The sequence below is a fragment of the Amphiura filiformis genome, chromosome 15 (genome assembly GCF_039555335.1).
Source record: "Amphiura filiformis chromosome 15, Afil_fr2py, whole genome shotgun sequence".
Taxonomy (NCBI): domain Eukaryota; kingdom Metazoa; phylum Echinodermata; class Ophiuroidea; order Amphilepidida; family Amphiuridae; genus Amphiura; species Amphiura filiformis.
The window spans coordinates 42,003,522-42,075,610 of NC_092642.1; the positions used below are offsets into that span (position 1 = coordinate 42,003,522).

Genomic DNA, 72,089 nt, shown 5'->3' on the forward strand with positions numbered 1-72,089 from the left:
GGCTAGAAAAAGGAGGGGCCAGGGGGCCAAGAACACAGCCCTGTGGAACACGTGATGCGAACTTTCAATCTGGCAGATCATTTTTAAGATAAGGAACAGGATAGGCCCCAATACACATCCTTGGGCCGTTACACCATGGATTTTGTAGGAAGTAGTGGCCTCCTTTTGTTTGTGACATGGATTTTCTGGATGAATACTTCACAGACTATTCGGTCAACTTGGTTTCATTCAAAAGAAGCAACACTCAGACTCACAGGAGTGTGTCCGGCAAGGCCCGCAGAGCTGGCATAGTATTTGCTCGCGGGCAACTCAACCCAAGCCTCCACATGGTGTCGGATGGATAACGCAAACTTGGGCTCTGGGGAACAGGCTTGGATGCGAGGAAGTCAAGCTAGCGGAGGATCATGCAAAGTTTTTGACCACGCTTTTTAGCCCTTCCTCGGCTGACTCAGCCTGGTGTGGCTCTGAAGAGATACCGTTTGGTTTTTTACCACATCTACAAAGGAACAAATTTGGATTCATCGTACGAGCATATACAGCAGGGACATACAACGAACTAGGCATGAAGAAGATAGAAATAACAAGATACAGTGAAGCAGATAATTACGTGTTGTGACTGAATGAAGATAAACAGGTGCAATTTGACAAAGGAGTGAGTACTGGCGCAAATAACCTCAGTAGTTGAAAGCGCCATACAAATCTACCAAAAAAACTCACAGGAGTGGATAAAGTCTTTACACTAGATAAGTTGGCCAATGGCCATAGCTTACACCACAGACAGCAGGTTGCTGCAGCGGTGCAGCCATTAAAACTGCATGTTGCCCAAAATGCATATCAGTCACAGTACAACAGATGACAGGCCACACAAATTAGCACTTCCATGCCTTCTCATGCCCTTTCCATGCCTGATGCCAGAACTCATTACAGAAATCTTTCTCCATGCTTGAAGCTTCCTCCATGCTGCCATCAACATTTGAAATAACCTTCTAGATGGTGCAGTTGAAAGCTTAGGGGTGTGCAGTGGGGATGATGTACCCGGGGAGGGGGGGGGCACTCCCATATATTGACATACGTCATGTGCCCATGAAAAGACCCTGGTATTTTTGGCAAATCCTACACCTAATGACCCGTTTTTTTAGTAGCCTACACTTAATGACCCCCTTTTTTTGAACAATTATTTCTCAAAATTGAAATTTTTGGTTTTGTCTATTTTGTACTGAAAAAATGGGTAAAAAGCTATTTTTGATCATTAATGATGTGAAATTTTGGGCGCTCACATACAAAATCACCCCATTTTTGACATTGCCAACACTGAATGACCCCCTTTTTTCTGAAAATTTCTACACTAATAGACCCCTAGTTTTGTACCCTGGTGGGCACATGTATGTCACTTTCATATTCGAGAAAATTTCCGCTCCCGTTTACTAACCGCTCCCGACCTCCCGTTTACTCAACTAGTATTTTGCTAAATGAATGTTTTAACACTGTAATATAATTTGTTTTAATTTTGATTTGTTTCACAACAGACACTCTGGAATCACGCCTTAGCACCAATGTGAAGCGCTTGATGGTGTGTAAATACCTCACCATTGCCAGCCTGATAGTCCATCTCATGGGCTGTGCATGGTACTCGCTTGGTTGCCCTGGCAAACATGACAAAATGGACCTGACCTGCCAGCCCGAATCTTGGGCTATGACTTTCAACTTTGGACACGGTAGGCATGACATTAAATTTTGTAACAATTTTAAATTGTGCATTCCATTGTGCATTGTAGTCAATTCATTATGTGTACAATACATCCAAAAGGAAGCACTATTTTATAATATATAATAGCTAGGATTAAATAACAAACTCATCTCAAGTGGAGGTTACTTCAAATTGTCCTCAAGTCACATGGTTTAGGAATGTTCTGTGTATTCAGCATCTTGAAGTATTTGCTATGAATTTTTTGTATGTACATAACAAAATGAGCTACATGCAGACTTGTTGTAGCTGCTTTTGAACCCAACTGATGTACTACAAAATGCTACTTGCCTGGTACCTACCCTTCTGCAGGGCAGGTGGTATTAACGCATAGTGCACCTCCAATACTTGTTATTTTATGTGTGTTTCAATGGGGTATATATATGTCAGAGCTTCTCCTTACATGTTGCAGATATTGAGATTCAGAATGCTACGACTTCTCGATCCTACGTTATCTCCCTCTATTGGGCTGTGACAACTGCCACGTCCGTAGGGTAAGTGATGAGGTTTTGTGCGTTAGACGTTTTAAAAGTACCAGGCCTATCTGGTGAGTGCTAGTATAATTAAGTGGCAAAAGTCTCAAACTTGGTGGTCTGAAATTGGGTCTTTGGAAAGGCATTTCATTTCAAAAATTAAAATATTTCGGGGATCCCAAAACCTAAACAAGGTTTTTGGGCTATTCCAGTTAAATTCCATACACACCCTATAGAAGACATGACCTTATAATCTTCCACACAGGGAGTGTGAATTTCAAATGGGGTTACCTGAATGGGTGACTCAATTTGAAATCTACACTCCCTATGTGGGAGATTAATAAGGTCATAATTCCACCGGGATCATTTTAACTGGAACAGCCCATCACAAAAATCCAAATGATACCGGCCTTACCAAATTTTGTTTCATTCAAGATTTTAAAATATTCATGCAAGATTTATCCTCAAAGTCAAATGACAGAAGCATGCGCCCTCTTTAGTTCTGCAGTTAAGGGCTCAGATAGCGATGTTTTCATGTATTTTTTTGTGGGACCTGAGAGCACAACAGACATATCAAATTGCATTTTGAATATGAGGAATGTCCTCCTGATATCAAAAAATATACTGTGCAAACATTGCTATCTGATTCCTTAAGAAGTCCATTTTTTGACAATTTAGTGATTATAATGGCGCCCTCTTATCACAGGTATGGTGACTTACGACCAGTTACCATGGGGGAGAAGTGGTATTCGATCGTTTCGATGTTGATGGGAATTACTGTCTTCTTTGGGATCATTCTTGGTGGAATGGCGTCCCTATTGACCAACATGGACACTGAAAGAGCACAATACACCCATCGCCTGAATGTGATTAAGAAAAATTGGTAGGTCTAACACTAGTGTTATTTTGTTGGGATTAGTTGGGGTACAAAATGTAAATAATAATGTGAAATGTTGTATTTCTTTTTTTTAAATGCCACTTATGTAATACTTTATTATACTGTACAAATTGTAATATTTTTTTTGACATTTGATGGTATCCCAAACATCTAGCAAAACTTGATAAATAAATTGATTTTAGTCATAATTGAATTGCCAAATAGAAAATCTCAAATTTACCTCTCATTTGGTCCCTTTTTTTTCTTTGACAGCGGAAGGGGAGGCTGCCCCCAGTAATGGGAGCAAGTGTTATCGATTACTACAAGTACCTCTGGTTCCGTAAGAGAGGAGTAACGGATCAAGGCCTGTTGAACAAGCTGCCGATAACATTTCATGCAGAAGTGTCTCACAGTGCCAACCGATTCATCTTGGACAAGGTGAGGAGTTGATTCACATGGTGGAATGAAATACATAAAATGACAAAAAAATTTTATCATAAAATCATTGCTGTAGATTTTAAAATTAGGTGGGGTTGGGGATATAAAGATTATTAAAGAGGGGCCTCATTTTGACCTTGAGGAGAACCAACAATGCAATCATCCCCTAGCGTTTCAAGCCGTGGCGGCGCCAGATTTTTTTTCGGGGGCATTTTGAGTTTTCACTGGGGGGAAGGGGGACGGCAAGAGTTCTGACTGGGGGCATCCCCCCCCCCTGTGGTGCTGCCACTGGTTTCATGGCTCTGTAAACTTTTGTCATTTAAACACAACCATAGATTTCAATGTTTGACCACATTTGATTTTTACTATAATGATCTTTAGACCATAGTTGGCTTTAGAGGATGTTATGTGAAACATAGCAAATTAGCCTATCAAATTGTAATCTGTAATTTGTTTTAAACATTTTCCCAGGCAACCATGTTCAGGGACGTTAACCCTGGAATTCTTAGGATGCTGTCTATGGTGATGAAGCCTGCTTTCTTTCTCCCGGTCAGATCATTATTGATCACAATGACATCACTACCAGCATGTACTACGGCACCGTGGAGAGCTTCAGGTATGTATTTCAAACATTTTGCAAGGCAAATCCCATGAAAAAGTAACACATTACTTAAACTTTCGCTATCTTGTCTGATGGCTTGATCACTTTGCGACATTTCCATGACTTGGTGGAAATGTCCCGGGAAATGTCAACAAGCCGGAAATGCCAACAAGCCGTTTCGTGGGAAAAGCAGTGGACCAAGTCACTTATGATCAGGCCGTCAGACCAGATGGTGAAAGCTTAAAGCTCTTAAGTAGTGAGTTACTTTTTCTTTGGATTTGCCTTGCAAAATGTTTCGGTCCACTTTACTTTCATATTTTTAGCAGCACATCCCCCACCCAAAACCCTCAGAGAAAGAGTTGAAAAGAATGCCTTTGTGATGTGGTATTATAGATACGCTTGCTTATCAGATTCTGGTTTTGACTTGAAGTTGCAATTTAGTTGCATCACACAGTATCTTTTAGGTTGTAAGGTGTTTGTAAATATATGCATTGGGAATATTGTTTTATAGGTTTTGGACCCAAAATATCAGAGGGACACCGTGGACATCTTGAGATCTGGAGAACTCTTCGGAGAGGTAAGCTACCTGCAAATTTGAATATTTAGGATGATAACTGATATAAACGCTCATTGTGCATACAATCAATCAATCGGTCCATGAGTGACCAAATGGTTCCTGGTAAGCCGTATACTTCTATTACAGTATATGCAGTCTACATGTTCTCTTTTTCAGCGCCAACAAACCTTTAAATTTAGCAGATAGGCGAAGTCTGCTTGTTTTCTGTTAACAAGGGGCAGTCTTCAGTGAACGGCTCTTTTCAGAGCCACCAAACCTTTAAATTTAGCAGATAGGTGAGGTCTGCTTGTTTTCTGTTGACAAGGGGCAGTCTTCAGTGAACGGCTCTTTTTCAGAGCCACCAAAACCTTTTATATTAGCAGATAGGCGAGAGCTGCTTGTTCTCTGTTGACAAGGGGCAGTCTTCAGTGAACGGCCCTTTTTCAGAGCCACCAAAACATTTTATACCAAGCGATAGGCAAGATCTGCTTGTTCTCTGTTGACAAGCGGCAGTCTTCAGTGAACGGCTTTTTTCAGAGCCATCAGTAGGCAAGGGGCGGTCTATATGTCTCATTCTTCAGTACTTTGTCCTGAAGAAGTCAGAGCTACACCTGACTAAAGCTTGACAGTTTTAAACTTGTTCGACGGCGAACCCACTAAAACCCCACTAATTGATGAGAAATTACTTTGATTTGCTGATGTTTTAGTGCTGAAATTGCTGATAGCATACAAATTTCTTTAAGAGTGTAATTTTTTTACAGGTTTTGTGCAGATTTGAAAAACTAAAAGTCCTTGAAAACAAAATTCCCATTTCAAGGTTTTGGAAGTCATCAAAGTCCTCAAACATGATGAAAGGCCATTGAAAATCCTTGAAATAATTTTTGAGAAAAAATTGTTACAGAAAATGCTTGAAAGTCATTGATTTGATTTTTATTTGGAAAGGCAGTGTTTAAAAAAAATAGACGCATATCTGGTCCATGGAGGCTAAAGGAGGCATCTATCATTTACTGAAAACACCAAAGATCTAGCATACTTGGTTTTAAAGTTATGAAGTTTTGTGATGCCTATTTAATGTATTTTACTGTTTTTTTATTCCATATTTTTGACTTTATCTCAATTTCAAATTTGCTGCCTTTGGCTTCCGTGGACCAGATTGTGTCACATAATGGACTTTTTCAGGCATATCCCAAGAAGTATTCTTGTTTTATTAATCTTATGCTTGTCTGGTATGAATGTTTTCTGCCCTGTCCTTCAAAATAAAGACAACAAATGGGCAGAAATATATGTGTCTTATGCTTGAATCTTGTCTGCCCAGTCCTTTGAAATAAAGACAATTTAACAAATGGGCAGACATATGTGTCATCACTTGTCTGGTATGACTTATTTTAAATATAAATTTGTAAGATTACCATAAAGTTACTGGATGAAGTAGAGTACACATGACTTGTCGCCCTTCACGAAGGCAGAATCCTGGATTTTCAACATCTGTTATTGGAAAACAGCTACCCTGAATGGCTTGGTCAAGGAAAGGGCAGTTGGCATGCCAAAGTATGCCAAAACTGTATTAACATGTCTGCAATGGGAGAGACACAAGTAACACATGACATCACGGTGCTACAAAGTTGTAACAATGTTGCTACAATGTTAATGTTACATTGTGGTGTTAGCAGGGGAGTGCCTTCTGTTGTTGGTTTATCTTAGAAATCCAACTACATGTGCTTAACTTTGGATAAGATGTGGCCATACAAACCCTGTTATAATATAAAATGAGAATGAACATAAGTTGATGCCCAGAGTTGATGATGACACATACCCTTCTTTTCATTGCAGAATTTGTGCATTTATGTTGTATTCATTATGATGACATTTTTGTTACATGATATTGTCTTTGCCACTTGTTTTCTATTTAATTATGTTTTGCTCCATTTTTGTTTGCTTGTTTTTCTCTGCTAGTTGATATTGCTTTACTCTGCTTTAAGGCCTCATGCATGCCATGTACTGTGCTTTGTATAATGCTGCATAAGTGCTTGTATTGTAATATAATAATAATTATAATGTAGGTCCAACTGGTCAAGACCCTGCCTCGCTTTCATAACGTACGGGCTGCTACTCACTGTGATCTGATGATATTGGATAGGGCTGATCTGAACAGCGTTCTTGTTCACTATCCTGGTGGTGAGTGCATAAATATTCTTTGTATTATAGTTTTATCGGTGATCATTTGTGCACGACAACAGGTGATCTTTCATGTAATTATTTTGTGTAAGCTAATCGTAGTCCTAGCCCTAATTTTGTGTAAAATTACAAGAAGTAATAACCATGACAACCAGTGGCGGCACCAGGGGGTATGGGCAAATGCTCCCAGTTAACTCTTCCCCAGTTTTCCTCCAATAAAACCCAAAATTATGAATATGTCCACTTTTTGCAGTAATTTTGAATTGATTTTGCCCCCTCTCCCCCGAAATCCACTTTGCCCACTGTGCCCCCTGGCGCCGCCCCTGATGATGACATGATATGATTTGTGGGAAGGGTGATTACTTGCACCTCTAATAGGGTAAGCAGTCAAGTTGGCTCAGTGGGGTAAGGCAGTTGACTGAATGCCTTGATGTGAAGCGAAGTCAGTTGAGCCCCTGTGCAGCTGTTATCTTCTCATGGAATAATATTGAGCTAAATCTAATCTAAATCTAAATCTTGGGCAAGTACCTAACTGCGGTTACCCATACAAGAACTCGGGGAGCTGAGTACTGGTTGTGATGGTTTATTGTGTTTTGAATAGGGTGCATGCTTCTAAGCTGCAGTCCCAGATTGTTGCTAATGGACGAAAAAGATAACAGACCGACCGCGTACAAGCAGTCACAAGTCTCAGCATCACTCGATAACGAGGGTCGATTGTTCCATGAAATGCGACAGTCGAAACTGCTACGCACTTACCGCGTATTTTAACGATCTATTATGACATGGCACAATCAGCCCTAATGAATATGCGAGAATTCACAGCATACTATGCACATTGCACAGGCACTTTGACTGTTGATACATGGTCTAGTCTGTGGCTTATATGGTGTGTCTGAAGCTTGTGGGTTTATGCATTGTTTTATCTTTTTTTAGTTTATTTTGCAACAATTTTTAATGAGATTTTTTTCTTCAAATTTTCACATTGAGGAGCCTGCCATTTGCCACTGGAATAATTTGACTATAATAGCTTGGACAATTGAAGCAGATCAGCCGAAATATTAAAAAAGACCTCAAGTCCCAGACTGGGGTCCATGGTCAAATCATACCACTATCCTTAGGAATTTCCTAAAATTTCCCATCTTCTTTTGGGAGCACTGGGAAGTGGGAATTCACAAATTTATTTTCAAACTCGGATTTTCTTTATTGTTATGGTATAAATTGATATGATTTCTTTAAGGGGTGCCATTAATGTATGGAATACCCATTGGGATATACCCCATAGACACATTGTGTGTGTGTGTGTGGGGGTGAGGCCCAAGAGTGGGGGGGGGGGGGTGGGGGGGGGGCAGCAGAGGGAGCTAGCTATACATGTAGTAAAAATTTCACTTGGATGAAAACAACTGCCAACAGCCCACATGTGTCATGAATGCCGCCATGTGTGCGTTAAAGCCATATTATAACATTTTCATACAAAATAGATTAGCATTTCTTTGCCATAAAATGTTAGGTTTTACTGTCAGATATATCCCTTTTATTTTTGAGCCGAACAACTACGGCAAAGCAAAGAAAATTGGAATTTACTACCAACGATATGTCGCCAATACGCACCACTATTTCGGTCATGTTATGGTACAACCCTTTGTTGTGTAGATCACCGTCCCGCACGCCGTAATGCATTACTGTGTGTTATGAACATCGTGTATGCGTTCAACTAATAATTCCATCGTAATAATAAAACGCCGGTTCCATCGTTTTATTCAAAATCTCGGATTTTGACAAAACTACAGCACCTAGAGTCTTGATTTTTGCAGGGTATATTGGTTTAATAAAGTACAATATAAGCATGTAAAAAAATGGATTTTAAAAAATCAGTGAGGGTGTCCTCCTCAGCAAATGTTATAATATGGCTTTAAGCGGAAGTGAATCAAGTCACTTGTGATTGGTCCCGGGGGGGGTACTCATGTTTGGTTTTGGTAGGGACGTGCCGCTGAGAATTTGAAAGTGGACCCATAAATATACCAATTTTTCAAGAAATTTGGACCCATTGATATACCAAAAGTCAAAATTTTTGGCCGAATTTAACCCAAATTGTCAAATTTATTTTCAAACTCGGATTTTCTTTATTGTTATGGTATAAATTGATATGATTTCTTTAAGGGGTGCCATTAATGTATGGAATACCCATTGGGATATACCCCATAGACACATTGTGTGTGTGTGTGTGGGGTGAGGCCCAAGAGTGGGGGGGGGTGGGGGTGGGGGGGGCAGCAGGGAGCTAGCTATACATGTAGTAAAAATTTCACTTGGATGAAAACAACTGCCAACAGCCCACATGTGTCATGAATGCCGCCATGTGTGCGTTAAAGCCATATTATAACATTTTCATACAAAATAGATTAGCATTTCTTTGCCATAAAATGTTAGGTTTTACTGTCAGATATATCCCCTTTTATTTTTGAGCCGAACAACTACGGCAAAGCAAAGAAAATTGTATTGTATTTATCCTATATTTAGCATCAGTGACAACAAAAAATAATTAATCTGACAAAAATGTGAATTTAGGGGGGCTAAACTTGCCAGTTTACAAAACATTACATTTTTTCTTGCATATTTAATGACCCCGTGACACAACGCGCAATTACAGAATTTTTTTTTGTTTTGACAAATTGGGCATGCAGTTAGTGTGTATACAAGGTTTCAGACCTCTCTCTTTTTATAAAGAAGGCACAGACTTTCAAAGATGAAATTTATTTAAAGGGCAACTTTTGAGTCCAAATTTAGACCCCCATACTCCAACTTTAAATGGCTGCCACAGAAAATCCGTAAGAGCTACAGACCTCAAATTTGCAGGTTTTTAATATTTTTACAGGTACAACATATGACTAAAATATAAAGCAAATCTGAGGGGGTCAGGTGGGGGACCTCCTTGATATCATATGGACTGACCCTATTATACTACCTTGTCATATGTCAAATTAAGCCATCTTATAAATAACAATTCCATGTACCATTTCAGCCCATCAGTACCTTACATCAGTTGCTGACGACCGCCTGACACAAGCTGCAGAGCGGGAGGCCCAGGAAAAGGCTGAGACCAAGGAATCTGTGACCATTATCCAAATTGACGACCCTGGTATGTGCAACTGTGGTACCAAAATATCTACAAAGTTTTATTTGACTTGTAAACATTTAGAAAACATTTTGATTTATTACTGATGAATTTAAAGAACTGTTCTAAAAAGGAGAATGGTCTTGACTTTTCTAATAGAATTTGTGTTTCAACAAGATTCAAAGAAATTGATGTGGCAGTTTTGCGGCATAGGCCAAAATATGCATTATGGGTCTAGAAACTGGAATTTTTTTTCTTCTTAAAATGTTGCTTATTATATACCTTTTTCTTGAAATAAAACAAGCGAGGAGTATTTTGTAGTATCAGTTTGTGGATCCATTAAGCATTCACTTTTTTCTTTGAATGTATTTCATTTTAGAAATTGAGATTGATGATTCTGCTCCCCCTGCAACATCCTCTGAGGTAAATATGATATTGATGAAGATGAAGATAATTATGACGATGATGAAGATAATGATGATGCTGATGACAGTGACGATGATGATGACAGTGATGATGATGATGATGATGATGATGACAACAATAATAATACTGATGAAGATGATGATGATGAAGATGGTGATGTTGATGCAGATTTATGATAACAATGATCAGTCAAGATTACAGGAAAATTTTCTGGACACGTGACCAATGTGTATCAATGTGAGTGTAACCTCGAGCCTGATCTCTGACCCCCGGCGGTGACCTCGCTATTCAAGTCTTAGTAATTTTGAATAGTATTTTTTTTTTTTTTTTTGATAGAAATTTGTGCATTGCAAATTTATTAAATATTATGTTATCTTAATTTCTTCACAATATCATCAAAACGCAATTTCAAAAATATCTATCTACGGAAAAAAAATATTTATCTAAGGAAACTCTTACCATAATATTATTAACTTGCGACAAGTAACTTATTTTGCATCAAAGAAGGAATTCTTCCTATTCAAATACATTGGAAGAACACCCGCTGTGCTCGGGGTCACATTCCATAATGCTAATATGTCTGGTCCATGGGTGTCACGTGTCCAGAAAATTTTCCTGTGAAAATGTACCTATTAACTCTGACTGATGATGATTATGACAAAGATGATAATGAGGATGATGATAATGATGAAGATGATGATGGCAGTGATGATGATGATGATAAAGATGGCGATGTTGATGTTGATGCAAAGATGTTTTACTTTATAGTGGACCTCTGTGTGTTGATGCAGACAGTGATGATGAAGATGATGATGTAAAAAGGATAAAATAAGTTACGGAAAAATATTGAGTCACTGGATGAGAATTGAAAGCAGGAGCTGCTTATTTGAAGATGCACTTACTATAATGATACAAATATACCGTAAAATTCCGTCTACAAGCATATATATGCCTCTAAACGAGGTTTTTTTGACACAAGAGACAAGAGGCAGACACTCTCAACAAAAATGTTATTTGGAGTTTGAACAACTATATTACTGACTGTACAAACATGTATATTTGTAAGGCCAATCTATTGCAATGTTTTTGAAAAGGGTATCGGCCTTTCATATCTTTCGTTAAAAAAAACCCTCGTTTAGAGGCATATATGCTTCTAGACGGAATTCTACGGTAGTGTATAAATAAATAGTCAAAATTAGGTTAAAATGTGACTATACCAGTACCACAGGCACAATCAGTACTATCAATTCAAGTATTCAACAGGCCAGCAGGTCATCACCCCGGGGGGATCACTCATATATGAAAGTTGTAAGCATCCGCGTGAAAGAAAACACAGATTTAGGGTGGTTTTGAAAAGCAAAACGAGGATCCGTGTGGATCCGCGATTAGGGTCTCAAAACACTCATTTTACTAAAAGAAGGGGTGTTTTTTTTAAGGATGATCTTCGCTTAGGGTAGGTTTTTAAAATGACCCAATTAACGGACATTAGTGGTGACATAATTTATCAAGTTATTCGGCACAAAAGAGTTGTTTCTGAACAATTTTGCTAACCAGATTTTTAAAAAATCGGAGCGATAGCATCACTGTCACTGAATGGCACTCTACCGACACACGCAATGAATAGGGGGAAAATTTGGAGAGATTTGATCATGTCTCACCTCCTTTTTCAACCAAATCAACGGTGAGGGATCAACATTTAACCACAATTGCCTCAGGCAAAACTCCCTTCCATTTTTATGTAACTCATTGACCCATGTGTGTTATATACTGCCTCTAGCTATAATGACATCCTTGTGATCTGGTCAACCCATTGACAGATACGAACCTCAGGAGGGAATTCAATTTTTGATCAATTCTCTACAGGTAGTGAAACGTAATGAATCTTCTTTTTCAACCCAAAATAGGTGACAGGTGGACGGCTAGCCCGTTTCCGCAAATGGGTTGCAGACTGCATCAAGGACTTGCGACAATTTGACTGGTACTTCTTGTCTAACGGAAAATTTGTGCGATGCTGGGAGTATATGATCCTCCTTGTGACTATGAGCATTAGCATAGCCTATCCATATGCTGCAAGTTTCCTGGGTAAGTTGGTTGTAGCATAGGCCTACAAACCGCAGCAGGCCTAATGGTTGTAGTATTTTGAAGATGACACCATCGCTATGTAACCTGTGACTTCAGGGCCTTTAAACACAAGGTGCCGTTTGCAATAGCAAAAATTTGATCTTCATTTCATTGGTCATTCTTAGGTATAAAACCAAGGGTCCGCTATAGATCAGCATTCGTCGTGTAAAAAAGGGTTGCTATCATTGTTTCAGCAATTAGTAGTTCTCTAAGCCCGTAATGTTTTGCTCTCAGTGGCATAGCTATGGGTTGAGGCGCCCAGGGCTAAGGATAATGTGCCCCCCCCCCCCAATTTTTTAATATGTGCATGAAAATTTGCACAAAATGGGCCTGTCACTAATTAATTTTGGTTATAACGAAGGTGAATATTGGTCTTACATTGATGACTATTCGTGCTGACTTTCATCGCTTGGAGGGGGCACAGAATCGATTCTGAATTGATAATTCAGTGCCCCTTAGATGGTGCCCAGGGCACATGCCCCCTTGAATCCCCATCGCTATGCCACTGTTTGCTCCAAACCCCATATCATACTAGTAGTCGCAGCATGTAATTCAAAATTCGCTAGTGATAATACTGGTATCATTTGCACAATCACTACCAGCGTCCAGTTGTGGCTAGTGACATAATGTCAAAGTCGCCTTTGAGTCAACTGCTTGGGATTTGACACCACAGCATGCTAGCGACGTAACAATCAGATAGTTGGCAATTACTAGAAATTACATCTGTTGGCTCCAGTCTGTCTTATTTGGGTACAAATTAAACCATTGATTCAATGTCAAAAATGATGGTAGTCGCACTATGCAAATTAGATTAGACTTTGTCGCTCTTGAATCACTTCCTCTGTTAAAAGGGCATTTCGTGATCCACAGCATCATCCCCCCACTTTTCTCCAAAAAAGTTGAGATTTTTATATCTTTGGAAACCTCTGGCTACATAAAGATTATGTACAAAAAATTTCTTGCATATTAATTCGTTTAACAAAGATATCGTGAAATTTGAATTTCGTTCTGGTATACCAGAACGAAATTACAACACATTGTCTATGGAACAGTGTAATACACATAATCATGCATAACTTGCAAACGCAAAATCGGAATCAACTGAAATTTTGGGAATAAGCTTTTTTCATGGATATCTACTGACAAATGTCATAAAAAGAGGATGCTAGGATCACGAAATACTCCTTTAAGTGCTTTACCCACGCAAAATGTTACATTCAAGTATAAAGACGCAATATATGCTTTCGCCGTTAAATGTAGAAGGAATACTTTTTTAGTCTACACTCGTTACATCACAAACCAATACTAGTATGGGTGTTTACCATAGCATTATACACAAGGCAATGCTGAGTTGGTTCTTTTTGGATCTGATCTCTATGGTTTTTTTTTTCAATTTTGTAGGTAAAATGCAAAAAGAAACGCCTGAGACCACAAGGAAGATGTACAGCGCTATGATCTGCTGTGATATCCTCATGGTCTTTGATATCTTCTTCCGACTAAGGATTGCTCAAGTTACACCGAATGGTAAGTTCGCTGAAAAATAAGAACTACCGTATTTCCGTGAATATTCACCCCTGGGCCCCCCTCAAATAAACGCCCCTCGCCACTTTTTTCAACCAAGATGTTTAAAAAATGCCGATATTTCCACGCTATCTTGTGTAGTATTTTAACTTACCAAGTTGAACACATGGTCGATAATAGCGTTGATAATCGGCGAAAATCTGTTCGAAACCAGGAAGTGAACAAGAAGTCGGTGTTTCGAGTTCATAGTTTGTCATTTCAGCATGAGTTTTAAGCTTACCTAATGATTTTAACGGGAATTATCGTTCTAAAATGACCTCTAATGAATGCCTCCCGTTTGGAAAATGCAGGGGCGTTTATTTGAGGAAATACGGTACCTACTTGATGTTATGAAAAGACCAATTCTACCATTTTCTTTCATACCACGTCTACCCATTGTCAATTTTATAATGAAGAATACTCTTCATACATCATCGTCTCTTACAAATCTGTATTAGTTGAAACATAAATCAATTGAAAGCTATTGAAAACTTGCTTTGTGAAATTGACCTTTTTGTGTGGTGGTTATGACACTCAGCTTGAGGTTGCTTGAGATCTTGGGTTCAATCCCCAGTGGTGGCAACTTGTTGGGGTATTAGCTCGAAAATAATGAAGCATATGCAAAAAAAAACACCTTTTTTCAGATTTCCAAAATTAGGGTCGGTCGGTTGAGGGCAAGCAAACATCTTTTTTTTTTTGGCCTAATGCATGTGCAGTGATATATAAGACACTCGCCTCTGGTTGCTTGAGGTCATGGCTTAAATTCCCAGTGTTGACAACTTGCTGATATATGTGACCAGCTCCAACAAAACCAGGAACAGTTAGTCGCCAGGCATGTTTTTGAAATACAGGCCTTTAAAGATGACATTCTCATAAAATTGATGCTATGTATATAGTTTTGGTATCAATTTAAAGCTTATTATCCCGTGCTTACATTTTGATTCAAATCATGAAATGTCAAAAATGCGACTTGTTCCTGATTTTGTCAGAACGGGTCACATATGTGGGACAAAATTGAAAAAATGTGGCATTTTTGCCCAAAATAGTAGAATTTTCTGTTATTTTGTATGTCCCTATGCTCTACCTCCTTGGTGTGATATTTTTTGTGTTAAAAGTTTGTAATATTTGTAATTGTTTTTATTCACCAGGCACCTTCAGGGATTTCAAGAGTGTCCGTGCTAATTACATCCAAACATGGGCATTCGTCCTTGACGTATTGGCAGCAATACCGCTTCAGATCTTTGTGTGTGTTATCCTGTTGGCCCAGTGCGCACTAGCTATGTCTACTTGCTGTTACTGAATCGACTCATCAAAGTTTGGCGGGTAAGTTTAATGCAGAGTTTTCTACCCTATCGTTTGAAATAAAGACAACAAAAATGGGCAGAAGAAATGTGTCTTATGCTTGTCTGGTATGAATGTTTATTTTAAATGTGATACATTTTCTTTGTTCACTGCATTGTCTTTTTAAAGACATTTCTTGTTAAAATTAACATTTTTTTTTTTCTTTATGCCGGCATGCAAATATTTGAAAAATATATTATTTATGAACTTGATTTGGAATGTGATTTACTTGATTTCAGCTTAACGACTACTTTACCAAGAAGGAAATGGATCTTGACGTCTCTATCGGTCTCCAGCGTTTTGGGAAATTCATCCTGTACATTATACTGTACACCCATTGGTGTTCATGTGCATGGTACTATGCACTGAATGCCCAGGGGTAAGTAAAAAGAATCCATTTTTTTAGTTGTTTTTGTTTTTAAAAGTAATCATTATCTAATGACCAAGCAGGCTTTTTTTTACAGGTTCACTGAAAGACCCCACCTGTAAGCATCAGTGAACTATCCCTTTTTAATAGGATCTATCACCAAAGGACATTCAAAGTGCCAAAGACATTCATACACTATTTAAATAGTCAATGTAGATCAATCAGTGTTGTGTTTGACTCCGAGCCCCGGCTACAGTCCCTGTTTATTCTTGTGAATTATTGAGCAAACTTGAAATTCCCCTGGACAAAGAACTAAATGCTTGTTGTCTAGGTTACTCATACGAGAATAAGGTCTCAAGAACTAAAGAAAGGTGGTTTATTTATGTGTAGGGTATTCTGTGTAGTCAGAATTAATAGGTAAATTTTCACATGAAAATTTTCTGGACACGTGACACCCATGGGCGCAGACATATTAGCATTATGGAATGTGACCCCGAGCACAGCGGGTGTTCTTCCAATGTATTTGAATAGGAAGAATTCCTCCTTTGATGCAAAATAAGTTACTTGTCGCAAGTTAATAATATTATGGTAAGAGTTTCCGTAGATAAATATTTTTTCCGTAGATAGATATTTTTGAAATTACGTTTTGATGATATTGTGAAGAAATTAAGATAACATAATATTTAATAAATTTGCAATGCACAAATTTCTATCAAAATTGCCGTCAAAAATACTATTCCAATTCAAAATTACTAAGACATGAATAGCGAGGTCACCGCCGGGGGTCAGAGATCAGGCTCGAGGTTACACTCACATTGATACGCATTGGTCACATGTCCAGACAATTTTCCCGTGAAAATTTACCTATTAATGTTGACTGGTATTTACTTCTTACCTTCAGGCCCCTGATTGTTGATTATGGTTGACATGGTGTGTTTTTAGATCTATATCAGTGGTCAGTACATTGGGCTATTCCATTTAAAATCCACACTACCCCTGTGAAAGCTTTTTAGAAATATCTTCCACAGGGGAGTATGTTTTTCAAATGGAATGAACACATTAGCAGCTCCAATTGAAACTCACCCTCCCTCAGTGAGAGATTCAGGTTGAATCTTTCTCAGAGGGTGTATGAAATTCAAATGGAGTTGGCTAATGTGGTCATTCCATTTGAAATTCATACTCCCCTGTGGAAGATATTTCCAAAATCTTCCACAGGGGTAGTGTGGATTTTTAATGGAATAGCCCATTGTCTGTAAAGTGTGCTGTGGCTTGTGGGTTTATGCCCCCCAAAAAAAGAGTACACAACTATTATTTGTAATCCTAAATATTTCTTAATCATACTGTGCAGTGTGCATGCACCTGATAAGTAACATATTTTTTTCCCCTGTTATTCTGTTTAGACGCGGAGGCTTTGTAGAAACGGCACACGATGACCACGAGAGCGAAGAATCCAGCAGCATGGAGTACCTGATTGCGGTGTACTGGACAGTGACGACAATGACGAGCACCGGCTATGGTGATATAACACCTCATTCCATGCCAACCTACAGTGTGACAATCGGTGTGCAGGTTGGAGGTCTGCTTCTCTTTGGTTTTATTTTGTCTGCTGTTGCAGCCATACTGACCAACCTGGATTTATTCAGGTGAGCCTTGTGAACGCTGCGGTTTGATGGGGGCAGTCGTTTTCTATGGAAGGGGGTTCGAGGGTGGGGGTCATGAATATGTCTGATGTCAACAGAGTCAATATGTTTATGTCTCCCTGTCTCTCTCTGTTTTCTCTTTTTTTTCACATTTGAATGTTCTATCTGCTTACTTGACTGAATTTAAATTTTATTATAGGACATTATGTAACACGATCTGGTCCATGGAGGCCAAAGGAGGCATTTTTGACAATAGATTTACTATAATAATTTACTATAAATTGATTTACTATAATCATTACCTTATAAATACGAACATTAGGCTTTCATATACTGAAAAACTCAAAGGTCTAGCATACTTGGTTCTAAAGTTACAAAGTTTTGTGATGTCTATTTTCTTATGTATTTTATTGTTTCTTACTCCATGTTTTTGCCTTTATCTCAATTTTAAATTGCTGCCTTTGGCCTCCATGGACCAGAGTGTGTCACATAATACAGACTTAACAATTTGAGCAATATATGACCAAAACCAATGCGTCCACGGCCATTGCGTACTGCTCATGCAAATTGCACGTAATAACAGTAGTTCAGAGCCTTCCAGAATTCCTTAGCAATAAATCTTTAATTCTCCCATGACAGCCCATGCACATAAAATGTCCTCACTGCATGCATCTAACACACTACATATCTTAAAGTCAGTGCAGCATTTTACCAAGCGTGTGTTACATATGAACTGAAGGGCTCGAGCTGGCTTCACTGCTAAAAACACTGGAGATGTAATGAAAGACAGGAGGGGCAAGAGGGAGGAGGAGAGGTCCTCCCCCACATTTCAGCAAAATGACCCTTTTTTTGTTCTTTTCAGCCATTTTTTTTGAAAATTCAGGCCGACTGCCCCCTACATTTTAAGCCAGATTGGCGCTAATGCACACATCTATACTAAATGGAATTCTCTGTGATTGAATTATTTCCAGGGTTAAATATTAATGGAATTCTCTGTTATTGAATTATTTCTAGGGTTAAATATCTAGAGAAGTTGTCTGCCGTCAAGACGTTCATGAAAGACCACAATTTGAGTGCTGAGATCCAGGCCCGTGTGATAAATGAGAAGAACATCTCCTTCAAAGAGAACGAGTAAGTGGAATACATCATCCATTGGGCTTTTCCATTTAAAATCCACACTACCCCAGTGGAAGATTTTGGAAATATAAATAATGTATAATTGCACGGGCGCGCACTCCGTGTAGTACGCGCAGTGCTTTCGGACGCGTTCGTTTTTCTTGCGGGTGGATGCATTTATGCATTTTCCAACATTTTTAGTGACAATTTTGTTATAATATAAAAATTGCAAAAAGCACAGGATTTTTAGTTGTGTATAATAAATAGCCACATTATGTGCAAACCTTTGTACAGCTTTAGCTTAAAGGAACAATCTGCTTGGATATTTGCTAATAAATATAATATATGTGACCCATCACATCGAAACAGACCACTTCGCGGCTAGCTTCATTAAAAATATAAAGAAAATAAAAAGAATTCTGAGCTTGTTTTGCCTCATAAAACATTTTTACCGTATCTGATTTCAACAAGTAAGGTGGCATTTTCAAGTTAAAAAGCAGCAGTTTATCCTAGTGTTTAAATCTCCATTTTCATTTCTGCCGCAAGGTGGTCTGTTTCGATGTGATGGGTCACATATTCAATTTTGTCCCATGTGTGAGAGTTAAATATGACAGATTAACCATCGTGTTAGCACAGTGCTATTCCAGACTAATTTTTTGATGACAAAATATCAACGGTTTAACTTATTTTTTCAGGGGAGTTCACACCCCTGGAGGACAACGCCTGATGTATGACATGCCTATAGCCTTGCAGGAAGATGTTGCCTACTTTGAGACCAAGGAGTTGTTTCAGAAGGTAATTTTATAAGTTCCACACAAGTCTCTTCCTCACTTTAATTTCATGTTATTTTGAACCACTTTTTGTGACAGTTTCTGAGCCATTTGATTTGAATGCGGAAATTATTATTTGGCCATTTGTTGCGGCAGTTATTTGAAATCACTCAGTGTAATACTTAAATTTCAACCACTCTTCCTATTTTTTTATACCGGAGCATGCCATTGTTAAACAGTGATGAACCCACTCTTTAAAACATTTAAATTCAGTGGTTGAATGAAGAAAGCTGCTAAACATTGCTGGTTGGGAAATTGTACCATTGTTTTTTTGCCGCTTTTAGCACAGATTATTATTAACAGGCCTATAGTAATTTGTTTAACATTATATTTGGTCACGACACAAACGCCATTAATTAGATGATTAACGATTATTTTATTTATTGTTCTTGAAATGGATTCAATCATGTTTCACAGTTCACTACCATTTACTCTCTTACAAAGCATCTGCATGGTTTACTTTGCCTTTGCAATGTAAACTATGCAGACAGCACAGACATGCTGTTAAACGGTAATGAAGAACGGTGAAACATGATTGAATCCTTAAATTATTGAGCTATGTTATTTTGAACCACTCTGTGTGACACTTCATGACTTGTGAGTCATTTTAAAGAGGTGTGACCCTCCCACTTTATCCTATCAAAATAAAGCTGCATTTGGGGCCTAGAACCTTTCAGGGACTTTCCTTTATGCTAAGCAGGGATGTACTTTAACACCCACCCGAACGCCAGTCAGGCATGTAAATTTTCAAAGGTACCGTACCCGTCTGCCTAGAGGGTAAGAAATTTAGGGCGATAAAGTTCATATAAACTGGTAATATCGCAACCCGAGGTGAACCGCCTGAGCTAGCTCTGAGATCTGTCAGAATAAGTCATATTTTTTTTCATATGCTCATTAGGTACCCCTGTTTAAGGACTGTGATGAAGCTTTCCTTCGCCGACTTGCTCTGAAGACCCATGACTACATCTATTCACCTGGAGATAAAATCATCACCCAGGGTGATAAGAGCCGTGAAATGTATCTGATCCAGAAAGGTCGTTGTGAGGTATGTTACTCATGCAACTTAACCCCCTGAGCGCTACCTGACGATCTAACATTTCCTCTGATTGGTCAATTACATAATATCTTCATTTTAATCACCAATCAGAATGGAGCTTTGCAAATAATTCACCGCAATTTTTTTTGTGTGGTAAAATTATTTTAACAATGTTGCTGATTGGTCCGATTGATAATGAAAACTTCTTTTTGACCAATAGAGCTCAATAGGTAGGTAGTTCTCATGGGCTTATGCTTATACATTATATTGATGCTTGCTTTACCAAAAGGTACACCTGTCTTACCAGGTAGTAACTGTTAAAAGGGTGTGACCTAATTGACATCCTCTTTCCTGATTGTTTTTCATCAAAACTTGAGATTTTAGTATAAAAAAACAGCTCATATTTTTCTCATCATTCTCAAATTTAAAGCCAGAGATATGTTTCGTTTAGATAGCGTGAATAAAAATGTGGTGAATTGTGGTAACCACATCCGAAAGTATGTACTATGTCATACACATGTGTGCTTCTCATATCAAAATCGTCGGAGAAATGCAACTCAAAAATTTGGAAACATTGTTTTAATTGTAGGCTTCAATGTAAGGTAGATAACAGGATATGAAAAAAATCGTACCATGCCCCTTTAAATACGTAAACACTCGGGTATAAGCCCACCCCCTAGATGGCAGATTTCACTTCGAAAATGGGGGTGGGCTTATACACCGGGGAAGGGCTAGTGCTTAAATTTAAAAATAAGAACAATCACCCCCATTTGTACATGTATGTATATGCCCAATGTACCAGTAATTTCTATCATCTATGTCAATTTCTTAAAATTATAAGTGTGGAATGTTAATTATCAACTGATATTTTTTAAATATTTGTTCTTAAATATGAGAGCAAAGCATTGACCAAAACTTAGTACTGGGCTTATACCTGAGTGCACCCTTGTTCCCAGAATGTTTTAAAAATCAGGGGATGGGCTTATAGCCGAAGGTGGGCTTATAACCGGGTGGTTACGGTACTTGAAAGTAAAGTAATAACAATGATTTAAAATCTTATATCCATATATTTTTCTGTTAACATCAAAGGTGCTTTCTAAAGATGGGACAAAGACTATAGCAACTATTGGACCTGGCGATTTCATTGGTGAATTGTCCTTCATGTTTGGAGGCGAGCGCAATACTACCGTGCAAGCCGTCTCCCACGTGGATGTTCTGATGCTCCAACATTCCGACTTGGATGAAGTTCTCAAGGATTTCCCTTTGATTAAAAAGTATGTCATAATTAATTACAAAATTAATGATAAAATATCGATCACTATTTTGTTACAATATTACAAGTCAACACTGCATTAACAGAGATGGCATCCAATAACTATGTTCTTATAATCAGTCCTGTATTCACTATTTATAAATAGCTATTTATATATCACCATGGGGTACATGGGCGCAGCCATTACACAACATCGTATCAGCAAAGAGTTCTAGATAAGCATTCACTCCATACAAATGAATAGGAAAACAAGATGTCGGTATTCATGAATTTTCACAAAAATGATATGGGCCAAAAATCTGAAGATTGGGGGATTCTGTAACTTACATATGTTATGAGAAACTGATTTTAGAGAAAATTTACCAAAGCGTTTTAAAATTTACTGAAGCGCCATTCATTTTATAATGGTTTTTATTCCGTAAAACACCCCAAATTTTGAGCGACTAGTTGCTGAAGTCAACCGACTTACCATTGAAAAGTACAGGAAGACCACCTACTGTGCTAGAGGTCAACTCTCCAGACATACTGGCATCCAGCCAAAATGGCAACCTCCATTTCTCTCTATCAAGAATTTATATATTGCTATTTATAAATAGTGAATACAGGACTGATAATATTCAAGATAAGTTTTTATTACACCTCATTTTTATTCATGAGCAACTCATGTCAATTGCAAATGACACAACCTATTTCATTGTGCGATAGTTTTCACTATCTACATGACAACCTCATCCCCATAGTCAAAGTTTGGTGTAATAAAACACTGGATTTGGGCCTATCACCGCACACCCTCCAGGTTCGGGATATAGGCCCATGATAGGCCTGAAGCCAGTACCTCAGGAAAAATCATTTGCCCCTTTTTAATATGAACCAGAAGTTAACATAGATTTAGGATCATATGTTTTTTACCATGCTATTAACAGCTCAGTTGGTAGAGCACCATAGCTCTGTGAACTTATTCCTTCTCTCATTAATTTTAGACTCATCAGCTTAGTGCAATGATATAAATATTTGCATCATGTATGTTATGTTGTATCTTTTCAGTCAAATCAAGGAAATTGAAGAAAATAAGACCTTTCAGAAGGAACTTCAACATGTTGTCAGTGAAGACGAACTGGCTACTGCCGGAGGCAATCCTAAAAGTAAGGACGTTGATGTGTTGACAGTATTATAAATGAAAATTTGGTCATCAAGGCCTGATGAACAGCTCCTATCTCTCTAAGAAGGGGAGTGGCACTGACTCGTAATTTAGCATCCCATAGAAATACACTAAATTTGCAAGGCTTCCACACCATTTTCCACACTACAGGAAAAGTTCACCCCGGATAGCCACACTACATTATCTCTACTACACTATGGACTTCATCATGTTCATTGCCTGAATTGAATTCCTACATGAAATGCAGATTGATTTTACGTCATAAATATGATCTGAATATGAAGCAAATTGTAACCAAAGACAAATTTAAATAATTTGTAAGTTGACTTAGCCGCTCAACTTGTGTTGTGTAGAAGCTTTGCTTGTATATTATAGGGAAGCACGGTGGCCTAATGGTTAGGGCGCGAGCTTCATAATCGAAAGGTTGCGGGTTCGAGCCCCACCACGGCCAGTGTGTTGCGTCCTTGGGCAAGATAGCTTAATTCGTAATTGCTTCACTCCACCCAGGTGTGAAATGGGGAGCTGCTGGGGTAATCACAATCTAAGTCGCTGAGAGTACCTGCGCATCAGTTGCAGACTTGTGGAAGTGGAAATGATTCTGATATATCCTAATGGCAGCGGAATAATTGTTGAAGTGTGCTGGTACTTGGTGTAGCGCACATTAAATCATTTTTTATTTATTTCTTGGCTAGCAACCTGATCATGACAATCTCCTGTGTGAACACCCAGTTTTTGTTCCCAAGAAGCCCAAAATGCAAACGTTTGATTTGATTTTCATCAACAGCCATTGCTGATCTTCCGAATGATGACGGACATGACATGAGCTACCAACCGACCAATGGAAACAAGAAAAGTGCAAAGTTTTTCGACGAACTTGAAGGGTAAGCTCAGATCAAGTTAGGAACGTTTTTTAGATCAAAGGAAATACATTTCTGATTGACAATGCATTGACTAGTACTAAATAGATAGTCCTCTGTAGATCGATACGATATTAATTTAGAATTTGCGACTCGTAAAAAACACCAAAATTCACAAATTTTGGGTAAAATCATTGATTTTAAGTTCGGCCGCGAATTATCCAAAATATCCATTTTTAAAGTATTTATTTCTAAAAAACGTAAGTTTTCACTAAAATTGAAAGAAATCATGGCGATCTGCAATACAATCCATGCAGAAAAATAAACCAATGCAACATGCCGGGGGAAATATTTCCAAGAAAAAAAAGGAGAAGAAATATTTCAAAAATTTAAAACTGCCATTTTGAACTTTTTGGGGAAATGTGCGCATTTTGAGAATAATTATTACGGACAAGTCACGGAAATCGTGAATTTGCCTAATCTGCTGCGCGAAATTTACTCTCAAAATCGCGCATTTTACCGGTGCTTACTCTAATGCTACATTGTTAATAACATTGTTAACTTTTGTATTTTGATAACAAACAGCAAAGAAAAGGAAATCCACGATGTACCATTCGAGCGGTTGGGTTGCTTTTCTCGCTTCATGAGCAAATTTCTCCTAAAGTGAGTAGAACAGCATAACACAGTAGCTAAAGTTTCTGAAGTCTCTTAACTTCAGTCAGAGGTGCATATCCATAACTTAATTTGATGTGAGTCAGTTTGCTGGTTCAGCCTACAGAGAACCACATTTGACAAAAGCCTCAACTAACGACAAATCATATAGTTATCATTTTTTCTTCAAATAACGTACTACGTACTATGCAGGATTGGAAGAATGTATGATGGAACATCACTATATAAATTGTGCTCATCCTTATTCGATGGCGTTTTGCATTATATGAACCACAAATTTAAATGCTATACAAATTTGGAAAAGCAAAAATGTGTGTAACCCCATTTGATGTATCCTGTGCCCAATATATTTGTGTTTTTGCTCCCCATGTGTGACAGGATGACAATTATACCTGAAGGATTCAATGCGCAGTTCTGGGAAGGTTGCCGGGTCATTATTGCTTTGATTTTGGCAATCTCATACCTATTCCAAGCAGCATTCATCCACATGAGTCCTCATCTTTGGGTGATCTGTTATGTTCTGGACTTTGTCTGCCTTGTTGATGTGTAAGTACTTATAATGGGCTATTCCATTTAAAATCCACACTACCCCTGTGGAAGATTTTGGAAATATCTTCCACAGGGGAATATGTATTTCAAATAGAATGAAAACATTAGCAGCTCCATTTGTAACTCACCCTCCCTCAGTGAGAGATTCAGGTTGAATCTTTCTCAGAGGATGTATGAAATTCAAATGGACCTGGCTAATATGGTCATTCCATTTGATATTCATACTCCCCGTGTGGAAGATATTTCAAAAATGGGGTCTGTGGGTGAGAACCGGAACAGAAGTTCTAAATGGCTTCAAATGGCTTTTGTTTTTTCAAAATAAGTAACATAATCAGTGATAAATAATAGTTGTTGCTCAAGTTTGTTTGTTCGTTTGTTTAAATGGTCGCTCCGTGTGGAGTGAATAATAAGGGCCTTTGGGTAACAGATCATTGAATGGAAATTGAAGGGGTCTTTGGGTGACAGAGCTTGTGTTTCAAAAAACAAAATGTGGCCATACACGCATCACCTCCATAGTGGGAGTGCTCCTTGGGGCTTGCCTTCGTGTTATCTTTTCTTGTTCTTAAACTTATGCTGTATTTTACTCTTAGGTACTACCGCTTTCACTGGGCTTACTATGACGACCAAGGCTTGCTGATTACCCATCCTGTGGCAACGGCAAAGCGCTACATGAAGTAAGTGTGCTATTTTAGTATCTTGGACTCGGGTCACATTATATTTGGCATTGATTACAGTTGCATATCAGTAGCATTGTGTTCTCTCAATGTCTTGCACATTGCAATATTGTCTTCATCATGGATGTCCATAGTCTAGTGTGTCACTATTGTTTGACCGCATTTTATCATTGACCATGTTTTTTTAAAACCAAGATGTCGATAATAGCAACTTCGTCACTGCCATGGTGTTTTGCATGCCATGTTCACTCTGTGATTGTTGATGGTGCATTGCTATGTCATACTAACAATTTTATCAGCTAATTTGTCTATTTTGTCACAATATTTATGCATCGCATTCTTTCCATTGATGTCTTCTGCACTTTTGTATGGATTCCTTGGATTTTCAAAGTCCTAATTGTTTTCCTTGTCTTTTGAAATCATCAAAAACAGAAACACCTTCATTGTAGACCTGATTGCCTGCCTGCCGATAGAAATCATCGCGTATGCTGCCATCCAAGCCTGGACTCGTAAGTAAAATCTGTTTAAAGTTTATTTTTAAAAGTTTTTTATAGAACTGCTCCACTAAATGATCTGTGATTAGATCATTTTAACTTATGCTTGTTTCATCATTGCAACTTGTCACTTTTATTTGTACCCTCACGTTAAATGTCAAATGTTTTCTGTACTAAATTGCCTTCATGTTTGTTATTAGCACATTTATGTTTGTTCTAAAAATGCCATAATCTGATGTTTCATTCATTTGAGGGTATTCTGATACAGCTAACTACTAATTGTCTCTTTAATTGTGTGTGATTTTGAATTATATGTATTACATTTTTATTAGAATTAGTATAGTTACATCTCACCTCAACTTACCTCAACTAAGGGACCGTTCACAAACACTTGTTAGGGGGGCCTAATGCAAAAACATTTCATAGCGGAAATTTTTGGGCCCCCCCTTTTACAGACCTCAAAAATTTCAGGGCCCCCCTTTTTGACATGAAAATTATGGGTCAACCCCATAGAAAAGCATATAAACTCAATTTTCCCAGGAAAATTTGTGGTCATTTTTTTCAGGCCCCACCCCCCCCTCAGGCCCCCTTAACAAGTGTTTGTGAACGGTCCCTAAGCATGATTCCTTGCTGACTCATTCATATGCACCTCAACTGAACTCAGCTCATCATGATTCCTTGCTTAGGGAGCGATCGTTATTTATGACAGAGGGGGAATGGGAAAATTTAGGGGAACACAAATTTTTTTGGGTCTTTAGGGGGAACCTGAAATTTTAGTTGAACCAGGAAGGGGATTGTTAAATTTTAAATGGAGAAAATTGGGAAAACAAGGGGAACGCGAAAATTTTGAGCGGACGCGAAGGGAGAACGCGAAAATTGTTTTCGATATTTTTTCCAAAATGCCCATTCCCCCCCTGCCGTAAATAACGATCGGTCCCTTATGCTTACTCATTTGCTTGCTTGTTCTCTAACTCACTTGCTCACTCACGCACTCACTCCCAATCACTCATTCCTATGTTATCACTGTAGCTGAAGCAATTCACATCTATGCCGTTCTGCGTTTCAACCGTCTAATCCAGTTGTATCGTGTGGTAAGTGACAGCAAACCTGAAACCCTTAGCGTCACAGCATGAAATGCATGTATAGGCCTGAAAATGGCTGTGCTACCCTGCAACCGCATCCCATTATCAATCGCCATGGTATTGTCCTGAAAAGATACTGTTTTGAAACTGCCATAGAGAGATACTGAATCAATCGGTCAAAAGTGCAACAATATTGGCTTAGGAAGATTTTCAACATGGGGGACTGAAAATTGCTTAGGAAGATTTTCAACATGGGGGGCTAAAAATTGAAAACATTTTGATGGGCCACCCTAGATGTGCTTAAGGGGGGCGAGTCAGAAAATTGTGCAAAATATAGGTCACAAACACCCATTTTCCCTCTATTTTATCACAATTTTTCAACTTTACCTTGGTTTATTGGGAAGCTGAAAAGGTATTCCAGCCCCTGCACCAAAATTATTGAGGGGGATGAGCCCCCCTGGTTCCTAAGTTTATGATATGAGTCCTTGTCCAATAATGAGTTCAGGAATTATTTTTTCACTTTCCACAGCAATAATCATAACCCACTTAGTTTAACTACTTTGCTATAAATCACTATCTGCATTATTTTTATATTACTTTAATTATTCTAATTATACCCTAAAACTAACCCAATACCATTGTGTCTTCATATTAGTGTTATCGTCATCCTGATAATGATTGCATTTTGTTTAATGAACACATTTACATCATAATTCAGTTGAAGTGTGTGATTTGTTGCCATTGTTAAAAACTTAATTGTTAATATTTTTGTTTTTGTTCCATTAATTTCACTCACATCTTGGTGCAGTTCCCATCACAGTGCTTTGTAGGTCATTAGCACCAGTGATGCCAACGCCACGTCTTAGGCGCACAATTGGGCTACTTGGCGATCACTTGCCGCTACTCAAAAAAGCATGCCGCTACTTGCATAAAAATTGGGCTACTTTTGCCAGTGTCAGGCCGCGGCAGTAATTTGACGTATTCCCTTTCAATTTAGCCGATTTATAAAGGTTTTGAGTCTCTGAAGCTCGAAATTGCAGTTACAATGGGTTTTGTGACCATTGTATTGATCGGTCCTTAACTTCCCATTACGTACCGGAAGTTTTGAAGTCAAGTGCTTTTCCGCCCAATTGTGTGATTTGCGTTCTAAATTCAGGTAAATCTGCCCAAATATCCGTATTGGGCGCTTTTTAGGAAGTTTAAAATTGGGCTCTTGAGACTCATTTACCGCGACTTGGCGAGCTAATGTGCCGCACCTTGGAGCTGAAAAGTTTTGGCAACACTGATTAGCACTGCAGCCCATGGTGAAGAAAAATGTTTTTCATTTGACCAATGAGCTTGATCGTTTATTGTTGCTTTGAATAAAACAATCCTCTCAATTGGTTGGTCCAAAATGAACCACTTGTACATTTTTTTTTTTCAGCCACTGGCATTCAATTATCTGGAGGGAAATCTGCATATCAACACTGGAATGGTGAAGTACGTATAGTATCAATTTCACATCTTACTATAAATAGGGGAATGTTGTATGTATGTATGTGTGCGTGTGGCATATGTAAAAGGCTCCGTCAGTTTCGATCCAAAGGTCGCCAAATTCATACGGGAGATCGAGGAATATACGGGAAATGGACTGGACTTTATTTGGTTGAAATCGGTCACGAATTGGCTGCAAAAACAGTGAAAATATGGGTAAAAACAGGGTTTTTGTTATGAAAAACTGCAGCTGGCAGGCAGCGCCTCAGCGCCGCGTGCTTAATACGCACTACGCCATGCGCGCGTAAACGGCGCAGAGCCATGCGACTTGCGAGCCAGAGACCAGTGGACATGATAATACAGAAAGATGGAAAAATAAATAAAAAATTAAGGACAAAAAGGTACATGGACGGGTCACGGGATTATGATAACGGATGAACACTTCCGCATACACGCTATGAGAGGACGTAATAAATACGGGAAAAAGATGTGTGTTGTATAAACAACATGAAGCGGTACTATGAGTAATAGGCCAACGGGTTAAAGTAACTAAATGAAACGGGAACGAAACAAAGAAGGAAAGAAACTAATCAGGAAATGTAAGGAAAAAAAAAGAAGCTAAAATAATGAGAACAGAATTAAATAAAAAGCAGCAAATAAAAAAAAGAAGGTAAAAGGAAATGTAATAAAGAGACAGATTTATATAAATAAAATATACCTTTCAATGATTCTACCTGTTCAGTATTTCTTCCTGTTATAGTGAAAGCTCACATTTACCGTACTCATCTAGCGGGGACCCGCGCGAAGTGCGGGTATCCCGTTAGTGGTCAATAAAACATGTAAAACATGTCCAAATTTGAGATTTACTATCATGAAAGTCAGAATTGTCTCATTTAAACTTATAGTCAGTTAAGTTTTTAAAGTTTTCATATTCTTTAATGTCTCTATGCTAATTTGCATTTTTGTAGTTGAATTGCTACTTTTTGAAAAGCCTGTTATAATAAGATCACATAATGCTCTGCGTGCTAGCCGTAGGCTTCAACATAAAAAGTTCCAAGTTTTGAGATATTTTCTCAAAATATCAAGAGCTATCTCAAGAACAGCTGAACCAATACTAGGTTTGTTTGTACTCATTTAAGGCATTTTTCATGCCGATTCCCAATATTATCATAAAAATTTACAATTCTGAAATTTTTGAATTTAATTTTTTTTTTTTGAAACTCATCGTCTGCAGTTGACACTCGCTTGACAAGTCAAGTTAGCTCAATCGATAAGGCATTCGACTGTGGTGCGAGAGGTTGCGGGTTCGAACCCTAGCGGTGCCTAGTACGCTCACATGGAAAAATTGAGTTAGCTTGAAATTCCCTGGACAAGGAACTCACTGCTAATTTGTCTCGTTGTAACCCGTACGAAACTCGGGGAGCTGATCCTGGTTGCGATGGATATTTGTGGAATGTATAGGGTGTGCGCTCTTAAAGCAGCAAAGTCCCTGATTTGTTGTTTAATGGTTTGTGGAATGATGTGGGGCCGTAGCGGTCAGCGCATAACCTGTAAAGTGTGCTGAGGCTTGTGGATCAACGTCAGGTGTTGTGCCCAGCGTAGCGCACTATAAATCACTGCGCTTTTTTTTTTTCTTTTTTTTTTTTTTTGGGAGAGCGATAATATAATAAATTTTTGGCCCCCACATATTTATGTTTGATTCTGTTTCCTCCAATCCAGGCAAGTCAAGTTTTTCTTCTACTTGATTCTGTTCTTCCATACCCTGGCATGTATGTGGTTTATGCAAGCATGTCCACCAGTAGGTTTCAACGGAGTCGACGAGGCAACCCTAGAGCGGGAAGGACTTATCCCTCTTGGTGTGCACTATTGTGCCAACGACACCTGGATCATGACAATTGACAACTTTGGTATGTACTTCCTTTGCACCTATATAGTTGCCTCCAGGGGGGGGATCAAGTTTGGTTTTGGTAGAGGTGTACTGCTGAGAATTTGAAAGTGGACCCATCAATATACCATTTCTTCAAGACATTTGCCCATCGATTTACCAAAAGTCAAAATATTTGTCCAAATTTAACCCAAATTGTCTGTTTTTACAAATTTTCCCAAACATTTTGGCTAGATTGAAGCAAAATTGGGATATTTTCCAACAAAATTGAGAACATTTTGAAAAAAGAACCCATCCATACCAAAATTGGCTTAGAAAAAGGGGTCATTGATATACCAAAATGCCGAAAAAATGCTATCCATGTTTGCGGCACGTCCTCGTATGGTCATTTGTATTGAGTACTCCCCAGGAGAGGCCTACTCTCTTCCTTGAGTCAGTAAACTCATTGAGTTATATTAACAGATTGCGCTACCAGAAATCACATTTTACCAGCTGAAAGAGCAACTATTTATAGGTACTAATTAACCTAATAATCTTAACTTCCATTAAAGATGTGGGTAAACTTCTCTTTAATCCCCTGAGCACTACCTGCCGATCTAACATTGTCTCTGATTGGTCAAATACATGATATCTTCATTTTAATCACCAATCACCCCAATTTTTGTGCATGGTGAAATTATTCTAACAATGTTGCTGATTGGTCCAATTGATAATGAAAACTCCTTTATGACCAATAGGCAGGTAGTTCTCATGGGGTTAATTCTGGTTGATTATATCTTTTCAGCTGAGATGACATCCTTGGAGTTGTACGTTGTTAGTCTCTACTGGTCTTCTGCTACTGGAGCATCAGTCGGTTATGGTGACATCATCGCTTCCCCTAACAACAAGAGCGAGGTAAGAAACTTAATGGTATCATGTCAGAATGGGATTGGGCTATTTCATTTAAAATCTATACCACCCCTGTGGAAGATTTTGGAAATATGTTCCACAGGGGGAGTATGAATTTCAAATGGAATTAACACATTTTATGTATCCCTTATAGATGGTCAACTACCACCCAGGTCATGCAAAGAAGTTGTGACTAACTTACCGGTAATAATTGTGCAAACCCTACTCAAACCCCTAAAGTTAATTCCATGTCGGCCAAGGGTGTCGATCCTGTGGAGGGGGGCAGGAAGGATGTGCCCCCCACCTTTAGGCAAAATGGCTCATTTTTTGTTCTTTTCGGCCACTTTTTGACAATTCAGGCCGAGTGTCCCCCCACATTTCAAGCTGGATTGGCACTAAATATGTCGGCCATTTCTTTCTTTATTTAGATGCTTATTGCTATCTTTGCCATGACCTTCGGAATCCTCTACTTTGGGTACATCATTGCCAGTGTCGCTGCCAGCATGGCTAACGCTGATTCGCAGCGGGCAGATTACCAAGAGCAAATTGTTTCGGCTAACAAATACATGAACGTAAGTCAATTTATATCACTTATTATTGCCATATGTTTCAAATATGTGAACAATACATTGTTAGAATGAGACTAACAGTTTTGAAGCTCACCAGTGCACCTAAGATAGTCAGGATAGAAGACGTATTCTCTATTTCTTGAAACCTTATCAAGTTATTCATTTGTATAAAGGTTTGCAATTTCCAAGCTGCAAATTTTGGACTAAAATCAATCAATGTTGGTACAAAATTAAAACATATGAAAACATTTTCATGAACTTCATCAATGATGCTCTTTGTATTATCTTTTTGATTAATTGATATGATTATTGATTGATTGTAGAACAAAAACGTTAACCAGGGACTCAAACAACGAATCGGCAAGCGTTACCAGTACATGTGGCTGAGGACCAAAGGAATTGACCCGGACAGTTTGTTCGACGGATTGACACCAACACTGAAGGCTGACGTGTCCATGGCTTTGTACAAAGACATCATAGAGGAGGTAAGATGAATTTCAATCATATAGAAGATGAAAAAGAACCATAACATTCATGTTTGATTGTTCAACTAAATTTTGGTTTCCTGGTTTGAATAGTAATGTATACAATTTTTTGTGGAGAGTATGGTCATCTGTTAATTTGTGTATGATAATAGACATGCAAGAACTTAGGACTCCAGTGACTTGACTTCATCCTATTTAGTGCCCACGGCGCAAGTCCACTGATCATGATAGTCCACCTGTGCTATCGGTGGATCTGCCAGTGGTCATCTCCAGATGTGTACACAGATTTTGGTTCATGAAATGTCATGAGCAGGTCATCAATGCTTAATGTACAAGTAAAGTTTCATGGTAAATTCTGTGGAAGGCAGATTTTTTTGGCATTAGTAGTCTTTGGTCGAAGTAAAAAGACAAGATGAATGACAAAGCAGTACAGCAGTCACTACCCACCAAGTGGTGATTAAGACAACAGGTGTTGTTGAAACGTACTTAAGTAAGTGAACATTCTGGATCAGATACCAACAACTTTTGTTTACATGTAGAAGTGAAGCCTGCATTGTTACTTGGGACACATACGTTGATTTTGTAGCCATCTTCTCTCAGAGTAAAATTTGTTTAGCAATTTATATAGCCTTGACTTTCTATCCTCATCTCACTTTTTTCTGTCTATTTCTTCATAATATAGGTACCTCTGTTCAAAGGGACCGGTGAAAGCTTTATAAAAACTTTGGCTTCCCGTATCAAACCCGTCTACTTCATGGAAAGTGACTATGTTGTGAGGAAATTCGATCACGGTGAAAACGTAAGTATATTTTTCATTCTTAATGCTCTGCGTGCTAGTCATAAGCTTCAACATAAAAAGACCAAGTTTTGAGATATTTTCTCAAAATATCAAGAGCTATCTTAAGAACCACTGAACCAATACTAGGCTTGTTTGTACTCATTTTAATGAATTTTTCATGCTGATTTCAAATATGGTCATGAAAATGTACAATTCTGTACATGTGAAATGTAAAATTTGAAACTTGTCGTCTGCAGTCGACACCCGCGTGGAGAGAGTTAACTGCATATTTTTTTACTTTGATCAAGCTTTGTGTCTTTTGATGCTTTAGTTTGCTGCTGAAATAAGTATGTTTCAACTAACTTTATTTGGAACCGTCGCTTTTCTTGTCAATCCTTAGATGTTTTTCATCCACCGCGGCTGTGTTGATGTGGTCTCTGAGGATGCAACGATGGTGTTTGACACCATGCACCCAGGAAGATTCTTTGGAGAGATCAGCCTCATCATGAGTTGCCCTCGAACTGCATCCATCAGGTAACTAACCCCCTGAGCACTACCTGCCAATCTAACATTGCCTCTGATTGGTCAATTACATGATATCTTCATTTTAATTTTAATCACCAATCACAATGGAGCTTCGCAAATAATTCACCCGAATTTTTGGTGAAATTATTCTAAGAATGTTGCTGATTGGTCCAAACATCGTCAAAACTGTCTCCATCAAGCTAATATTTTATCCAATATACCAGTAAAATTTAACACCCGAGATATCGTCGGCCGTATCACACAGTGACATATTTGCAAATTAAAAAAGTTATAATGTTACAGCATTTTAATGCAATTTATCAAATCTAACTTTAATGTTTTTGTTTGTACCCAGAGCTCAGACCAACTGCGACATGTTCATCCTGAAGAAGGACGACTTAGATCAAGTGTTGCTTGGCTATCCATCCATAAAGCAACAAGTCCTTGGCGTTGTCGAAGAAGCGAATTGCAGCTGTGCAAGCGAAGTGCGACCAAAGTTGAGGTTCAAAAGCAAGAATCCCAAACACCATCGGCTATTGCATCACCATCTGCATCTGTTGCATCACAACTGTCTGCCTCGTCTGCCGCCTCTGTTATTGCACGACCATCTGGTGCTTCTGTTTCATCTGGAGCTTCACCAAGTCAGGTAGGTATTACGTCTAATCAGAAACTGTCTATGGATAATATATAAAACTTTTTTGAACTAGGTAGAGCTTAGAACATGATTTAGAGTCATTTTAGATAGTTTATAATAACTCTGGCTTTGGCAAAAATTGTATTTCACTTACTGTAATGATGTAAATCCACTTTAAACCCCTGAGCACTACCTGCCGATCTAACATTGCCTCTGATTGGTCAATTACATGATATCTTCACTTTAATCACCAATCACAATGTCGCTTTGCAAATAATTCACCCCAATTATTTTGTGTGGTGAAATTATTCTGATTGGTCCAATTGATAATGAAAACTTCTTTTTGGCCAATCGCCAGGTAGTTCTCATGGGGTTAAAGTGGTTGAATGATAAATTGGCATTGCTGGATTACAACAGATCACAGACACAATGATACCATTAAATGACTCATAATTGTAAAAAAAAAGTTTCAAATGGTCACACCTTTCATTATGAATCACTTTGATCACTTTGATGTACACAGAGTCAAGTTTTGACCGTCAGAGCTGAGATCCATTCCCCACCACGGACTCGACCAGCTCCTGGTGTTGCTGCTCCTGCTGCCGCCGTTACTGCACCCAAGACCAAGGTGAATAATGTTGCTGCCATCGCTACTGCACCACAGACCATGGTGATCAAAGTTGCGCCACAGCCATCTGTAGCACGTAAAACACCTAGTTTTGAAGATCGTGTGAAGTTCTTTGAACAGAGTGAGCAGCCAACTGTAACATCAAAGGCATCTAAGACCAAAGAGTGTGTGAAGCTCTATGAACCGAGTGAGCAACCTACTGCAGAAGTGGCACCTAAGGGATCTAAGATCAAAGAATTTGTGAAGCTCCTGTCGGGTGAACAACATGCAGAAGTGACACCTAAGACATCCCGTGTCAACGAGCTTACAAAGGCCTTTGAAAAGAGTGAGCAACCTGCTGCGGAACAACAGTCAAAGATCGTGTGAAGGACATCGAGCAACCTACTGCAAAAGTAACATCTAAGGGATCAATGGTCGAAGATCGTGTGAAGTTCTTTGAATCAAAAGAGCAACTTGCAGGAGTGGCCGCTGAGCCACAGCCACAAGTGACACCCGTTGAGCCACAGCCACGACAAGTAACACCTGTTGAGCCACGGCCACAACAAGTAACATCCAAGGGATCTGTTGATGATGCAAAGCACATGGAGGCCGCGATGGAGACTCATGCCAAGGTCATGAAAATGATTGCTTGCTGTCCAATGTCGGATGACGTAAGTGACTATAAGATTAAAAAGGACAAATAGTGATTTACCAAACAAAATCCATCCAAATTCAGATTTTGGCACGTTTTGGAAAACTAGCATAAAATGGTGTAAATCTGTCGTTTCACACGAGGCTGTAAAGTGCAGAAACCGTTGTACAAATATAACTCAACACTGGAGATGCCATTGACACTTAAAACAAACAAATTATTTGTAATGTTTTATGAATTATCATGGGATATGATCAAATACGCTGTGTGTTGATCACTTGAGGGAGCAATTTGGTAAAATTATGTAAAAACAAACTCTCAGATTATTTTATCACTTACTGACAAATTAGGGAAAAAAGTTATAATAAAATGAAACATTTTTTTTTAAAGTTCCATGCACAACATTAGATGGAGGAAGCAAAACAGCACATTTGCTACCTCAGCCGATATCCTCATTTTGTGAACCTGTCGTAATCTCATAAGTCTCATTTTTTTTTTTTTTTTTTTTATAGGAGGAGGAATTTGACATCAATTCCAGTGCCAACAATAATACCAAGGCCAAAGGTTTGTATTGGGCTTCCATTTAAAATCCACACTACCTCTGTGGAAGATTTTGGAAATATCTTCCACAGGGGAGTATAATTTCAAATGGAATGACCACATTAGCCAGCTCCATTTGAATTTCATACACCCTCTGCGAAAGATTCAACCTGAATATCTCACTGAGGGAGGGTGTGTTTCAAATGGAGCTGCTAATGTGTCATTACATTTTAAATACATACTCCCCCTGTGGAAGATATTTCCAAAATCTTCCACAGGGATAGTGTGGATTTTAATTGGAATGGCCCAATTGAAATAAGTAGATATGGTCAGGGGAAGCATAGTGGCCTAATGGTTAGGGCGCAAACTTCATTACTCCACCTTAGTGTAAAATGGGCAGGGGAATAATTGTTGAAGTGTGGTGATACTGAGGTGAAGTGCACGTTAAATCACCAACATTTTATTTTTTCTTTTTTTTTTGTAGTAACTGTCATCAGAAATGGACCAAAATGACATCTTTCCCACTGTTTTTTTTAAATGTCTATGAATATTCACCATAAGCCTGCAAACTGGTCCTTGGGATTCAGTTTAATAATAATAATACAAATTATTTATAGAGCGCAATATATCAACGATCCCAAGTTTAAGTTAATGTACCCAATATATTAAAAATGGTTTATAAACAAATTTCTCATGGAAGCTTACATATCACAGGCTTTTTTCCCCACAACATTTGTTTGTTTATTTGTTTGTGTGGATTTTCTTAAAATGTGTTGTCACTCTTTACACCACTCTCAGCTTCAAAGAAGTCCAAGGATGATGTTAAAGTACAGATGGAGATTGATGACCAAAGCGTTGAAGTGAAAACCTCTGACAAAGTACCATTCTTGCGTCGTCTGCAAAAGGCTAACCAAGTTGTCATTGATCCAAGCAGCTTCCGCCTTCGTATCCTTTACAACGTCACCTTTCTGCTGATCGTCTTCACATCAATGCTGACTATCTTTCAGGTAGGCAGGTGCTCAATTTGGTGTTATTGTCATCATCCACGTAACATGGGCGATTGCAGTAAATCGCACATTACTTTTGCAGAATCTCAGCTCATTTACCGCCATTTTGTAGATTTTAGCAAATTTTTGGCGATTTTAGCCGATCTACCAAAATTTGAAACAATATTTGTAAAATTTACTGCAATTTACTTTAATTTCCAGCAACTGTCAATTTTGAGCAATTTCTCGTTAGTTCCCATGTGACATGGGGCCTATAAATGATATTTAAAACAAGTAAAGCCTTCAGCACAGTTGCTTATTCTTTCGAAATACATAAAAAAGTTTCTTCATGCTCGCAGGCACACTTTTTACTCGTATCAATTTATTATTAGTGATCATATGATATGTGATGTTTTTTAAATTATCTTTCAGGCTGCCTACCAGTACGACCGTGTATGGGTCCTGGCTCTCATCTACCTGTTTGAGCTTGTCTTCATGTTTGAGGTAAGGATTGTCTGGCAGTCTTCAGTGAACGGCTCTTTTCAGAGCCACCAGTAGGCAAAGGGCGGCCTACCTGTCTCATTCTTAGGTACTTTGTCCTGAAGAAGTCAGAGCTACTCCTGACGAGTAGGATTGTCTGGCAGTCTTCAGTGAACGGCTCTTTTCAGAGCCACCAGTAGGCAAAGGGTGGTCTACATGTCTCATACTTAGGTACTTTGTCCTGAAGAAGTCAGAGCTACTCCTGACGAAAGCTTGACAGCTGTTCTAAACTTGTCCGACAGGGACCGACGGTGAACCTGCTAAAAACTTACCATTTGATTGTCTGGCAGTTGGTATAACATTACGCTGGCAAACTTGTGGAGAGTGAGCCCCATTAAAATCTTCAAAAGCAGCTAATGTTGGGGTATTACAAGCCCATATTCAGCCCTTATCCTCCGAACTAAATCCAAATTTGAAAATGACTTCATGGTTCTACACCACTAATACAGTTCCCTAAACTAAGTGACAGTTATTCAAAAGCAATTTCCTCAGCTTTAAAAGCATCGCTGTTTGCTTCGAATCTACAATTTCTTGGAATGAATCGGATCTAGTATTAATAGTCATAGCAGACAAAATAAAAGTACAGTGGCCAAGGCTAAAACGCTGAGGAATTCATATGAGTGCCTCCTTCACAATAATTACAACAATGTTTCTCTTCCTCCTCTTCGTTTAGCTAAATTGCACAGCCAAATCAATATAGCTAGTGAGTCAGTTAAAACTGCTTTCTAAAAATGAAAAAATATTTACAGAAAAAGAAAATTCGCTTCTTTTTCTAGATCTTTGTGAAGTTTCACGTCACCCAGGCAGATCAATACGGCGAACTGGAATTGGACTTTGATAAAGTCTACAAGCTCTACTTAAAGAGTTTCAGTGGATTTGCATTAGACATCGTTCCAACAATTCCGTTTGAGATCTTCGCAGTGTTTGCCCCTGTTGGCTCCAGATTTGCAGTATTCACCTACATCCGATTCACCCGACTGATTCGCTTTGATTAGCTGTGGAGCACTACTTCTCACGGTGGGAACATCAACTTAACATCGAGTAAGTTTTGAGATTCATCCGCATATTGAGCTATTCCATGTAAAATCCACACCACCCCTGTGGAAGATTTAGCTAAAGTCTGCCACAGACGGAGTATCAATTTTGAATAGAATATACAATACCAACTTCCATTGGAAATACTCACCCCACTTGTGGAAGAAATATGAAAAGCCATAATACAGGGAGTATGGGTTTCAAAATGATTAACTCTGACCATTTTCATTTGAAAAACATACTCCCCCTGTGGAAGATATTCCAAAATCTTCTACAGGGGTAGTGAGGATTTCAACTGGAAAAGCCCATTGCAATATAATGTCAAAACCATTTTCCTTGTTCTAATGACAATTATGATGACATAGCCAATTTGTACACAATTGTGTACCCTTTTGCTGGGATCACTGAATGAGCCTTTTTTACCTAATCAATTTGAATTGTTTTCTCAACTAGCGGGACACCCGCGCTACGCGCGGGTCCCCGCTAGGTGAGTAAATGGGAGCGTTCACTAAAACGGGAGGAATTACTGAACAGGTAGAATCATTGAAAAGGTAAATTTCATTTATCTGAGTCTGACCCTCGTTAAGCCTAAGTTTCCATTTTAGCTTCTTTCTTTCTTTTTAGTTTCTTCTACATGGGCCAATTTTGTTCCATTTTTTAAAAACATTTTGCTGCTAAGCTTGCAAATTTCCGTTACCATGTTTTTTATTTACTCAATCCCGTTCCCATTATTTTCTAAATCTGTCCTTTCTTACATTTCCTGTTGACTTCATTTTTTATTTGCTGCTTAGCTTGTGATTTCCCGCTTTCATGTTATTTATTTAGTTCTGTCCTCAGTTTAATAGCTTTTTTTTTAAATTTAAATCATCTAATTTTATTAGATTTTATTATTCTTTCCTTCTTTAGCCTATTTTATTCCCGTTTTCATTTTCTTACTGTGACTAACTATAGGCTAACCCACATACTCGTAGGCCTACCTGTTTGTCCTCATTTTGTTTTCTTTTTTAATTACAGCAGGCCTACCTCTTCATGTTGTTTGTACTTTTTAACACACATCTTTTCCCCGTATTTATTACGCCTGGTACTTGTTTGTCTGGGGGTTGTTCACCCGTATTATCATTCATTGCGCGACTCTCGTCGTTTTACGCGCGACATGGCGTAGTGTTGCGTTACCGTTGGCAGCGCTTATCGCTGCAGCTTACGCGAGCGGCTTGGCATTAGATACGCCCGATCGACGCGCACGGGCTAGCTTGACAACAGACGCCCTTTTTTGTTTACCCAGCATAGCAACGTACCACATTTTCACTGATTTTGAGGCCAATTCTTGACCGTTTTCAACCAAATAAAGTTTAAACACGTTCCCGTATATTCATCGAGCTCCCGTATGAATTTGGCGACATTTGGATCGAAACTGACGGAGCCTTTATAGCATACATAGATAGATACATACATAGATACATACAACATTTCCCTATTTATAGTAAGATAATCCTGATAAATCCATTCACTAACAATTATTGTTTTTCTCTACCAACCAGCGTGCTGAAAGTGCGTTTGACCAAGATGCTAGTGTTTGTCTTGCTTATCATTCATTTCTGTGCTTGCATCTGGTATTTCATCGCTTGCCCATCTGGCGAATGCAAGGAAAAATCATGGGTAGAGTTTCAAGGTAGGTGCAAATCCAAGTCAGTTGGGGGAGGGGAGCAATGGCACCTGGCCCAAATTATTGGTAGGGGGGGTTATTGCAGATTTTTGACCCAAAAAGCAAAATAATAGAGGGGTTTTTATGCCCCTTGTCCACCTTTTCAAAATCTGCCCCAAGTCCACTTCTTCAAATTGCAGATTTTTGACCCCAAAAGCAAAATAATAGAGGGTTTTTATGCCCTTGTCCACCTTTTCAAAATCTGCCCCAAGTCCACTTCTTCAAATTCAGCTCCCCCCCCAAAAAAAAAATTGTGGTTACGGGCCTGGGCTTAATTAATAAGCAGTTGTAGAAGTTGGAGTCTGATAGGCAGACAATGCATTTAGTCCAAAAAAAGATTGATTTGATACAAATTTCATGAAATTGTTTAGCCGGAGTGAGATTGGCCTTTGTGCTTTTTTCGCTAAATCAATCTCATTACCACAAGAATGCATCCCTTGAAAAAAATAAATGAAAAGTCTGACTTTCTATCTTCTATTTTGCTGAATGATCTTTTGTCGTTTGTTGCTAGGATATGTGACCAATGAGAGCGTGGCATTGACGGGTGTAAGATACACCGATTCCATCTACTGGTGCGTGGCCACAATCACATCAACTGGTTACGGGGATATCACTGCTCACAGTATTGAAGAAATGTGTAAGTAACAACAAACCAGTAGGCTATTCCATTTAAAATCTGCACTACCCCTGTGGAAGATTTTGGAAATATCTTTTGCAGAGGGAGTATGAATTTCAAATGGAATGAACACATTGGCAGTTCTATTTGTAACTCACCCTCCCTCAGTGGAAGGTTCAGGTTGAATCTTTCTCAGAGAGTGTATGAAATTCAAATGGAGCTGCCTAATGTTTTCATTCCATTTGAAATTCATACTCCCTCTGTGAAAGATATTTCCAGAATCTTCCACAGGGGTAGTGTGGATTTTAAATGGAATAAACTTACACAAACTGCATGGTAATGTCACTGCACACACATCAGAGGTGGATCCACATAGGAGCATTATGTGGCACACATTTCTGAGGGGAAAAGACAAAAGCTAAGAGAGGCGAGGAACAGGAAAGAATTGTAGGAACTAGCGTGATACCCGCGCGAATCGCGTGGCTCTGCGCCATTTACGCGCGCATTGGTGTAGTGCGCATTACGCATGCGGCGCTGACGCACTGCACGTGGCGCCGGCCAGCTGCAGTGACGCGTAGGCTGGTAACCGATTTTCATAACAAAAACCCCGTTTTTACCCATATTTTCACTGTTTTTGCAGCCAATTCTTGACCAATTTCAACCAAATAAAGAGCAGTCCATTTGACTGAGATACAATCTTCACAGTCGTATCATGTGTTTTCTTCAGTGGATGATGACTAAAGCATTTAAAATTATGTCTTTTCATGTTCACCCAAACAGTGTTTGCTAGTTTCGTAATGATCTTGGGACAGCTCCTGGTAGGTACAGTTCTTGGCAACATTGCCTCAACTCTCGCTAACAGAGACAACCAGCGAGTAGCCTATGAGAAGGAGCTCGAGAATGTGAAGGTAAGACTAGTCAACAAGTTGCACTCAGTGCTAGCGCAGGCAATGGTGGTGCCATGGGGTGGGGGCAATTTACCCCAGTCAGAACTCTTTCCCCCTGTTGCCCCCAGTAAAACCCAAAATTGTGAAAATGTTGTTATGTAGATACTCCATTCTTATTTACAAACAGACTGATTATTTTTGTTGTTAACCCTCTCAGACTGCAGACGACAAGTTTCAATTTTTCATAACCATATTTGGAATCAGCATGAAAAATGTATTAAAATGAGTACAAACAAGACTAGTATCAGTTCAGAGGTTCTTAAGATAGCTCTTGATATTTTGAGAAAATTCCTCAAAACTTTGACTTTTAATGCTGAAGCCAACAGCAGCTGATAGGTGTATCCCATCATGCTCTGCAGTACCATAGTAGAACTGCACATGCCATAGAAAGTGTACACAAAATCCCTCACTTCAACTTTCAATTACTCGCTTATATCAGGGGAGCTTAGACTTTTGATTGAAAAAATATGATGTCTAAAGTATTGTGAAACTATCCATAGCTCTCAATATCTAAGCGGCTCTTATTTATATTTTGTATATATTTGCTATGGAGCAAGCAGATAGACTGCAATGCATGATGGGATACTCCTTTTAGCTGCTGTGGCTGAAGCCTATGCAGAGCATTAATGTTTCAGAATATAAAAAATTGTTATTGAGCACTTTCAATGAATTGCCTAAAGTCAGATTCAGACTCCACATAGCAGTGTGATGCAATGCTATAAAAAATGAAATCTGAGCCAGGCTTTTACTAGTTCGGCGGTGAAAATTCTCATCGCGCTGTGTAAATTTCAGTCCGCGATGGAGTTGGATTTTGTTCAACTTTATCGCATCGCGCTGTGATATCGCAGCAGTGCACAGTTGTGATTGGCTGCTTAAGCGCTTATGATCTGTATCAAGTCAAATACATTAGCAACTTTTGTAAATTATGTCGCATAAAATATATGACATCTTGTTTTTGATTGCAGCGTGAATTGGATGAGAACCAGGTGGATGAAGCGTTGAAAGAGAACGTCATCGAATATTTCGACTACCTCTGGTTACGCAACAAGTAAGTATGCCTTTCTTTCAAGTTAGGCCAAATTTAAAAAAAGGTTTGTCTCAAAGCTCCTGCGCCCATTAGTTTATTCACCCGCATTAATTTTTCAGAGTTGGAGAGCTTTGAGACAAACCTTTTTTTTATTTGGCCTTATCATGAATGTTCTTAACCCCATGAGAACTACCTGCCGATTGGCCAAAATGAATATTGTGTCCAATTTTGAACCAATCAAGGAGGGTATTAATAAGATCATCTGCAAATGCAAGTTTGACCATAAATAGTTTAAAGCCTAGTCATAATTGGCAATTGAAATTGAGCATTTCAAGTTATCAACCAATTAGAAATGCTGTTAGATGACCAGTAGAGTCCAGGGGGTTAACACTAGCTTCATTATAATGTACTTTAGAAAGCAGTAGTCTAGGACTTCTTTTGACACTGATTTGGTGTTAAAGTCCCAATTTGGAAGTGGTGATTCTGAGCCCACATGGTACTTTAGAGTTTTTCCACAGCAAATGTTGAAATTGAGGGGGCTTCACTGCCCCCCAAGCAATCAAGATGTCTACCCCATCCCAACCAATAAAAGATAGGTGTCTTCTTTGTCCCCTCCCCAGCCCCCACTTAGAAATTCTGGTTACATCACTAGTATTGTACATCTTTTAATCAAGTGTAATATATTCTTTTATTGACAGGGTGTGAGCCAATTGGACCTCTTTAAGAACCTCCCTTCTGCATGAGGACAGAACTTGCCTTGGATATTTATGGAAAACATCTTAGAAACGTAAGCATGAAGATATAGTGGTACCTTCTAATACATGGTTACTAAAATGCAAGGGAGTCAAGCAGATTCCTAACATTGAAGACTTCATGGAGTCCACAGAAGGAAAGCCTGTACAGCACCACTTAACACTCTCCATGTGGGTGTCGACTGCAGACGAGAAGTTGGAAATATTTTTTACAAATTCAAAAATATCAGAATTGTAAATTTTCATGACCATATTTGGAATCAGCATGAAAAATGCATTAAAATGAGTACAAACAAGTCTAGTATTGGTTCAGAGGTTCTTGAGATAGCTCTTGATATTTTGAGAAAATTTTGAGAAAATTCCTCAAAACTTTGACATTGTTGAAACCTAGCATGCAAAGCGTTAATTGACAGAAATCATTTTGCAACCATGAAGCCTGCATGTTATATTTTAGTCTTTGGGTCTGTCAGATTCAATAGCTATGTTTCTGAGTGTTTATGTACCATGCTTTTTTCATATCTCCTCTCTCCAACAGTTGCGCCTGTTTAAGGATTGTAGCGAAGCATTTTTCCGCGACATCTCTCTTTGCCTGAATGAAGTCATCCTTCGAGCTGGTGATGACATTGTGGATGAAGGTGATATTGGTGATGAGATGTATATCATCCACAAGGGGCAGGTGAGTTAACACATATTGAACCCTATTATATTGTCACTCTTCCTCTTCTTTGCCTTCTTTGCCGCCTTCTTCTCCTTCCTCTTTGCCTTCTTCTTTGCCTTAATTTGCCTTCTCCTTCTTCTTTGCCTTCTTCTTTGCCTTCTCCTGCTTCTTTGCCTTCTTTGTCTTCTTTGCCATCTTTTTCTTTGCCTTCTTCTTTGCCTTCTCTTAATTCTTTGCCTTCTGTGCCTTCTTCTTTTCCTTCTTCTTTGCCTTCTTCTTTGCCTTCTTCTTTGCCTTCTTCTTTGCCTTCTTTATCTTCCTCTTTGCCTTCTTCTTTGCCTTCTTCTTTGCCTTCCTCTTTGCCTTCTTCTTTGCCTTCCTCTTTGCCTTCTTCTTTGCCTTCTTTGGCTTCTTTGCCTTCCTCTTTATCTTCCTCTTTGCCTTCTTCTTTGGCTTCTTCTTTGGCTTCTTCTTTGCCTTCCTCTTTGCCTTCTTCTCTTTACCTTCTTTTCTGCCTTCTCCTTATTTGCCTTATTCTTTGCCTTCTTCTTTACCTCCTTCTTTGCCTTCTTTATCTTCCTCTTTGCCTTCTTCTTTGCCTTCTTCTTTGCCTTCCTCTTTGCCTTCTTCTTTGTCTTTCTCTTTGCCTTCTTCTTTGCCTTCTTTGGCTTCTTTGCCTTCCTCTTTATCTTCCTCTTTGCCTTCTTCTTTACCTCCTTCTTTGCCTTCTTTATCTTCCTCTTTGCCTTCTTCTTTGCCTTCTTCTTTGCCTTCTTCTTTGCCTTCCTCTTTATCTTCCTCTTTGCCTTCTTCTTTACCTCCTTCTTTGCCTTCTTTATCTTCCTCTTTGCCTTCTTCTTTGCCTTCTTCTTTGCCTTCCTCTTTGCCTTCCTCTTTGCCTTCCTCTTTATCTTCCTCTTTGCCTTCTTCTTTGGCTTCTTCTTTGGCTTCTTCTTTGCCTTCCTCTTTGCCTTCTTCTCTTTACCTTCTTTGCCTTCTTTGCCTTCCTCTTTGCCTTCTTCTTTGCCTTCCTCTTTGCCTTCCTCTTTGCCTTCTTCTTTGCCTTCCTCTTTGCCTTCCTCTTTGCCTTCCTCTTTATCTTCCTCTTTGCCTTCTTCTTTGGCTTCTTCTTTGCCTTCTTCTCCTTTGCCTTCTTCTTTACCTTCTTCTCCTTGTTCTTCTTTGCCTTCCTCTTCTTTGTTTTCTTTGCCTTCTTCTTTGCCTTCCTCTTTGCCTTCCTCTTTATCTTCCTCTTTGCCTTCTTCTTTGGCTTCTTCTTTGCCTTCTTCTCCTTTGCCTTATTCTTTGCCTTCTTCTTCACCTTCCTCTTTGCCTTCTTTGCCTTCCTCTTTGCCTTCTTTGCCTTCCTCTTTATCTTCCTCTTTGCCTTCTTCTTTGGCTTCTTCTTTGCCTTCTTCTCCTTTGCCTTCTTCTTTACCTTCTTCTCCTTGTTCTTCTTTGCATTCCTCTTCTTTGTCTTCTTCTTTGCCGCCTTCTTCTCCTTTGCATATCTTCATGTTCACTATGAGTTTGGTTTATTGAAATTTTTGATTTTTCACTCCATAAAATCGGATTTGCCTGATATTTCTGAAGAAAATCTCCCTCAGCAAATAAAATTCTCTCCTTTCATAACTTTGCAATTTGCAATTTCTAATTTACCAATGAAGAAACAATGAATAAACAGGAAAAACAAACACTAGTAATTTGGAAGCTGATTGCTAACATTATAAGAATTTATTCTTTTTTAAAAGAATAAATTCTTAGGTTAAAACTTCTTTCTTCTGCTTGCTTAAAGGTGGGTAACCTGATTGACAATCTCATCCCCCCACTTTACCTCATCAAAATGCTGATTTTGGTATCAGATGAAAGCTCATATTTTTCTCATAAACATATTGAAATTTGGCGTTCCAAATCGGTATATTTCAGAAGAAATCATCAAAAAAATGTCGAATTAGTCTCAAATATGTGACCCCTCAGCACAACTGAGCCCGGATGTCGCCAATCATCATTTTTGAGATATTCAACCAAAATATTCTGCTTGAAATTAGCTTTAAAATGATGTATATCATGTCTATAGTACTTGACATTTAAGTAGTGAAAAATCAATAAAACTCTCAATAAATCCTTTGTTTCCTATTGTTTATTGTTAAGTTCAATGGAGCATATCTCAATAGTGGCACTGGCGACATCCGGGCTCAGTTGTGCTGAGGGGTCACATATGGTATACCATATTTGACTAATTAGGCAGTTTTTTGATGATATCTTCGGAAATACACTGAGTTGGAACTTCTAATTTCAATATGTTTATGAGAAAAATAGGGCCTTTCACTTGAAATCAATATATTACATGATCATGATGATTATCATTAAAAAAACCATTGTAGACTACCAATATCATGCTGCATTAATGTCGGTAATTACATGTTCTTTTTGCATGAGTGCTTGAAAGGGATGACATTTTATGTTTAAGTTTTAAAGAATTTGATTTTCCAAATATATCACCTTCCTTTAATTATTAATTCGAAACTTCATTTATTTATGCACAGGTGAATGTAATATCTGAGAGGGATCCAACTGCTGTTGAATGCATCCTTAAGGAAGGCGACTACTTTGATGACATCAATCTGCTGTATGATACACCACGCAGCAAAACCATCAAGGCTCTGACTCAAGTTGACCTCGTTACTATTTCCATGGAAGATCTTAATAAAGTTATGGAAAGGTTCCCAGAGGATGCTACCAAAATCAGGGAAATTGGACAGAACATTTTCTCCAAAGATGCTGCTACAGCTTCATACAGTTTAGCAGCAGTGCAGCAGCTTCTTCAGAAGCGGCTGCACAATCTCAATGTTAAATTTTCACTAGGGGGGGGGGTTGGGATTCATTTATCCCGCTACATTTATATTCAGGTTAATTTTGTTTACCGATCGACACTTTGGATTTGTTGTGTTTTAACATTTTACCGATATAACTGGTTTCGCATTTACCTATTTCAATTGAACTATCGGTTGAGTAGAATTTGCATTCATTTTACATCTTGTTCATTTAGTAATTTAACTTTTTATTTAATTCTTGCATTCACTTTTTCATTTAGGTTCATTTGTCATATTCAGGCTCATTTTTTGTTTTCATTCATATTTAGGCCATCATTCAGGTTCATTTTCACATTTAGGTCATCATTTAAGTTCATCATCAGGTTTAGGCCATCATTCAGGTTCATTTATCATATTTATGCTCATTTTTCATTTAGGTTCATTTTCACATTTAGGCCATCATTTAGGTTCATTATCAGGTTTAGGCCATCATTCAGGTTCATTTATCATATTTATGCTCATTTTTCATTTAGGTTCATTTTCACATTTAGGCCATCATTTAGGTTCATTATCAGGTTTAGGCCATCATTCAGGTTCATTTATCATATTTATGCTCATTTTTCATTTAGGTTCATTTTCACATTTAGGCCATCATTTAGGTTCATTATCAGGTTTAGGCCATCATTCAGGTTCATTTATCATATTTATGCTCATTTTTCATTTAGGTTCATTTTCACATTTAGGCCATCATTTAGGTTCATTATCAGGTTTAGGCCATCATTCAGGTTCATTTATCATATTTATGCTCAATTTTCATTTAGGTTCATTTTCACATTTAGGCCATCATTTAGGTTCATTATCAGGTTTAGGCCATCATTCAGGTTCATTTATCTTACGCTCATTTTTCATTTAGGTTCATTTTCACATTTAGGCCATCATTTAGGTTCATATCGTCACATTTAGGCTCATTTTTTAGGTTACATTTTGATCCATTTACCTGGTACATTTTTATTTAGGTTCATTTGTCATATTTCAGCTCATTTCTCATTTTTGGATCATTTATCACATTCAGACTCATTTAGGCTCATTTTTATTCAAGTTCATTTCATACATTTAGGTTTATTTTGATTCAAGTTCATTTCATACATTTAGGTTCATTTTACAGTTATTGGTCCCATTTAGGTCATTTTAATTTATCCTGTCAATCAAACTTCCCGAGGCTGATGATTGGTTAGCAGCGCGCCATAGTTTAACTAGGGAAGGCGCCACCCTAGTTAGACTATGCTAACCAAATCATGTGTCTTGCCGGAGTTTGATTGCCATGAACGTATTTTATTGATTTTTTTATTGCCCATCTTTACCAGGTAAATGGATCATTTAGGTTTTACTCAACCGATATATTCAATTTGACACAGTATTTGGTGTGAGTTTCAATACTCAGTAATGTTATGAGTTTCAATACTCAGTATTTGGTGTGAGTATCAATACTCAGGAATGTTATGAGTTTCAATACTCAGTATTTGGTGTGAGTTTCAATACTCATGAATGTTATGAGTTGTTTCAAAACTCAGTATTTGGTGTGAGTTCAATACTCAGGAATGTTATGAGTTTCAATACTCAGTATTTGGTGTGAGTTTCAATACTCAGGAATGTTATGAGTTTCAATACTCAGTATTTGGTGTGAGTTTCAATACTCAGGAATGTTTTGAGTTTCAATACTCAGTATTTGGTGTGAGTTTCAATACTCAGGAATGTTTTGAGTTGCAATACTCAGTATTTGGTGTGAGTTTCAATACTCATGAATGTTATGAGTTGTTTCAAAACTCAGTATTTGGTGTGAGTTCAATACTCAGGAATGTTATGAGTTTCAATACTCAGTATTTGGTGTGGGTTTCAATACTCAGGAATGTTATGAGTTTCAATACTCAGTATTTGGTGTGAGTTTCAATACTCAGGAATGTTTTGAGTTTCAATACTCAGTATTTGGTGTGAGTTTCAATACTCAGGAATGTTTTGAGTTGCAATACTCAGTATTTGGTGTGAGTTTCAATACTCAGGAATGTTATGAGTTTCAATACTCAGTATTTGGTGTGAGTTCAATACTCAGGAATGTTATGAGTTTCAATACTCAGTATTTGGTGTGAGTTTCAATACTCAGGAATGTTTTGAGTTTCAATACTCAGTATTTGGTGTGAGTTTCAATACTCAGGAATGTTATGAATTTCAATACTCAATATTTGGTGTGAGTTTCAATACTCAGGAATGTTTTGAGTTTCAATACTCAGTATTTGGTGTGAGTTTCAATACTCAGGAATGTTATGAATTTCAATACTCAATATTTGGTGTGAGTTTCAATACTCAGGAATGTTTTAAGTTTCAATACTCAGTATTTGGTGTGAGTTTCAATACTCAGGAATGTTATGAGTTTCAATACTCAATATCTGGTGTGAGTTTCAATACTCCTATGATACAGTGTTTAATATTTAATAAAATGTTGTGTTGATGTATTTAAAATACATAGCTTTGTAAGCATTGTTTATTCAAAAGTACAACTTAAAAGGAGGATTTTGTGATCCTAGCATCCTCTCTTTATGACATTTTTCAGTAGATCTCCACGAAAAAAGCTTATTCCTAAAATTTTAGGTGATTCCGATTTTGCGTTTGCGAGTTATGCATGATTATGCGTATTACACTGCTCCATAGACAATTTGTTGTAATTTTGTTCTGGTATACCAGAATGTAATTTAAATTAAACAATATTTTTGCTAAACGAATTAATCTGCAAGAAATATTTGGTACATAAACATTATGTAGCCAGAGGTATCCAGTGGTATAAAAATCTCAACTTTTTTTGGATAAAGGTGTGGGGATGAGGCTGTGGATCACGAAATGCCCTTTTAAATGTGTGTTATATAAAAACTAAATAATAAATCAGCTTATTACCCTGGCTTAGGCCACAAAAAGAAAATTGTTTGGTTGGCGTAACCCGACCGACCTTCGAGTTTTTTTATAATTTTTTGCGAAAAAAATTAATTAATTAACCCTATTCTATTACCTCCATCTATTTCATGCCATATGGCACGAAATGGCCGGCCCCGGGGAAATGGCTTAATATGATGTAAACAATTTTTACACACATCTTATATTTTTACAGTTTTGATAATTTATCAACAAAAAACCTACTCTCTCAATGTAAAAGAGTGAAAAACCACTCTGAATTTCAGAGTGAATTTAAGTTAGCTCTAATAGAGTGGGTTTTAGCTCTAAAAGAGTGAAAACAGTACACATTTATTTCACTCGCGATTTCGAGTGAGCCTCACTCAGCTCACAAAGTGGCGCAAAATCTCACTCTTTCTTGGAGTGAACTGTCAGCCAATCAGAAGTGCCGAAAATCGGCCGATATTTGTTGAACTTGTGTAACAAGATGGCGAACAGTGTGTGAATGAATGGCGAAAAGAAAGCGAATTTGATGATGAAATAGACAACATACTCAATAGTGATTACATTTATGTGTAGGTCATAACTCGTAGCAAGTATACACTTGGTCCGGAGACAACGGCGGCAGTAAGCTTAAATCATGTGTGCAGTTTGTTACCGTACCGGCCCAGTTGCCGGTATACATGTACGCATATCTAAGCTTATGTAGGTTACGCCGCTTCACGCTTCTCCAGACTGTGGTCTGTAAACTACATGGTAAATGCCAAGTGTTATGTCCTACACCTAAGTGTACTCACCATTGAACAGTTTGACTATTACTAGCTTCACTAAATTCATAGTTTTTCATCATTCATCCCACACTGAAATCGACACATTGTGTGTGTGCTTAAGCTTTAGACCAGTTAAACATTCCTAGATTGGGCCCTACCCTAGCCTGGGGCCTAGCCTTACAATCATTTGAAGCACATAGTAGCTGTTATATACCTCATATATAGATTCCTGTCATCTGATAGGTTGAATGTGCAGTCATTGAATTAACTATGCCCTCAAAATGAACTATGGACCGGTCCATGGAAATGAACTATGGACCGGTCATGTGCATCCCGAGAAACTGCGCAATCGCAACATCCACGTATCCATTCGGTATATAAAACAAAATATTGACTGCTTTATTCGGGACATGGTTAAGATTATATGCCCGCGGTGATTTCAAAACCATGCATGGTTTTGAGATCACCTTGGGCCTAAATCTTAACCATGCCCCTCATAGCAGTCAATATTTGTATATTATGAACTGCTATGATATTCTTGTATATAAAATAGGTCTAATAATGAATAAATAAATGCACTTTTCTGATTCACTCTTTTCCGGAGCAAATTTTTTCACTCATTTTTGAGAGCAAACTTCACTCTAAAAGATGGGTCTCCCTGGCAGCTCTTTTCTGGAGTGAGATTTCACTCTTTTAGAGTGGTTTTTCACTCTTTTACATTTAGAGAGTACACATCATAAAATGGTTTAAAATGTGTATATTTTATCCATTTTTAGACCAAATTTTTAGGCCAAATGTAGCACAAAAATGTCCATAACATTTCAAATATTGTCCAAATTAACTGGTATTTCTTTTTATTATAATTATGTAGAAACATGGCAGTGTATTTAAAACTGCATGAAAATGCCACATTGATGTACTCATACATTTCTAAAATGTAAATCAAAATATTTTTTTCATCATATCTGACTATGAGCTCATTAATTATTCATGAGCTAATTTGCATAAATTTTACATAATTATTAAACTTGTTTAAGCTTAAGGGAAGGGGTATGAACGTTTGGACAGTATTTATTGTGGGACATTAGAGCACATCAGACATATCGAATTGCATTCTGAATACAAAGAATGTCCTTCTGATATCAAATAATTTTGATTTTTTGAAATTCACGATATAATACAAATTTTATGACAAATTATTAAAATTTGATATTTTTCAAATTTTTGATATATAACAGTCCTCAAAATAAATTTTATAAATCTAATGATATATTCTTAAAGTGTATATAGCTGGGAGGAAAAGCCAACGATCAATTGAAAATTGAAATTGTAATACACATTTTATGACAAATCATTAAAAATTGATATTTTTGATATTTAACAGTACTTGAAGTAAACTTTATAAATCTGATGATTTATACTTAAAGTGTATGTAGGTGGGATGAAAAGCCGACGATCAATTGAAAATGTTGACCTTTCAGTATTGAAGATATGGATTTTTTTTTTTTTTTTTACACCAAAAAAAATTAGGTCTTTTTGGGAAAAAATCCATATCTTCAATATGAAAGGTCAAAATTTTCAATTGATCGTCGGCTTTTCCTCCCAGCTATATACACTTTAAGAATATATCATTAGATTTATAAAATTTATTTCGAGGACTGTTATATATCAAAAATTTGAAAAATATCAAATTTTAATAATTTGTCATAAAATTTGTATTATATCGTGAATTTCAAAAAATGAAAATTATTTGATATCAGAAAGACATGCTTCAGTATTCAGAATGCAATTCGACACGTCTGAGGTGCTCTCATGTCCCACAAAAAATACTGTCGTAAACGCCATAAACGCTCATTCTAGATCCCTTAAATAAAGCCTTACTGTACGATTTCCGTCAAATTTTAATTTTGTTATTCTTTATTCAAAATGTTGAAATTATATTAGTAATAACTGCGGAAAGGGTTGCTGTCCATTTTGAGTTGAAATAACAAGGTAAAGTGAAAGAAACTCAACTGGTTATTTTGGCCATTTAACATGCAGTTCTATGGGAGCACGCACATATTATCATAATTTCTAAATTATGATAATATGTTGAACTTTGCTCTGTTGACCTACAAAGACAACAAATTTGGCCGATTCCATTTAGGTGCAAGTTGGGACATGTGTAAACATTACAAATATGCAAAAAAAATCAGGTTTGAAAAAAATTAACCAATTTTATATTATAAGATTGTACATTATGGCTTTAAAGCCAAGCTTGCCAATAGTATGCCACTTATTGGTTTTTACCCAACCGAAACACTGCACCGCAGTAGTTAATATGATGCCTCCACACCACTCAAATATATCATTTTTGTGGGGGTAATAGAATAAGGTTAATTAATTTATTTATTGATTAAATTTAAAACAAAGAGGAATAAAAAAAAAATTCCAAGGCCATTATCAAACACAATTTACAGCTTCAAAAGTTTTTTTTTTTTTAATCCCGACCTACCTACGTTATTTTTTTTAATGTTATGCCAATACACTTTTCTTTTTGTGGCCTTATCACTGGCCTACAATCTTGGAAATAAGTCTTGGAACGCTTGCATGTAAATAACGGAAAACTGTTACCCCCTTACCCCGATGCAATGTTGAGAAATGCCAATGTCTTGCGGCAGCGGTTTCCCAATGTGTCCAGCATTGATTGATGAGGAGTGGGGAAGGGTAAATCATTGTTGTAGATGTCATGTTTGTTCCCAATGTTATGAATTTAAATAAAATTGGGGAATTAGTCATGGGAAAGAAGAGCGAGGTACCAGATTTGGAGTCTCATGGGAAGAGGGAATGAACGGGAACGGAAATGACTATCACGAAATGAACAAGATGAAACAGAAATTAAGTTAAGAATTTATTATACATTTACATCCTCAGATTAACTGAGCAAAATACGTAAAGTGGGTGTTTTAATAATGAGTCTTACCAGAGTTAACATCACATCATAACATCATAAGAAGTATAATTTAATATGATTCACGTGCAAGACATGATGACATTATAATCGTCATCATGTTACCAATCTAATTAAGGTTAAATACAACTGATTTTCAAGGCTTGATTCCAGAGGGGCGTAAGTTAATAATGGAAACAGCCATGCAGAAAAGAATGAACTCACGCGTACAATAGTGTATCAATCTGAACTTGGGCCACGGACAAACCGCGGCTCGTGAGTCATCCTATATGCTGCAGGGATAGGGAAGGACGGGGGGGGGCGACCATGATAGGACCATATGGGCTGATGGGGGGGGGGATTGTGGGCAGCCGTTTTCGGCAATTTTACTTTGGATTTTCTAAATTTTCAATTTTTAAAATTATCCTGGATGATATCTGTCGTGAAATAAATCAATGCTTCTATAGGCTATAATAGGCCTAGTATGCCTATTTATCAGTACCCTGATTATGCAATATATAGGCCTACAACAATAACTACAACAACAGTAACAAAACCAACAACCAATATTTTGTTAATCTAATTTGTAAAAATATATTCACAGGCCGCGCCTATTAGACTAGTATAGCCTAAAAATTCCTGAATTATATAATGAAAAAAAAACGGGCAAAAACAATCAATCGCTGCAGTCAGAAAGAAAGAAACGAACAAGAAAAAAAGAAAAAAGTGAGAGAAAGATAAAATAAAATAGATAGAATGGACCACAATAGGGACTCGAACACGTACCAAAGTTTTCCAGCTCAAAACTATACTATTATATAGTCGAACGTGAGTCCGACCGCGCGCTAACCGATTGATCTACTGAGTGACCTGTGAAATCGATTGATCTCAAACTGACTATTATGGAATAGTGCATACCAGGCTCTTATGGTAAACAATCTCATCACCGCTGTAAATGTCGGAGGTATCGATGACGAAAAACCTCGATTTTTGCAAAAGTAGCTTAAATTTGGAATGAAATTCAAATGGTAAAGGAATCGACATACTTTTGAGAAATAATGTAGGCAGTTAGAAATCAAAATTAACGTTCCACAATCCAGATATCGATAATGTAACATAACAGTGTTTTGTGGTACAAGATTCTCGAAAATTGTTCCCAAAAACGGGCTAATAAAATTTAATCGGTACTGTATTTGGTTCTTCCCCATGGCAACATTATTTCTTTGGTCGATTTGTAGTAAAAAAAAAAAAGGAGAAAACAATCACTCGGCGTGGTTTTATACGGAGCGAATATTTGAAAAAACTGCATGGAACGTGTTTTTGATCTTGTGAACATGGTGCGTAAAATGATTTAAACGAAGGATTTTCAAACGGATTCTAAAAATTTGTATAAACACACAAAAATAATGTTAAGATACATCCATGCACCAACATTTGACTCACTGCGATATTTGATTGCTGAGAAAACGCGGTTTTAGAGAACAACTTTATACGTCTTTTATACGTTTTTTTATACGTTTCTTCGTGTAACCTTAATCATCATGAACGAAAGTAGAATACGTCTTCATCTGCCGCAGGGTTAACAAGGAGTGAAGACTTTATTAACGCAGAAACAAATCATCGCTTCACTCAGTGCAATTGATGCACGTATTACGTATATAAAACGTACACTTGATGAATGGTTATCATGGCTTTCTGCACTATGATCAACATTCAACAATCAATTATTGACTGAATTATCGTCACAACACCAAGCACAATATACGTCATTTCCATTAGAAATTCTGCACGGAATTTATGACAGAGTGTGCCAAGCGCCTGTGGGGGGAGGGGGGGGGGCACATTAAAAAGTTTTGGTGGGTATGCTCCCCCGGAATTTTGAGGTGGTGGCTCTTTGGGAGCTGACGGCATACCGGTAAAAGGGGGTCTTTTGGAGCTGCGAACAAGTGAAATGGGGGACTTTTGGAGCTACGAACAGTCAAAATCGAGGGTCTCTCTTGGCTTTCTGGTTAAAAATCACCTGAAAATACCTTTTAGAGCTGAAATTATCAAAATCAAGGGTCTTTCAGAGCTCAATTTTGGTCAAATATAGGGGTTCTTTCAGAGCTGCGAAATCCAAAAAGGGGGGTCTTTCTGGGGAAGGCGTACCCGTATGGTCATTTGTGTTAAGTGCCACCCCCGGGGCCAAGCGTTCCAAGTACTTATTTCCAAGATTGTAGCAGCAACTGGATGTAAGGGGGTACTACACCCCTGGCCAATTTTGTGTCTGTTTTTGCATTTTTCTCAAAAATTATAGCGCATTGGTGATAAGTAAGATATATATATTATAGGGGCAAGGACTATAACTACTGCACTGGAAATTTAGCAACTCAAGGCAAGTAGTTATTGATTTATTGATCAAATATTGGTTTTCCCTCATTTTTGACTGTAACTCCACAACTGTTGTCTGTGCTGAAATAAAATTTCCAGTACAGTAGTTATAATAGTCCTTGCCCCTATAATATACATATCATACTTGTCACCAATGCGCTATAATTTTTGAGAAAAATGCAAATATAGGCACAAAATTAGGCAGGGGTGTAGTACATTCTGTAAGTTTCCCACCTAAAGGTCCGTTCATACTACCACCGCATTTGCGATGCGTTGCTTTGCGATGCGGTGCGTTGTCGCACTGCATGGTACTGCAAACTACTGCATTGCGATATCGCAATGAAGTTAAATACATTTTAACTTGGAAATGCGACGAGTTGCGGCAAAAAGTAATCGATATATCGGCATCGCAAAGCAACGCATCGCAAATGCGGTGGTAGTATGAACGAACCTTAAGACTTTTAAAAATAAATCAAAATGCTATACAAAATTACAAAATTGTAATGATTATTCAGCTTTCTTTTTTTTACACACACGGTCTCATTTGCAATGTCACACATTGTGTTTGGTCACAATGGTGATCCAAGGCCTACGTAATAAACTATGATGCAGTTTTGAAAGTTACACTTTGGATCGTGCACGCAACTCTCAGATATACCACTAAATAGGCCTGGGCGATTCATGGAAATACAACAAGCCCGGACAACAAGCAACTATTTTTGCTTGTGTGGTTTCTGAAAAGACTGCTTTAAAATCACTGAAACTGATTATTTAGCCGAAAAAGGTTCACGTTGGGTTTTGATGCTTCGAAATAGTATATTTTCTCTTATTATATGGCATTTTGTTGAAACATTACCAAAGATCATCTGCACGGTAGCAGGTTTGCCATGTGCATGCTTTATTAGCACATTAATTTCATACTTGATGTAAAAATACACAAATAAATGTTTGTAATCATGACAAACAATATCAAACCATGCGATGTGATATGTGATTTAAATCTATTATGTAATGATTACAACCATACATTTATCGTAAATGTTTGAATTGAAGGGGTGGGTAATAGTGTGCTAACCCTTACCTATTTTTCAACCGACTTGTTACTGGTTTCAAAACAGTTGTGTTTAAAACATTTTGTAAAGCTGGTGTTTAGTTCATTCTCAACAAAAATCATCTGATCATTGCGCTTATCAACACTATGTGTTATATAATCAGGAATATAGCATGTACATCAGGTTTAAACGTTCGTGTGTAGGCCTACAGTGCACAATTGCAGATTATTGTATCCAACGCTCTGCATGATCTATTGTTAATTTGTTCTATTGTGTCCGATTTGCTGAGCGCTGACATATTGGAAAATGTTGCCAATCAATATTCATGAGTGTGTACATTCAACGTCCAGATTTCAAAATTGGGTGACTTGTGTTTGGCAGGTGTGAAATACATCTGACTGGACGTATCAATTACGTAACGCATAAAGGAATTGACATTATCGAATGGCTGCCTAGTGCTGTTAGGGGTTTAGTCTATAAATTCACTGCAAAAACAGTGAAGTGAAGGCAAGAATGTGTTTAGAAACGTTATGTTTAGAATATGGGTATCAGATGTTTAGAAATTAAACACCATCACTGACCAATGTTCAGAAATTTAACACATAGTGTTTAGCTTCTGAGGGAAAGTGCTAGACTGAACATGTTACACAGAATTCAAGACAACTTGGTTGGTATCAAGGAGACATATTAAGCCTTCGCAAATAACCGCCACTAGGACTCTAGGAAGCAGAAAGCAGAAGTGCCGTTTGCAAGAAAAGACGTTTATAAATATTCCTTTTTTCTAAGAACATTAAAAAAATGGAATTCCATGGAAGAAGACACTGTAAACTTTAAGCAGAATGATGACACTGTAAACTTCAAGCAGAATGAGGACACTGTAAACTTCAAGCAGAAAGACACTGTAAACTTCAAGCAGAATGACACTGTAGACTTCAATCAGAATGATGACACTGATGTAGACTTAAAGCAAAATGACACACCTGCAATTTAAATGCGCGCAACCCACACAAGTCTTTCAACCGAGAGGTACCGAGATCGATTCACACCTCTGCCTACTATTTTTTTCAAGATTGGGAAAAATTAAGCTTATTTGACTTCACAACGCTAAATTATTCAGGACTTACCCTCCCGGCTTACCCTACGTGTGAGGTATAAAGTGCTACCCGTAACATATGAATATGAATTAATAACACAATAGCTAATTTACATAATAATGCAGCACATGCTAATTAGGGAGTGCCGCTTCCTACCAATTATTCCATGATATTATGTACTAATTGATCGAGGTGATTCCATTGAAAAACCTGATAAATTATTCATAACAGTTCGCAAACCATCAAAATGTGTGATCTTTTTGCGTTGGAAAACCTGTTGGAAATGAAACCACGTGAATAGAGTGCCCTCTCAAGGATGTGTACTCCGTAGATTGATGGCGTCTGTTGAATTGCCTCTCACGCATGATCGCACACAGTGAATGCCCCCGTCATACTTCATGGCAAGCGACAACAGGCAAGGCGTATTAACCAATGATAAGCTTCAATTGTGTCAGTTTGTCTGCAATGCGCGTGCGTCACGCCGCTCAGCGATATGACACAAGCATTGGTCGGACCTCATCTCTAACTACTAGTAATAACTGACATAGGTCAATATCCTTCCCGACATGCTTAGTAGCCAAGTCCGTAGAAGATTATTATTCTTGTGATCCACACACTATGTACGCATATACATTTGGCCATATTTTATTATACGATAAATACGAATTTATTAAACATGGTAACAAATATTCTCTAGCAATCGGTTATACGATCGAACTGGTAGGCATATTATAACTACGGGATATTAAATATCTTCCTGACCAGCCAGATCAGCGCATGGTCAAAGACGATTCCTTACTAGCCACAGACCGTCCGCCGGAATTAGTTGAACATGAACCATTCGTTATAATGGCTGTTGGTCGCAAGGAGCTTATATAGAAAGGAGAGGAAATAGATTACGTAACGCCTATTGTTCCTTTGTGCCAATTGGAGTTCCCGACACGCGCTATTCATCGAGAGGTACCTTTTGTTCGAGACAAAGGGCTTCCGCCATTAAATTGGTAACTGATCTGACAGCGTATTAACGCTATAATTGGCAGGCTACTGTCAATAAGTGATGAAACGAAAGTCACGTGAAAGCGCCTATACAAACGAGAGGTACATTTTGTACTAGTCCATCCCAAGGGTGTGCGTGAGTTGTCGCATGCACACAAAACAGAGGTTCACCTACAATACAAACCTATTGCAGCGCCCGAATTGGTTTGGGCGATCATTTGATTATACTCAGTGAACACGCTTTGCTCTACCATTTCGCTACGGACAGATCAGCAGCATGGGCAAATTGCGCGCTGTGTGTGGCGGGTACAATAATCTACACAAGTAAGTTGTCTATATTGTTTGCCAATAGGCCTACATAAGGATTTGAAGTAATTATGATAAACTCCATATTAACGCATGTATATTTTGTTCATTTCGCTCCTACTGTAGTATTTTTAAGGACATTCGCCTACCATATAATAATCTACATAGGTACCGCGTAAATAGGACCTCAAATGTGACATATTTGCTAATAACTCGAGAAGCATATAGCCATAATATTTCTGAATCAATCAATAAAGCCAAAGCAAATCATACTTGTAGGCCTATAATACTATATTAAATATAACTGCGGACCAACCGATGCAGCTCGATACGCCCAATGTATGAATAAAATCACCTAACAATAAAGTCGCCCAATTGAACAGCTGTAGGTGTCGATCGCACGACTTCATGAATATTGATTGGCAACATTTTCCAATATGTCAGCGCTCAAATCGGACACAATAGAACAATAGACCCTTCAGTGCGTTGGTTGGTCGGACCTCATCTCTCCACATCGATTGTATAATTGTGACCTATAATCCCCGACATTGCTCTTATGAACTCACATCCACCTGATCAACATGGCTGTATTGTCGTCCATGCACCTTTTTGTCAGTATTGCGCATAAGTTTTACGTTCTTTTTCACCTCAAATGTGCATATAGTATTTGGAGTAGATTGATATCTTTTTTGGTGGAAGATTTGCTCTAAATTCTTTGCAATTTTGACTGAAAACCACTCGAACTGACTGGCTTGTAGTGGCGGGATGTACAAACAACACTATAGTACACGCGCCCAGTCCACGGTCTTCAAGGCCGTCCTATGCATACGCCGTAGAAGTGACGTAGTTAATCGGATTAACTACCATAGCAATAGATGAATACAATTTTGACTATACCGCCCTGCACTACAACGTTCACGCGGTACCGATGCATTGAACCATAGATGTCAAAGAAAGGCTGATCACTCGCACCTGTAAGATAAGTATATTTGAAAAGAGCGGTATTGTATTCAATCTATGTTTGCTGACATATACAGGTGATTAGTGCAATCTGCTTGTAGTGCAGTGCGGTCTATTCAAAAATTGTATTCATCTATTGCTATGGTAGTTAATCCGATTATGACGTCACTTCTACGGTGTATTGGCTGTGTGGAACCAGACATGATATCATCAGAAAGTACAGGTAAGATCGTTTTAATTTTTCTTTCTCTATACCAATCACTTATTCACACTACCAATTGTCTACCAATCATAAGATAAACCCATGGCTCAACCAACTTCTTCTTTAAATTACGGCTCAACATAGACTGCGGAACTCAGTCCTCAATGATAGTCAGTCATTTATCTTTTGGTCGTTATATGACTATCATTTGAGGGACTGAGTTGTTATAATATATCTTCCGAGGTGCAATTTCAGACAATAGCTGGGGATTAGTGGGGCAGAGGTTATCTATTGAATCCTTTCATGACCACTGAAGCATAGTCAAGTCTGCAAGGACACTCGGCACAAATTGAAAGACCATCACAAAAGAATGCATGCATGTCAGGTCATCGACACCAATTTGGCGTTTGTTATGACACCAATTTGGTGTATGTTATGCACCTCGAAATATGTACCTTAAAGTCTGTATCTAGGCTCAACACTTCAGATGGAGAAAGGTGAGTTGAACAGTGGCGTAGCCAGTGGGGGGACCAGGGGGGCCGGTGCCCACCCCAACCGGCTTATCGTGAAATGAGACATTACTAAATTAAACTTTTCTTCCTTTTCAACGCCACACACCGACATCGCCTGGCTAATAATTACTTGGTACTGCAGAGATACTAAAATCAATACCCGGGATCGATACACGTGTGGCACTGTTCCAGTTGTGCCGAACATGGTTTCAACATTATATATACTAATTATTCCTAATCATAGTATTATAGTTAATACATATTTTCCTGTGGCACTGTTCCAGTTGTGCCCAACATGGTTTCAACATTATTAAATTACTAATATTCCTAATCATAGTAATATATAGTATTATAGTTAAAACATATTTTCCTGTGGCACTGTTCCAGTTGTGCCGAACATGGTTTCAACATGTTATATACTAATATTCTTAACCCCTTCGGAGACGAAGGAAGATGGCTCGATCAAAAAAATATTTTTTATGCTTATTATAACTATTTTGGATAGTAATTTGTGAAAAACTAAAAAAAAATTACCTCATCAATTATGCAAATTAGGGCATATGTACACATTGTGACTAATTGACGACGTTGCAATATACTATTACAAACGTTACAATGATTTTTTGGATACAATTGTACACATTATGACTAACTAATAGCAGAAAAACTTGGTAACATGTGTGAAGCAACACCCTTTGTTTCTTTTTTCTGTTGTCTTCATACGTCCGTATCTGTCATTAATTTGGTATAAAATGCTAATAAACAGTTCTTTTCTTTGAAAGACCGCGACCGAGAAAGACATCACACTTAATAAACTTGATTTCTGAGACTAATTTTGTTACTCCACCCTACACGATCCATTTTCGGGCACATCACCGACCAGTTACTACCTCTGTAATAATAGGCCTACAGGGTGGTTTTGCCACAAAATGTATCCAGAGTAAATTATAAACTGAATGGAAGTATTATAATGATGTACAAAGTATACTAAATAACTCCTATATATTGATAAGATTAGTCACACTGTGTACAACTGAACACAATATATTTACAAGGTGAGACACACTGTGTACAATTGTACACACCATTTAAAAAAAATCTACACCACATATGTTTGAAGCATTTAATCAAAAATAGTGTTCCATGTTTTCTACAGGTCTTACACTAACCCCCTGACTAGAATTTAGCTTGTCCACAATGATATTTCATATAAAATCAAAAAGGGAAAGTACCTGTCTTCTGGCAACATGCTGTAGTGGGTGATGCCTTCTTAGATTATGAAAAGTAACATTCAGTTAGGCGAGGGCGTTCTGCACTGGGGGATAGCATATGAATACACAATTGTGCACATGGTGTTTGTTTGCAGTAATAGGCTTCCCCTGGTATACAGGGAGCAATAGAAGTCCATGTGTACAATAATGTACACAGTATGTACGAAGGGGCTAATCATAGTATATAGTTAATACATATTTTCCTGTGGCACTGTTCTAGTTGTGCCGAACATGGTTTCAACATTATATATACTAATATTCCTAAGCGTAGTATTATAGTTAATACATATTTTCCTGTGGCACTGTTCCAGTTGTGCCGAACATGGTTTCAACATTATATATACTAATATTCCTAAGCATAGTATTATAGTTAATACATATTTTTCTGTGGCACTGTTCCAGTTGTGCCGAACATGGTTTCAACATTATATATACTAAATATTCCTAATCATAGTATCATAGTTAGTACATATTTTCCTGTGGAACTGTTCCAGTTGTGCCGAACATGGTTTCAACATGTTATATACTAATATTCCTAATCATAGTATTATAGTTTATACATATTTTCCTGTTCGCACTGTTCCAGTTGTGCCGAACATGGTTTCAACATTATATATACTAATATTCCTAATCATAGTATTATAGTTAATACATATTTTCCTGTGGCACTGTTCCAGTTGTGCCAAACATGGTTTGAACATTATATGTACTAATATTCCTAATCATAGTATTATATAGTATTATAGTTAATACAAATTTTCCTGTGGCACTGTTCCAGTTGTGCCGAACATGGTTTCAACATAATATATACTAATATTTCAAATCATAGTATTATAGTTAGTACATTTTTTCCTGTGGTACTGTTCCAGTTGTGCCGAAAATGGTTTCAACATTATATATACTAATATTCCTAATCATAGTATTATAGTTAGTACATATTTTCCTGTGGCACTGTTCCAGTTAATAGTTGTGCCGAACATGGTTTCAACATGTTATATACTAATATTCCTAATCATAGTATTATAGTTAATACATATTTTCCTGTAGCACTGTTCCAGTTGTGCCGAACATGGTTTCAACATTATATATACTAATATTCCTAATCATAGTATTTTAGTTAATACATTATTTCCTGTGGCACTGTTCCAGTTGTGCCAAATATGGTTTCAACATGTTATATAATAATATTCCTAATCATAGTATTATAGTTGATACATATTTTCCTGTGGCACTGTTCCAGTTGTGCCGAACATGGTTTCAACATTATATATACTAATATTCCTAATCATAGTATTATAGTAAATACATATTTTCCTGTGGCACGGTTCTAGTTGTGCAAAACAGGGTTTCAACATTATATAACCTAATATTCCTAATCATAGTAATATATAGTATTTTAGTTAATACATATTTTCCTGTGGCACACTGTTCCAGTTGTGCCGAACATGATTTCAACATGTTATATATACTAATATTCCTAATCATAGTATTATAGTTAATACATATTTTCCTGTGGCACTGTTCCAGTTGTGCCGAACATGGTTTCAACATGTTATATGCTAATATTCCTAATCATAGTATTATAGTTGATACATATTTTCCTGTGGCACTGTTCCAGTTGTGCTAAACATGGTTTGAACATTATATATACTAATATTCCTAATCATAGTATTATATAGTATTATAGTTAATACATATTTTCCTCTGGCACAGTTCCAGTTGTGCCGAACATGGTTTCAACATTATATATACTAATATTCCTAATCATAGTATTATAGTTAGTACATATTTTCCTGGGGCACTGTTCCAGTTCTGCCGAACATGGTTTCAACATTATATATACTAATATTCCTAATCATAGTATTTTAGCAAAAAAGCAAACTAAAACAGTACCAACTGACCAGCAGGGAAACTTTGAATGGATCTTAAAAAGATTCAAGTAGTGTACATAACCAAGGAAAATAAATGTTAAAAACTGTTTTAATATGTACAACAACATCCAAAATTTAGGGTCTTTTTAACCCTAAATTTTGGATGTTGTTGTACATAATAAACATTTTTTATATATTTTAGTTAATACATATTTTCCTGTGGCACTGTTCCAGTTATTGCCGAACATGGTTTCAACATTATATATACTAATATTCCTAATCATAGTAATATAGTTAATACATATTTTCCTGTGGCACTATTCCAGTTGTGCCGAACATTGTTTCAACATGTTATATACTAATATTCCTAATCATAGTAATATAGTTAATACAAATTTTCCTGTGGCACTGTTCCAGTTGTGCCGAACATGGTTTCAATATGTTATATATTAATATTCCTAATCATAGTATTATAGCTAATACATATTTTCCTATGGCACTGTTCCAGTTATGCCGAACATTTTTCCTGTGGCACTGTTCCAGTTGTGTCGAACATGGTTTAAACATGTTATACCTTAATATTCCTAATCATAGTATTATGGTTAATACATATATTCATGTGGCACTGTTCTAGTTGTGCCGAACATTGTTCCAACATTATATATACTAATATTCCTAATCATAGTATTATAGTTAATACATATATTCCTGTGGCACTGTTCTAGTTGTGCCGAACATTGTTCCAACATTATATATACTAATATTCCTAATCATAGTAGTTTAGTTAATACATATTTTCCTGTGGCACTGTTGCAGTTGTGACAAACATGGTTTCAACATGTTATATACTAATATTCCTAATCATAGTATTAGAGTTAATACATATATTCCTGTGGCACTGTTCCAGTTGTGCCGAACATGGTTTCAACATGTTATATACTAATATTCCTAATCATAGTATTATAGTTAATACAAATTTTCCTGTAGCACTGTTCCAGTTGTGCCGAACATGGTTTCAATATGTTATATATTAATATTCCTAATCATAGTATTATAGCTAATACATATTTTCCTATGGCACTGTTCCAGTTGTGCCGAACATTTTTCCTGTGGCACTGTTCCAGTTGTGTCGAACATGGTTTAAACATGTTATACACTAATATTCATAATCATAGTATTATGGTTAATACATATATTCCTGTGGCACTGTTCCAGTTGTGCCGAACGTGGTTTTAACATCATATATACTAATATTCCTAATCATAGCATTATAGTTAATACATATTTTCCTGTGGCTCTGTTCCACTTGTGCCGAACATGGTTTAAACATGTTATACACTAATATTCCTAATCATAGTATTATCATGATTATGGTTAATACATATTTTCCTGTGGCACTGTTCCAGTTGTGCCGAACATGGTTTCAACATGATATATACTTATATTCCTAATCATAGTAATATAGGTAATACAAATTTTCCTGTGGCACTGTTCCAGTTGTGCCGAACATGGTTTCAATATGTTATATATTGATATTCCTAATCATAGTATTATAGCTAATACATATTTTCCTATGGCACTGTTCCAGTTGTGCCGAACATTTTTCCTGTGGCACTGTTCCAGTTGTGTCGAACATGGTTTAAACATGTTATACCTTAATATTCCTAATCATAGTATTATGGTTAATACATATATTCATGTGGCACTGTTCTAGTTGTGCCGAACATTGTTGATGTTCCAACATTATGTATACTAATATTCCTGATCATAGTATTATAGTTAATACATATATTCCTGTGGCACTGTTCTAGTTGTGCCGAACATTGTTCCAACATTATATATACTAATATTCCTAATCATAGTAGTTTAGTTAATACATATTTTCCTGTGGCACTGTTGCAGTTGTGACAAACATGGTTTCAACATGTTATATACTAATATTCCTAATCATAGTATTAGAGTTAATACATATTTTCCTGTGGCACTGTTCCAGTTGTGCCGAACATTGTTTCAACATGTTATATACTAATATTCCTAATCATAGTATTATAGTTAATACAAATTTTCCTGTGGCACTGTTCCAGTTGTGCCGAACATGGTTTCAATATGTTATATATTAATATTCCTAATCATAGTATTATAGCTAATACATATTTTCCTATGGCACTGTTCCAGTTGTGCCGAAATTTTTCCTGGGCACTGTTCCAGTTGTGTCGAACATGGTTTAAACATGTTATACACTAATATTCATAATCATAGTATTATGGTTAATACATATATTCCTGTGGCACTGTTCTAGTTGTGCCGAACATTGTTCCAACATTATATATACTAATATTCCTAATCATAGTATTATAGTTAATGCATATTTTCCTATGGCACTGTTCCAGTTGTGCCGAACATTTTTCCTGTGGCACTGTTCCAGTTGTGTCGAACATGGTTTAAACATGTTATACACTAATAAGAACCGTATGCGGATGCAGTTCAACTGAGATCCAAAGTAGCTAGCACGTTGAGATCATCGAAACCTCCGAAATCAAACGTGAGTAATGATGAAAGAAAGGCCATTAATGTGCCTAAGAAAGAGGACTCAATAGTTATTTTACCTGCTGATAAGGGGAAAGCTACGGTTGTTTTGGACAAGCAGGAATACAATGAGAAGGTTGACAAAATGCTTAGTGATACCAAAACGTATGAGCAATTATCTGCTGATCCTACTCCTAAATATAAGAGGAAGTTAGTGTCTATTTTATCCAGACTGTCAGATGAGGAGAAAATTACTAAAGCTAAATACAAACAGCTGTATCCTACTGCTGAGAACGTTCCTCGTTTGTATTGCACGCCTAAGATCCACAAACCTAATGCGCCTCTTAGACCAATTGTTGACTACACTTCCACTATAGGTTACGAGACATCTAAATGGCTTGCGGACATTCTGGCCCCTATGGTAGGGAATTCAGAACACCATGTGGTTAACTCTAGGCAGTTAGCAGAGGAGATGGTAGACGTGGTTATTGAGGAAGGGGATATCCTAAACTCACATGACGTGGTCTCGCTGTTCACGTGTACACCTGTCAACAAAGTACTTGACATTGTGAAAAAAAAAGATTGCAGAAGGGAAGTTGGCTTAAAGAATACAACAAGTCCTATGGTTACAATCTGGCAACAGAAGACGTGGTTGAGTTACTTGATTTTATTTTGTCTACAACATACTTTACCTTTCGTGGGAACATCTTCAGACAGCGCTTCGGAGCAGCCATGGGCAGTCCAGTGTCACCGTTGGCAGCTAACATCTTCATGGAACACCTGGAAGGGACTGCGATTGCTACGGCGCCTATGGAATGCAAACCGAAGCTGTGGAAAAAGTATGTCGATGATATCTTGGAAATTGTAGCTAAAGATGAGGTTAACGCCCTCACCGACCACCTCAACCAAGTGGACGACACAGATTCAATCAAGTTTACCTATGAAGAGGAGAAGGATGGTAAGATCCCGTTTTTAGACGCCTTGATTGTTCGACGAGATGACGGATCGATTAAATTACTGGTGTATCGGAAGGCAACACACACCGACCAATACTTGAACTTTAGGTCGCATCACCCTCTACACCATAAATTAGGGGTCGTCCGCACACTCATGGACAGAAAGAACAGAATTGTCACCGAAGATGAGGACAAAGAAAGAGAGGACGATCACATCAAAGGCGCGCTTCAGAAATGTGGCTACCCGGATTGGAGCATCAAGAAGGTGAAAGATCAGATGGCAAAACCAAAGTCAAAGAAAGAGAGAAAGAAGAAAGACGATTCGAACAAGTCTAAAAGGGTTGGTAGTTGTTCCTTATGTGGAAGGTGTGTCCGAGCGCATTTCTAGGGTTTTCAAAACATATAACATCGCCACGGCAATGAAACCTCATTGCACACTTCGCAATCTCTTAGTACATCCAAAAGACAAGCGGGAACCCCATAATTCTACCGATGTGATTTATTCCATTCCTTGCAAAAACTGTAATTCGGCTTACATCGGGGAGACAGGCAGGAAATTTGGGAAAAGACTTGACGAACATAAGACTGAGGCTGAGAAAATCGGAGACAACATCAAAACAAGAGCAACGAGAAAGGCATAACAGTCTGTCATCCACAAGTCGGCTATCACAGACCATGTGGTTGAAAACAATCATGTAATCGATTGGGATGAGGCTAAGATCGTGGGCAAAGAGAGCAACAGATATAAAAGGTGGATCAAAGAGGCAATTACCATCAGAAAGCGGGGCAACACCATGAACAGAGACGAGGGGCAATACAACTTGAGTCACGTTTTTGACGATCTGATAACTGACAAGAAATCAACTGGCAACTCAGTTGCTAAGCAGCAGTCAACATCAGATGTATACAGATCGTCATTACATCAATAGCATCGATAAAGGAAACTGACAGTTTCCGAAACGTCTGCAAGTAAGTGGATATTTTATTGGACTAGTCGTAAGAAATCACAACTAACAATTCACAGGAAATAATGTATTAACTAAAATACTATGATTAGGAATATTAGTATGTATAATGTTGAAACCATGTTCGGCACAACTGGAACAGTGCCACAGGAAAATATGATTAACTATAATACTATGATTAGGAATATTAGTATATATAACATGTTGAAACCATGTTCGGCACAACTGGAACAGTGTGCCAGAGGAAAATATGTATTAACTAAAATACTATATATTACTATGATTAGGAATATTAGGTTATATAATGTTGAAAGCCTGTTTTGCACAACTGGAACAGTGCCACAGGAAAATATATAATACTATGATTAGGAATATTAGTATATATAATGTTGAAACCATGTTCGGCACAACTGGAACAGTGCCACAGGAAAATATGTATTAACTATAATACTATGATTAGGAATATTAGTATATATAACATGTTGAAACCATGTTCGGCACAACTGGAACAGTGTGCCAGAGGAAAATATGTATTAACTAAAATACTATATATTACTATGATTAGGAATATTAGGTTATATAATGTTGAAAGCCTGTTTTGCACAACTGGAACAGTGCCACAGGAAAATATATAATACTATGATTAGGAATATTAGTATATATAATGTTGAAACCATGTTCGGCACAACTGGAACAGTACCACAGGAAAATATGTATTAACTATAATACTATGATTTGGAATATTAGTATATAACATGTTGAAACCATGTTCGGCACAACTGGAACAGTGCCACAGGGAAATATGTATTAACTCTAATACTATGATTAGAAATATTATTATATAACATTTGAAACCATGTTTGGCACAACTGGAACAGTGCCACAGGAAATAATGTATTAACTAAAATACTATGATTAGGAATATTAGTATATAACATGTTGAAATCATGATCGGCACAACTGGAACAGTGCCACAGGAAAATATGTATTAACTCTAATACTATGATTAGGAATATTATTATATAACATGTTGAAACCATGTTTGGCACAACTGGAACAGTGCCACAGGAAATAATGTATCAACTAAAATACTATGATTAGGAATATTAGTATATATAATGTTGAAACCATGTTCGGCACAACTGGAACAGTGCCATAGGAAAATATGTATTAACTATAATACTATGATTAGGAATATTAGTATATAACATGTTGATACCATGTTCGGCACAACTGCCAGTGCCCCAGGAAAATATGTACTAACTATAATACAATGATTAGGAATATTAGTATATATAACGTTGACACTATGTTCGGCACAACTGCAACAGTGCCACAGGAAAATATTTATTAACTATAAATACTATATAATTTTATGATTAGGAATATTAGGTCATGTTTTTTATACTGGGACCCTAAAAAAGGCGGTGCTGTCACATTTTGCCAAATCATTTTATCTACTTATTCCTATATTTTTGTCAAAATTCATCGTAAACAAATGGTTTTGGTCTTATTTTGAAGATAAATTATTAATCTAATGAATTAATAACAAATACAATTAAACAAATGTATTAATTAATTACAACAGCTTAATTAGGTTAATTAGTCAGGGGTGGTGCCGGAAGTGGAGAAGCCGGAAGCGGAGGAGCTCTGTGTAATTCCAATGGGAAGTTGATGTTCATTAATAAAATGTATGCACTTTGTTGCCTAGTAGAAGTAAAAATGCATTTGCATAATGTAAATCTTATTTTTTAACTTTCTATAACAATAATTGCCTAGTTAATCTTAATAAACTTAGTAATTAAGGATTTAACAAGCTTTTAATTAATGCAGTGGAATATGGGTCATACAATACAATGGGCTTTAATTTTGCATGCATGCATATGAAATAAATTTCAATATTGTTTTATCTTTGAAATATAAAATAAATCTTCTCACAGGAGATTATTACAGTCAAAGGATTTAATCTGATGATATATTGATCTCTGGTTTATTGTTAAATAGTTTATTGATATGCTAAGGGGTGGTGCAATAATTATGTGTACCCCCGGGGGTGAATTATAGGGGGGCAAATATTTTTGGCAGGCCAAAGGGGGGGCAAGCATTTTTGGCAGGTCGAAAGGGGGGTCAAGCGATTTTTGGCAGGTCGAAAGGGGGCAAGCAATTTTTGGCACAGATATTTTGGGCACCGTTTCTATATTACGCCCTAAAAAGGCGTAGGAAAACGTTACAAACACGTTCAAATATGCAAAATTTCCTGCTCGCTGCGCTCGCATTATATGTTAAGACAATTTAAGGTTTTAAATTCGGGTTCACCAAAATCTTGCATGTGTAAGGGGGGCAAAGATTTTTGGCACGTCAAAAGGGGGGCAAAGGTTTTTGGCACGTCGAAAGGGGGGGCAAAGGTTTTTGGCACGGCCAAAGGGGGGGCAAGCGATTTTGGCAGACCATTTTGAGAATTCACCCCGGGGGTACACATAATTATTGCACCACCCCTAATTGTGCATGTATATGCCTACATGTACATGTACCTTTGTTACTAATTATTCACTGTATATTGATTTTTGGAACACCCTATATAGGAATTGGATATTTAAATTTGATATTATAGCAATTCTGTAAACTATTTTGAATATATTTTCCAAATTTAATGGCACTTAGGGAAATTTTACATAAATTAAAAAATTTAATTTACAACTTTTTTCACACCCTGTATAACACAATGGGTTTAACAAATATAGAACAAACTATATATTTTATGAAAGGACTAATTGTGTACATTCCAAATATCAAGTTCATTTTCCAATTTAATATACTATGTTGAAATATTGGAGTGGTAAAGAAAGTAATTTTTTTCGGTATTTTTCAATGGAATCACCTTGTATATTTTTTGGTACACCCTGTATATCCACTCAAACTTTACAGATTTGCAATAATGACAATATATGCTTTCTAAAAATGTATACTTTTACTAGTTTGGGTGAAAACTTTTTGAAATATAATCAGAAATACAAAATAGGAGTTGATTTTTGACAAATTGCAAGATGTGACACAATTGGGTCCCACCTCAAAAAACATGACCATATATTA

General features: G+C 37.5%; 6 protein-coding genes across 6 annotated transcripts; all 6 read left to right on the forward strand.

The window, feature by feature from the left end:
• The first annotated feature begins 18,081 nt into the window (after window positions 1-18,081).
• LOC140170958 (cyclic nucleotide-gated channel rod photoreceptor subunit alpha-like) lies at window positions 18,082-21,011 on the forward strand. Its single transcript, XM_072194151.1, has 5 exons — window positions 18,082-18,122; window positions 18,443-18,559; window positions 19,240-19,339; window positions 20,273-20,419; window positions 21,000-21,011. Exons 1-5 carry the CDS (start codon window positions 18,082-18,084, stop codon window positions 21,009-21,011), a joined length of 417 nt encoding a protein of 138 aa, XP_072050252.1.
• Window positions 21,012-24,750: 3,739 nt separating this feature from the next.
• LOC140170959 (uncharacterized) lies at window positions 24,751-35,676 on the forward strand. The gene is made up of 10 exons (XM_072194152.1): window positions 24,751-24,917; window positions 25,511-25,594; window positions 30,363-30,550; window positions 31,313-31,422; window positions 31,845-31,988; window positions 32,309-32,470; window positions 33,153-33,269; window positions 33,649-33,782; window positions 34,131-34,419; window positions 34,931-35,676. Exons 1-10 carry the CDS (start codon window positions 24,751-24,753, stop codon window positions 35,399-35,401), a joined length of 1,866 nt encoding a protein of 621 aa, XP_072050253.1. The 3' UTR covers window positions 35,402-35,676.
• On the forward strand, window positions 35,446-38,727 carry LOC140170960 (uncharacterized). The gene is made up of 5 exons (XM_072194153.1): window positions 35,446-35,685; window positions 36,179-36,230; window positions 37,005-37,213; window positions 37,625-37,696; window positions 38,509-38,727. Exons 1-5 carry the CDS (start codon window positions 35,446-35,448, stop codon window positions 38,725-38,727), a joined length of 792 nt encoding a protein of 263 aa, XP_072050254.1.
• A 7-nt stretch (window positions 38,728-38,734) lies between these two features.
• LOC140170962 (potassium voltage-gated channel unc-103-like) lies at window positions 38,735-43,764 on the forward strand. Its single transcript, XM_072194154.1, has 6 exons — window positions 38,735-38,773; window positions 40,306-40,436; window positions 40,981-41,106; window positions 41,866-41,993; window positions 42,998-43,080; window positions 43,758-43,764. Exons 2-6 carry the CDS (start codon window positions 40,331-40,333, stop codon window positions 43,762-43,764), a joined length of 450 nt encoding a protein of 149 aa, XP_072050255.1. The 5' UTR covers window positions 38,735-38,773; window positions 40,306-40,330.
• A 528-nt stretch (window positions 43,765-44,292) lies between these two features.
• LOC140170963 (uncharacterized) lies at window positions 44,293-48,949 on the forward strand. Its single transcript, XM_072194155.1, has 2 exons — window positions 44,293-44,487; window positions 47,016-48,949. The coding sequence occupies exons 1-2, from the start codon at window positions 44,293-44,295 to the stop codon at window positions 48,243-48,245; spliced, it is 1,425 nt and encodes a 474-aa protein (XP_072050256.1). The 3' UTR covers window positions 48,246-48,949.
• An 11,906-nt stretch (window positions 48,950-60,855) lies between these two features.
• LOC140170964 (uncharacterized) lies at window positions 60,856-68,422 on the forward strand. The gene is made up of 3 exons (XM_072194156.1): window positions 60,856-60,919; window positions 67,018-67,634; window positions 67,796-68,422. Exons 1-3 carry the CDS (start codon window positions 60,856-60,858, stop codon window positions 68,420-68,422), a joined length of 1,308 nt encoding a protein of 435 aa, XP_072050257.1.
• Window positions 68,423-72,089: the final 3,667 nt, after the last annotated feature.

What these genes read in the sequence shown, in the direction of transcription:
- LOC140170963 (XM_072194155.1), top strand. Translation starts at nt 44,293, where the DNA reads ATGTTTCTGAGTGTTTATGTACCATGCTTTTTTCATATCTCCTCTCTC. An exon ending in ATATCATCCACAAGGGGCAG is followed by an intron (nt 44,488 to 47,015) that starts GTGAGTTAACAC and finishes ATTTATGCACAG; the next exon opens with GTGAATGTAATATCTGAGAG.
- LOC140170962 (XM_072194154.1), top strand. Translation starts at nt 40,331, where the DNA reads ATGCTAGTGTTTGTCTTGCTTATCATTCATTTCTGTGCTTGCATCTGG. An exon ending in TCACAGTATTGAAGAAATGT is followed by an intron (nt 41,107 to 41,865) that starts GTAAGTAACAAC and finishes TCACCCAAACAG; the next exon opens with TGTTTGCTAGTTTCGTAATG. An exon ending in AGGAGCTCGAGAATGTGAAG is followed by an intron (nt 41,994 to 42,997) that starts GTAAGACTAGTC and finishes TTTTGATTGCAG; the next exon opens with CGTGAATTGGATGAGAACCA.
- LOC140170959 (XM_072194152.1), top strand. Translation starts at nt 24,751, where the DNA reads ATGACAATTATACCTGAAGGATTCAATGCGCAGTTCTGGGAAGGTTGC. An exon ending in ACGGCAAAGCGCTACATGAA is followed by an intron (nt 25,595 to 30,362) that starts GTAAGTGTGCTA and finishes CCTCCAATCCAG; the next exon opens with GCAAGTCAAGTTTTTCTTCT. An exon ending in CTGGAGCTTCACCAAGTCAG is followed by an intron (nt 34,420 to 34,930) that starts GTAGGTATTACG and finishes TGATGTACACAG; the next exon opens with AGTCAAGTTTTGACCGTCAG.
- LOC140170958 (XM_072194151.1), top strand. Translation starts at nt 18,082, where the DNA reads ATGTCCTCACTGCATGCATCTAACACACTACATATCTTAAA. An exon ending in ATCTCCTTCAAAGAGAACGA is followed by an intron (nt 18,560 to 19,239) that starts GTAAGTGGAATA and finishes TTATTTTTTCAG; the next exon opens with GGGAGTTCACACCCCTGGAG. An exon ending in CCAAGGAGTTGTTTCAGAAG is followed by an intron (nt 19,340 to 20,272) that starts GTAATTTTATAA and finishes TATGCTCATTAG; the next exon opens with GTACCCCTGTTTAAGGACTG.
- LOC140170964 (XM_072194156.1), top strand. Translation starts at nt 60,856, where the DNA reads ATGACGTCACTTCTACGGTGTATTGGCTGTGTGGAACCAGACATGATA. An exon ending in GATATCATCAGAAAGTACAG is followed by an intron (nt 60,920 to 67,017) that starts GTAAGATCGTTT and finishes TACACTAATAAG; the next exon opens with AACCGTATGCGGATGCAGTT. An exon ending in CGTGTACACCTGTCAACAAA is followed by an intron (nt 67,635 to 67,795) that starts GTACTTGACATT and finishes ATCTTCAGACAG; the next exon opens with CGCTTCGGAGCAGCCATGGG.
- LOC140170960 (XM_072194153.1), top strand. Translation starts at nt 35,446, where the DNA reads ATGGTCGAAGATCGTGTGAAGTTCTTTGAATCAAAAGAGCAACTTGCA. An exon ending in CAATAATACCAAGGCCAAAG is followed by an intron (nt 36,231 to 37,004) that starts GTTTGTATTGGG and finishes CACCACTCTCAG; the next exon opens with CTTCAAAGAAGTCCAAGGAT. An exon ending in CAATGCTGACTATCTTTCAG is followed by an intron (nt 37,214 to 37,624) that starts GTAGGCAGGTGC and finishes ATTATCTTTCAG; the next exon opens with GCTGCCTACCAGTACGACCG.